Source organism: Gymnoscopelus braueri (assembly GCF_963280865.1).
Source record: "Gymnoscopelus braueri genome assembly, chromosome: 14".
Taxonomy (NCBI): domain Eukaryota; kingdom Metazoa; phylum Chordata; class Actinopteri; order Myctophiformes; family Myctophidae; genus Gymnoscopelus; species Gymnoscopelus braueri.
In genome coordinates, this window is record NC_137619.1 from 7550507 (window position 1) to 7622200 (window position 71694).

At 41.9% G+C, this 71694-nt stretch overlaps 4 protein-coding genes across 8 annotated transcripts in view; 1 reads left to right on the forward strand and 3 right to left on the reverse strand.

Annotated features, from left to right (window-relative positions):
• Positions 1-4518: 4518 nt before the first annotated feature.
• LOC308099933 (E3 ubiquitin-protein ligase TRIM8-like) lies at positions 4519-29419 on the reverse strand. Its single transcript, XM_080448798.1, has 7 exons — positions 29135-29419; positions 27364-27968; positions 13967-14062; positions 8010-8243; positions 6626-6657; positions 6331-6446; positions 4519-5283 (listed from the first exon to the last, which is right to left on the reverse strand). Exons 2-7 carry the CDS (start codon positions 27934-27936, stop codon positions 4556-4558), a joined length of 1779 nt encoding a protein of 592 aa, XP_080304924.1. The 5' UTR covers positions 27937-27968; positions 29135-29419; the 3' UTR covers positions 4519-4555.
• Positions 29420-31546: 2127 nt separating this feature from the next.
• Positions 31547-51544, reverse strand: sufu (suppressor of fused homolog). Its single transcript, XM_080449984.1, has 12 exons — positions 51181-51544; positions 49844-49978; positions 46747-46883; positions 45565-45707; positions 44331-44416; positions 42790-42862; positions 41355-41511; positions 40593-40695; positions 38689-38823; positions 35642-35780; positions 34913-34981; positions 31547-34805 (listed from the first exon to the last, which is right to left on the reverse strand). The coding sequence occupies exons 1-12, from the start codon at positions 51327-51329 to the stop codon at positions 34716-34718; spliced, it is 1416 nt and encodes a 471-aa protein (XP_080306110.1). The 5' UTR covers positions 51330-51544; the 3' UTR covers positions 31547-34715.
• An 11443-nt stretch (positions 51545-62987) lies between these two features.
• Positions 62988-68554, reverse strand: LOC308100190 (histidine protein methyltransferase 1 homolog). Of its 2 annotated transcripts, XM_080449143.1 has the most exons (4): positions 68503-68554; positions 67784-67868; positions 65444-65857; positions 62988-64703 (listed from the first exon to the last, which is right to left on the reverse strand). In XM_080449143.1, exons 3-4 carry the CDS (start codon positions 65762-65764, stop codon positions 64056-64058), a joined length of 969 nt encoding a protein of 322 aa, XP_080305269.1. In that variant the 5' UTR covers positions 65765-65857; positions 67784-67868; positions 68503-68554; the 3' UTR covers positions 62988-64055. The 2 variants fall into 2 exon arrangements, with proteins under 2 accessions (XP_080305269.1, XP_080305268.1); XM_080449142.1 differs by lacking the exon at positions 68503-68554 and having other exon boundaries at positions 67784-67941.
• Positions 68555-68760: 206 nt separating this feature from the next.
• zdhhc16a (zDHHC palmitoyltransferase 16a) overlaps positions 68761-71694 on the forward strand; it is an 11877-nt gene continuing 8943 nt past the window's right edge. For 2 of the 4 annotated variants that reach the window (XM_080449324.1, XM_080449327.1), the window contains exons 1-2: positions 68957-69093; positions 71106-71341. In XM_080449324.1, coding sequence (XP_080305450.1) covers positions 71114-71341 — 228 coding nt within the window. In that variant the 5' untranslated portion in view covers positions 68957-69093; positions 71106-71113. Of the gene's footprint in view, positions 68824-68956; positions 69098-71105; positions 71342-71694 lie in introns of those variants that run through there. The other 2 variants (XM_080449326.1, XM_080449325.1) reach the window with 2 other exon arrangements.

Consider the following 71694-nt stretch of genomic DNA (forward strand, 5'->3'; position numbering starts at 1 on the left):
GTGACCTATAATGCCCGATTTATACTTGATTGCGCGTCGCCGCACACAAAATAGCAGATCTACAAGCACGCCTCTGGAGGGTCCTTGAAATTAAGAGGTTTGAGCTTGTAGATCTGCTATTTTCGGTGTGCGACACTGGCGTGCAGCCGAGTAGAAATCAGCCCCTTATTACGACCCCCATGACAGGCTAGAAATCATTATATTTTATTCTACATAATCAGGCGTTTCCTGTAAAAAAAAAGATGGTACGATAACATTTACAGTAGCCAACGGGATTCCATAAAAAGCAGGTGCTTCACCCAGAGAGGCGAGGCCTTACAACTCACACTAGGTTAGTCTTGTCCAGCGTGATCTAATATGAGAGTGACGACACTGGCGTTGACTCCTATTGTAAGAATGGAATGTGGAAATTCTCCTTCTATCTCAATGAGGAAGTTCCAATGTTTGGAACTATAGCCCATAGCAGCCCGCTTTGTGGCGAGATCAAAGCGTGTCATAACTCTCTCTCTCTATGGGACTGGTCTTGTCATGCGTCTAAGCTAGGCTAAAAAACAAACAAACCGGAAACTGACTTAGAACGTTGGTTAATAACCAAATGTGAACATTTGCATGTGCAGTATAAGATTCGTCATAAAAATTCTTCAAACTACTTTTGATATAGATTACTTGCATTACATGCTGAAAATAGCCGATCGCGCTGAGCAGTGAGCTTGTAGATCGCCTATTTTTTGGGTGTGCAAACACTCCTGTATGGGTACGGATTATATAAATTAAAGCAGCAATCCGGAATTTATTTGAATAAACGAAACATTATTTTAACCAATCTATATAGTAGAGTATGTTAATACAATATAACTAGTAGTAGTACAACGGCCTCTCTACTTTTCACCAGATCCACGAGTACTGTAGCAACGCCTGAAGCTCATAAGCACAACATCTCCCTTGGACGAGAGGGGATTCCGTCTTAGCAGAGAGCAGTACCGTAGAGGTTTGATGTCCTACTACGTGGGAGACTGAGGTTCGAATCCCAGGCAGGACACAAAACCTACGGATTGCAGCTTTAAACGCAACTGGACGATCCCTCCTGAACCTATAGCAGTGGTTCTCCAAACCAAAGTAAACACATTTCTGCAGATGTCAAAGTGATTCATTTTGGTGCTGTAGGTGCTGCTGTCAAGACAAACAAAAACACTTTAATTACTCCTGAAAACAGTAATTAAAGTGATCTTACAAGCTGCAAAACAAAGTGGGGTCCCTCAGGGTTCCTTGGGGGGGGGGGGGGGGGGTCCAAATTGACCCTTAAAGGCCTGTACACACTCAGAGATATGAAGGGTCCTTGAAATTAAAAGTTTTGAGAACCAGTGATATATAGCATTGGTTCTCAACCTGTGGGTGGGTCCCACAGGCTGAGAACCTGTGGGAGATTTTTTGGGGGGGTCCCAAGATAACAGTGAAGTGACAGTCTAAGGACTTTTAAGACCTTTTTAATACCTAAAAGAAATGAAATGAAAAAAGAGCATTACTGCATCAAAGTAATCAACAAACTATACTATGAAAATTGGTAAAAAAATTGCCAAATTGTCAAATAATATAAGAAAGAGGCAAAACATTTGAAAATAGCCGATCTACAAGCTCGTAGATCGGCTATTTTCGCAATATTTATCTGTGGAACTGAAAATGTAACGCCTCAACTCTTACATTCCAAGTGCTTGTCAGGGTGGGGGGGGGGGTCCCCAGTTCAATTATGATTATTAATTTTAATTTTTTTGGGGGGGGGGTGGGGGGGGGTCACGGCCTGAAAAGGTTAAGAAGCACTGATCTACAGTATAGCGAGGAGGAGGAGTCACTGTCCAAAACCCTTTTTTTCCGTCACGTTGCACAGTTCAGCTCCTCAAGAGTCGTAGTCAGGGTTGCCAGATCTGCTTATTATAATTTCCCCGCAAGATTTTATTTGAAAATAGCCGATCTACAAGCTCACAACGCGTCGCATCGTTGTGAGCTTTTAGATCGGCTATTTTCAAATAGCCGATGTATATGTTAAAGTGCTCATGTGGGCCCATAGTCGCTTCTTTTGGGCTGGTTTTCCTAGACCTGGTTGCTTGTTTCTCTCACAGAAATCTGGCAACACTGGTCGTAGTAGGGTTTCCAACATCCTGTCTTTTATGAGGCTCCCAGAACAGAACGTATGACACAGCCTATGAATAGATGTTGTGGGCCAGTCAGTCACTGCTGCTGGGTGGGTGTGGTCGGTGCATTGCAATATGATGACACTTTGTTTCTTCTCTTGACAGGAAAGCCTTAGACATTTCAGAGACGTGACCTCCTCCATGGTCAGACTGTTTAGTCCAACAACTGTGAAACCGGAAAACTCCGGAACTCCTCGGAAAGAAAGAAGTTGCTTTTTTTAAATCCGAAAATGAAAGAATTTGAGGCTGGTTCCTTTAACCCTTTAACCCATTAAGACCTGGGACGCATCTGTGTCATTTTTAGCTTTGAGCTAAAAAAAAAAGCATTATTTTACACTTTGGCTATTCAAAAATAGCCGATATACAAGCTCATAGCGCGGCACCGAGTGCCGCGCTATGAGCTTGTAGATCTGCTATTTTTGAAAAATCGAGAAAATGTGTGCAAATCTTTGAATATATATATTTTTTAAAGCAAATTTTTTTTACTCAAATCTTTGCTTCTGGGGGTCCCTGGAACAAAATATTTTGAGATGGGGGTCGGCGGCCAAATACATATAATTTTGGGGGTCCTTGACATGAAAAAGTTTGAAAACCACCGATATAGAATCGTCTCTTGTCGGGTGGAAACCTCATTATGTCCAAATCTGTTACTTTTCAGGATTCAAATTCAATAACAGCAAAAGTAGCATATTGAGCTTGTAGATCTGCTACTTTTGACGCTTTTGTGTGACGCCGTAGTGTGATCAAGTAGGGCGTTAATTTACGAAACAACACAAACAGTTAGAATATGGAGACAAGAGGTTTCTGCCGACAGCAACGAAATGCCTTCTAAATACTAAGAGTTTTCTAAAAAACGTATGTTGCTATATATACGTATATATATATATAACTCAAAACTAAAATGACACAGATGATCCCGGTTTTAATGGGTATGTGTCAATGTTTTGATTTATCCTGTTACCAAACGGACTTATGAAATCTGAGTTTTAATTCAACATAATAATAGCACATTGTAAGAACTTTAAGACCCAAGGCTTGAAATCAGATGGAATGTAATATAATACCTTTATTTAATATTTCTGTTCAATGATTTTGGTCTAGTCATAGTCCATAGGATTACAAAATCAAAATTCATGAAAACCTGACAAGCATTGGCTGTGCAGTGTGTGTGTCTTTCTATGAGCCAGTGGTGCTCATAGATGGGGTCCATGGACTCTCAGTGTTCCTCGAGGGAGTTCCAAATGGACCCTTACAGGTCTGTAACTCTGAGAGTGTTCAAATGGAACCAAATAGTCCATTTGGTTCCTCAGTGTCAGAGTCACGTGAACTCTGGAGCTCTCTGGAAAGGTTCCCTGCACACGATTTTCAGCCACAAACAGGAAACCCAGAGCCAAGATCTTCCAAGAAGAACAAGACGAGTAAGTTCATAATCTTTTAGGCACTAAAAGTCTCTGGAATCCGTACCGAGGCTCTTGGATGGACGATATGTTATTTGTTTTCCCTTTAAGTTGCATCTGCATGAACACATTTAAGACTGCATAATTATTCACATTTTCCAGTCAAATCAAAACGGACGGTAAGAAAAATAAATTCCGACGTATAATGCAAAAAGAAACAAAAAAATGTTTTTTTTTTTTTGTTCTTCTGAAGTCCTGATCTGACCCACTGGACCACCATAGTGTTCTAGACCACTGGGTCCCAAAGCCCACCCAGTGGCAACATGGTGGAACAATAATAATAGCATTTTATAGTTAGAACAACCACACACTAATTTACCCTCATTGTCATAACATGGAAATGATGCATGGAACCAAAGTAAATAGGGTGTGTTTCCCCCAAAATAGGGACAAGTAAACGTTAAAAATAAATGTCATCTCAGGGGGAGAGCTGGAAAAGCAAATGGGAGGGGGGGGGGGTGGAGAAAAGCGTTGAAAGAGGATAAATCTTTCAGTACAGTGAAAAAGGAAAAGAACACGAGAGAGGGACAGGGCCCTAGCTCTAATGCTTAATGTGACGCGTTGTGAGCCTTGAAGATCGGCTATTTTTGGCGAACTACAGTATGAATCCTTGATGCTTGTGACGAGCTAAAACACTTCAGATACTTCGTCGGACGTCGAGCTTGTAGATCAGCTATTTTTTTGCTATTTATGAAAATGTGTGGTTAACCCATTGAGACCTGTGTCACTTTAGATTTATTTGGCTATTCAAAAATAGCAGATATACAAGCTCATAGCGCGGCACCGAGTGCCGCGCTACGAGCTTGTAGATCTGCTATTTTTGAAAATCGTGAAAATTATTTTTAAATATTTTTTTCTGAAAAATTGTTTGGATTTAGATTTTTTTTAGATGCGGCCTCAGGTCTTAATGGGTTAACTGGTTACAAAATGCTTGGTTGAGGACTGCCCGTAGAGGCGGTAGAAGTCCGGGTGTCTGGGCGTCGTCTGCGAGGGCTCCATCCACTCCCTCATGGACAGACCGACCGGCAGCGGCTGGCCCGAGGACAGCGGGGCGTGGTGGTGGGGGGGGGGGTACTCCTGAGAGCCCACCCAGGGGAAGGACTCCGACACCGGGTACGGGGCGGGGGGGCGGCCCCTCGGCGGCGGCGGCGCCCTGGAGCAGTAGCAGTTATCCAAAGAGCACACCAAGATCTTCCTCCCGCCGTACTGCGGGAGCATAGACTGCTGCGGGGGGCCGTTGGGGGGGTAGGGGTGCGCGGGAGGAGGGAACAGGGACCCCCCTGAGTGATGGCTGGCCCCCAGGCCCGCCAGGCGCCGCTGGGCCGAGCTGTCCAAGACGTGGCCCAGGGGGCCGGGGCCGTGGTGGTGGGGGTGAGCGGCCTGCTGGGAGAGAGCCTCGGAGGAGGAGGGGTACAACAAGGAAGAACCGCCGCGCTGGTCTCCTAGGAAGGGTCGTTTACCGCCGGAGGAGGAGGAGGAGGAGGCGTGGAGGAGGTCCTGGGAGGCCGAGGTTCCTGGGTGACTCTCCGCGAACGCCGTGGCGTGTTTTCTCTTCTCGGGTTCCGAAGCGGCGCTCCCCGCGCCGGAGCCGACGCTCTGCGACGGCACGACCTGGAGAACCGACGAATCCCTGAATGGTTCTGATGAGAGAGCAGAGAGGATAGATAGGTTGGTTGATCGATCGATTGATTTTATTTCCCCCATTTGCTACCTATAGTCAGTGTTGGGTAGTAACTTTCTACCAGTGGTGGAAAGTAACTAAGTACATTTACTTAAGTACTGTACTTAAGTACAATTTTGAGGTATTTGTACTTTACTTGAGTATTTCCAATTTCCAATACTTTTACTTCTACTCCACTACATCTCAGAGGCAAATGTTGTACTTTTACTCCACTACATTTACTTGAAAACTTTAGTTACTAGTTACTTTTCAGATATAAATTATGATATAATGAAACATACATTAACTACTTTAAACCTATTTTAAACCTAGGCTATTTGAAAATAGCAGATCTACAAGCTCACAACGCGTCGCATCGCGACGCGTTGTGAGCTTGTAGATCGGCTATTTTCAAATATTTAGTACTTTTACTTTTGGTACTTTAAGTACATTTTGATGCCAATACTTTTGTACTTTTACTCAAGTAAGTTTTTCATTCTGGACTTTTACTTGTAACAGAGTATTTTTATATTGCAGTATTGGTACTTTTACTTAAGTATGGAATTTGAGTACTTTTTCCACCACTGGTTGGTTGATTGATCGATTGATTGATTTTATTTCCCCCATTTGCTACCTAATAGTCAGTGTTGGGTAGTAACTTTCTACTTAGTATTACTTTCCCCACTAGTGTAAGGGATTACAACTGCCAAAACAGTAGATCAGTTCTAAAAGGAGCTGGATAAATATTGTACATCACTTATTTATAAAAGGAGGGGGGGGGGTAGAGAAAGTAAATGGTAATATTACGAGTAATGTAAATAACATAACGTTTGATCGCAAGTCACAAGTAAAGTAATATTATTACTTTTCAAAGGAGTAATAAGTAAAGAGTAACGTATTACACTTCCTGAGTAACTTGCTATAGCAGGCCATTATTTCAGTGCCTGTTAAATTCTCAAAATAGGAGCGAAACCGCCGACAGACACAGTTTCCTGGTATCCTTGTTTTCCTCTTATATTCATCTCACCCTCCAGCACTTTGCGCAGGCTCTGTTCTCTCTTTGTGAGTTCGGAGAGCAGGAGATGGGAGTTCAGCTGGCCCACTTTGTGGGGAGGGAGCGAACTGCCTAAGTACGCCTTTGACCTGAGAAAACACACACACACACACACGCACACACACACACACACACACACACACACACACACAGAGTCAGTTTCCTATGGTAAGACGCATTAGGCCGCCACATGCCGCAAACAACAACAGATCTCGTCAGCGTCATCATACTACACAGAGTATAGATTAGGTTTGACAGAAATGCTTACCTGTCCATTAACAGCTGGTAGGGCTTCGTGTTCTGAAAGAGGCAATGATCACAAATTAGCCCATTAAGACCTGCACTCTACAAATGCCTTCTAAAATCAGTAGTTGTCACACTTTCAAGATTTTCCAATTTTTATAAAAATTTAAATAAATTATCCCACGATTTTGTAACCCATTTTTTCACCCAGTGCCAATTGCCTAAGCTTGTAATCCTGGGTGCTACACTCCCTCTTCCAGCCTGGGGAGAGCCCCTAACTGAGCTCATGCTTCCTTCAATGCATGAGGAGTGAGCAGGCCGCTTCTTATCACCTGACGGGGGGGAGTTTCCCCGGTAGGACTCCTTTCCCCTCCATCAGGCGCCCCGGCTGACCAGGGGGAGGCAGTATAGAGACCAGGATTACTGCATGTTTTTTGTGAGGGTATACCTACACACAGAAAGGCCCTTTCGCCAAATAATCAAAAATAGCAGATGTACAAGCTTACGGCGCGGCATGAAGAGACGCGCTGTGAGCTTGTATGTCTGCTATTTTTGAATAGCCGACGCAAAAATCTAAAAACGACACTGACTTTCCCAGTTTCAATGGGCTAGAGGAGAGCTTCTCGTGTCTTCTGTTCTATAATGTCTAGAGACACAACGGTGCATTTACATACAGTAGCACCCATTAAAAGCACTCATGTGAAGCTTGCATGTTTCTTTCCCCTCATGCATGGTCCCTTGATCATGCGTCTGTTAACCACTTTATAGTATATATAGGGCTTAACAACCACATAAATCCTATATACTTTAGTTGACTGGTGTGCCCCCAGGAGTCTAAACTAGGCCTCCGCCTTTCTTCCCTGTATAAAAATATCTTGCCGCGGGAATAAAGAGAGATTGTACATCGGCAATTTTTTTCCCGGAAATAGCCAATCTCACAACGTGTTGCAACGCATTGTGAGCTAGCTTGTAGATCTGCTATTTTAAAAAAGAATCTTGAAAAATGTGGACTATGTTTGAGATATAATAATAATAGAACATCTTATATGGGGGTCCCTGACTGGCACAAAATATTTTCAGATGAGGGTCCGCAGGCAAATACATTTTAATTTGGGGGTCCATGACATGAAAATGTTTGCGAACCACTGGCTCAAAGCATAAATTGGCTTACACACACACACACACACACACACACACACACACACACACACACACACACACACACACACACACACACACACACACACACACACACACACACACACACACACACACACACACACACACACACACACACACACACACACACACACACACACACACACACACACACACACACACACGGTCCCCTGCAAAATGATCATCATAGCATTTGAGAACCACTGGCATAGACATAGAGTATACTGTACCTTCATGAAGTTGATGTCCTCCGCTCGGTGGCAGAACACCTGAGCCGAGCCGAGGAGCTTGTCCGCCTCCTGCTGTCTCTCCTTGAGCGTCAGAGACTGCTGGGAGTTCTTGTGGCGGTACGCCCCGTGCACGCTGTCCAGCAGCTTCATGGTCTCGTTCAGGTCCTCCTCCAGCACGGCGTGCATCCGCTGGTACTGAGCTCTCACTCGCTCCTTCAGCTGGCCCACTGCGTCCTGTATGCACAAAACCACACCAGTTAAGACATGGGTTCTCAACCTTTTCAGGACACCCCCAAAATAATCATATTTGAACTGGGGACCCCTCATAATAACCATATTTGAACCGGGGACCCCCCAAAATGATCATATTTGAACTCGGGACCCCTCAAAATAACCATATTTGAACTGAGGACCCCCCAAAACAATCATATTTGAACTGGGGACCCCCTACCCTGACAAGCATTTGGAATTGTAGGAGTTGAATTTAGTTCAATTCGGTTCCACAGATAAATATTGTTCATTTAGCCGATCTACAAGCTCACTGTGAGCTTGTAGATCAGCTATTTTCACAATGTTTGCCTCTTTCACAATTTTGCCAATGTTTGACCAGTTTCTATAGTATAGTTTGTTGATTGTTAAATTGTCACTTTACTGTCATGTGGGGACTCCCCTGGGGGTCCCGACTGAGTTAAGAAGCAGCACACACACAGCTAACACATGCACAGCCACATGCACACAGGGTAGGCCTAACAGTTATCTATTTAGCAAAACCTCAATATCGCCCCCACAATAATGTTGTGGGCCAGTTTGAATAATACAAACAATGAATAATATGAACATGAATAATACATGAATAATAAACTCACTTCGAAATCAAATTCAAATCAAATAAAGCCCAGAGCCCGTCACAGCCACTGCATTAATCACTGCAAAGTGATATTTTGATATATTGTGCAATTATGTTTGGTTCCCCAGTAAGCATAGTCTTGGTGATACAGGTAGAGTTGAAACCAACCACTTCTCTATTCTAGTACTTCACCTCCAAATGTGTAAAGCTTAACACTTTAACCACTTGAAACCACAGCATCCCTGTTCTGGGTGTTCTGGGCATGTCATAATTTGACATTTGACATTGACATTTGGCTAACATTTGACAAAAAAGCCAAATGTTTGGTGATATCCTAACAGGCATCATCATGGAAACATAATTGAAGTGGGGGCAACCACCATTTTAATCATATACATTTATCCCCCACAGAGTAAGCTTACATTTTTACCATTATATCCACTATCCAGGTCCATTGTTTATCTTCTGGAGGAGTGGTCCCATAATTGAGAGCATCACTTCATCTACATTTAGATTTAAATGAACCCCCAGGTATTTCATACCTTAAAAGTATCCATTTAACATTAAATGATGAAGTAACATCACTTGAGTGACATATGTAGGTATACTTGTGACAAAGTATCTTATAAAAGTGACAATATGGAACGAGTCAGTACATTCAAGTACATCGAAGCTGCTTTAACACTGGCAAAGAGCAGACAGGATCTGCTCTCAATGCTAAGATATGGTGGGTATGCGTAAAGGGGAGTTTTCCCATGCTGCGTGCCATGAGCGCTTGCTCTTGGGGGCATGTTGGGTCTCTGTAGTGTAAACTAAGTATGGTCACTCTCCACCTGCTCTACATACAAAATGTATTGAGATAAGTTGTTAGCATTGTACTAGGATGTCCTGTTGATGACATCAGGGATCTACATTATGGGCATAGAAGGGACGGACGGACGGATCACACAGAGATCTTTGGATTTCCGGTTCTGGACAACCACCGACTTCCCACGCAGCACATTACTCCCTCGGATCCTCAGAATCAGCTTCATTGTCACATCACAGGTTTACGCTACAGTTGTAGAGGGTGGAAATTTGTGGAATTTGTTTTTGTGCATGCTCCATGGTTTTTGTTGTTTTCAGGAAGAGAAAAAAGAGGAGAGCAAGGAGAAGAAGAAATCCGACAGTAAAGAGAAACATGTTTGTGTTTACTGTCTGATTTATGTTTCTCCTCAGTGATGCACACAGTTGTCAGGACAGAATAGACTGCCACACACAGACAGATAGAGATTCCGTGCATTCATAGATAGATATATGGTAAACTGAGTAATGGAGAGAGTGCAGCAGAAAACATTTGATATCAGCCCGTTTGTGAGAACAGCTGCTCTTGGGTTGAAACAGAGTACTTTCACCCATTTACAAAAGCCAGGCCCTCAAACAGAATTTTGAGAGAGCTGACATAAGAAACCCCATTCCACCCACCCGGCCAAAAGCCTTCATCAAGCGATACTGGAACCAGTGGCACCGGTCTAAAGTGCTTCATCCATGTCAGATGCATACAAAGCAAAATCCTCAGTTCATTTACAATTGACAATGTGGCATGAAATGACTCAGCAACATAGTATTGAGGCTCCAATGGTCTCTTTTTTATTTTGCATTCAAGTCAACATCTCCACTGTGCCATGGTGGGCACTGATGGCATCTATCACATATAATAGTAACGACACAACTGGCCGTGTTTGTGGGAGGGAGGCTGGTTCAGGAGGGCGATCTCTGACACTGCACTAGTGATTCCTACAGGTTGGTCTGGGTGCCTGTTCAGTAGTGATGTGTCGTTCATGATCGATTCGTTCAAAAGAACTAGTTCATTTGCCGTGAACGAGCTCGTTCACTTTCTGAAACTGTTACGTTCACGTGCGACGTAAAAATAAAACGCTCCTGCGATGGTGTTTTACACACATTATAAAACATACATTAACCACGTTAGCCTTATTTTATACCTAGGCTATTTGAAAATAGCAGATCTACAAGCTCACAACGCGTCGCGATGCGACGCGTTGTGAGCTTGTAGATCGTCTATTTTCAAATATATTAGTACTTTTACTTTTGGTACTTTAAGTGTATATTTTGATGCCAATACTTTTGTACTTTTACTCTAGTACATTTTGAACACTAGAAAATAGCGCTACTGAACGAGAATGTGAACGAATCATTTGAACGAATCATTGTCGTGAACGTGAACGAAATCGTTCGTTCACTGAAATGAACCTTTTTTCCCACCACTACTGTTCAGTGGGGAGTGGAACTGGGAAGAGTAGAATGTTCCTCCACATTAATTACGCCCCCCCCCCAGTGAAACTCCTCACTGTCAGGTGGCAAGAAGCGGCTGCCAACTCCATGTGTGTCAGTGGGCAGCCGGTTGTCTACACACCACCAGTGGTTCTCAAACTTTTTCGTGTCAAGGATGTATTTGGCCGCGGACCCCCATCTGAAAAGGTTTTGTGCCAGGGACCCCCAGAAGAGAAGATTGATGTAAAAAAAAAGAAGAAGCTAAATAGCATATGTACAAGCTCACAACGCAGCACTAAGTGACGTGCTGAAGCTTGTAGATCTGCTATTTTCGAATAGCTTATAAACATATAAAATGGATAAAGTGGTTCAAATGGTTGTGATGCTGTAGAAAAAGGTGTATTCTCTCTCACGTGGACTCACTAATCTCTACTAAACTCAAGTCCTCTGCAAACATCTGGACTGCAGCTCGTGAATATTTTTCACTCTTATCAATCATCCCACCCATCACCTGCCAGTACAAGTTGACCCTCCATATTTCCTATTATTCTATTGATTTCTGTGAAAGAAATCAGGACCACTTTTGGTGGTCATTTTATAAATATAAATGACATAGGAGCATGATCCATGTTCAGCTAGAGTCTAGCTGAACATGGATCATGCTCCTACAGAAAGCTAAGAGTCTAGCTGCTAGACTCTTAGTTTTCTGTTCATATGTACAGTATTCTTCTGTCCAGCACCTGGTATTTATCGTTTGGATGCACGTGCCTTTGTAATTCTTTTTACATACATACTGCATAACACAGTTGATAAAGGCTTCCCTATCACTGTGTTGTTTCAGCACGACCAAGCTTAGATCTTTTATTGAGCTATGAAAAAGAGAACTAAGGAGAGCTATATAAAACTTTCCCCTACCAACCTGTTTTTTTTTTTTAAATGTCACTGCTTCCTCATCTCCCATTAAATGAATCTCCTGAATACGTTTATTAGGGGTCATTTCGGCCCCAAACAAAGTCCTTTGTGCCAGTAAGCCATCAGGCTCCACAGCCAAGCCTGACACTCACATGAGAACTTAAGATCTGCCATGTCTGTTCTGTACTTTGGGCTTACTGACTCCTGCTTGACACTGACACTCTTGCACATGGACTGTACTGGGATGCAATTGCTTAAGAAGTCATGTATTCTCATTTATCTGAGATAATGGAGAAATTAGATCATATTGAGAGTGACCGAAGGGACATGATTCATAAACTGCAATCGAAAGAGGGAACACGATATAAGACATACCAAGCCATCAACCCAGATTTATCTGTTCATCCACTCTATACCAGCACCAGCAGTACATCTTACATTGAGGACTATTTGAGGATAACCTTTACACGGTTTAGGTTGTCCTCTCATAGGCTGCGTGTGGAAATGGGGAGGTGGAGTCGCATACCACCTGTCTGAGCAGCGTATTTGTCAATGTGAGACTGGTATACAAAACAAACAGCACATACTGGTGCGTCCCCTCACACGACATATTAAAATAAGGAACACATACTGGTGTGTCCCCTCACACAACATATTAAAATAAGGAACACATACTGGTGTGTCCCCTCACACAAGACATTCTAGCGACCAATGGACGTTGAGTTTACTGATCTGAGCTCACTCTTTGTGGGCACTAATAGAGGAACTTTGCGTATGCCACATGCCTGCCTGTCAATTTTGGAGCAACAGAAAGCTCCTGGTGTATGACTAAAGGGATTTTGTGTTGTGCATTGTATATCTTAATGTAGCCTATTACCATTTTAAAGTTATTGTTTGGACCCAATGTTTTATACAATTGTGTCAATAAAGTAACAAACTAACTAGTAATATTACAATGCAATACACCCTAATGCATTCTAATTCACCTTAATACACCCAATACCTTCTTCTAATACACCCTACTAGCACAAACTAATATGCTGTAAGTAGGCAGTATCCTCGCTAAGGGAGTTTCACTGTTGAGAGCCACTGGGTGTCATTATACTCAATAAGATACTCCTCCACGTCCATGTCTTTGTGTCTCTCCAAGGTCACGGTGCTGCCAGGCAGAGCTCTAGCTCCCTGGAACAAACAATAGATCTACAATACTTGCACTGGCAAACATTGTATTGCGAAAACATATCAGAAACCACACAATAACAGACTGAACTGCATATTTATAAAAGGGATGACATGTTTTTTTTAGCCGAGCTAATTAGTTAGCGTTAGCAAATGAATGTCCACAATGAAAGGAAATTTCCTGCCAAGAATTTTGTTGGCCTTGTCCTAAAAATCGATTTTTGAAACCATTTTGTAACCATCCCACCCATTTTTTCACCCAGTGCCAATTGCCTAAGCTACTCTCCCTCTGCCAGCCTGCGGAGAGCCCCGAACTGAGCTCATGCTTCCTCACACTCGTGACTCTTGGACCAGGTGCTGAGAGGTGAAGGTCGAAGAGCGAGAAGGATGAAAGACAAAGTTCTATGTGGAGGTCAGTACACACAATGCTGGGAACAAGATAGACAACACTGGCTGCTCCAAACATTCTATTTATTGAGTACATTATGGCCCTAATATACACCCTATAAACCAGCCAGGTGCAAAGATGTTTAGAGACAAATGACATGGGTTGTTGCACAAAGAACAAAGAGGTCGTCCAATACTGACCTGTCAGTGTGAGTGTGTGTGTGTGTGTGTGTGTGTGTGTGTGTGTGTGTGTGTGTGTGTGTGTGTGTGTGTGTGTGTGTGTGTGTGTGTGTGTGTGTGTGTGTGTGTGTGTGTGTGTGTGTGTGTGTGTGTGTGTGTGTGTGTGTGTGTCTCATCGTACCTTCACCAGTATCTTGTCTGACTCCAGCTTGCCGAGCTGCTCATCGATGTTCTGAACACGACCGTCCAGTCTCTCCTGCTGCCTCATCAACAAATGCTGTGGAGAGACATGACGACACGGGTGAGAAAATCCATAGAAGTGTACACTGTATATATATGAAGCCTTCGTAAGCCTTATAGTCCAGGCAAACAAGCGTTTCACAACAAAGTAAAAGTATATTTTTTTACCATACATCATTTCTATGAGGTGTCCAGAACAACATACTAAAAGTCCTAAGAAATCCTAGTTGCGGAAATATGTTTAATTGACATTGACTTTTACATGGCTTTCTGACAATAATTGGTGGACATCTTGGATTGATGCCAATTAAACATACTTCCGCAACTAGGATTTCTTAGGACTTTTAGTATGCTGTTCTGGTGACTTCATAGAAATGGTATGTGAAGAAAACAATTACTTTGATTTTGAGGTCCAACATGAGCAAGTTTGTCTGGACTATTAGCCAAATAAAATTAACCATAACACAAATATGATTTTTTCTTTGTGAGGACAAGGAAAGTTGCGTGGATATTTGGCCCTCACAAGTGTAGTAATCCCCCCCCCCCCCCCCCACACACACACACACACACACACAGATGCAGAACAATGGCCCACACTCAGTGTGACCTCTCCTCCTGTATTTGGTGAGTCACAGAGGCGACCGTCTCTCCAAAAATCCTGACCAGAGTCAAAACGAAAGAACAACATCTGCCAAAAAAACAGAGCCCCATCCATCCATCCATTCATCCACCAACCAGGGGAGAAACCCAGAGGAAGGCAAACAAGAGAACCACACACACAATTCCCCTCGTGACTGCTGTTGCCAAGTTTTACCAGGTATTCCGAAAACACCATCTTGGGACCGGCCAACTTTCTGCAAGTTTGGAGGAGCGGAGAGAGGGAGGGAGGGAGGGAGGGAGGGAGGGAGGGAGGGAGGGAGCCCCAGTGCCTCAGTAAAAAAAAAGGCCCGGCAAACATTAGCCGTCTCCGTTTACCATTTAGAAGATGGAAATCAATCTCCCGTCAGGAGCTGTCAGCTAACTAGGAACAGGGGAGCCCAGGTAGGGATTTTAATGAACTGCTTTCTGCAAGGAGGAAAGGCACTGCTGTCTGCTGGCCAAATGAGAGGAAACGCTGCAGTCATGGCAACTAAAGCAAGCTTGTGTGTATGTATTTATTATGTGTGTATGTATTTATTATGTGAAAGATAAACGTGTATATGCATGGTACAAATCCTGTTATTAACCCATTAAGACCGGGAACGTGTCATTTTCGATTTTAGCTATTAGCTATTTTATACTTTGAGCTATTCGAAAATAGCAGATCTACAAGCTCACCGCGCTACGAGCTCGTAGATCTGCAATTTTTTGAAAAATCTTGAACATTTTGTGCAAATCTTTGAATATATATATTTTTTTGAAACAACATTTTTAACTCAAATCTTTGCTTCTGGGGGGGGGGTCCCTGCCTGGAATGACATATTTTGAGATGGGGGTCCGCGGGCCAAATACATAGCATTTTTAGGGTCCTTGATATGAAAAAAACGTTAGGATTTAGAAGACATTTTGTCGATTCGGAACGTCAGGTCTTAATGGGTTAATGTAACTCTGGGAGTGTATTTGGGGTCGATTTGGTTACATTTGTGTGTGTGCCCTTCCTACACAAGAGGATTTAACTGTGTAAAAGTGTGAGAGAAAAGAGATTGCGCTGTGTGTGTGTGTGTGTGTGTGTGTGTGTGTGTGTGTGTGTGTGTGTGTGTGTGTGTGTGTGTGTGTGTGTGTGAGTGTGAGAGAGGATTTCACTCCGTATGTGAGAGAAAACAGGCAGGGTGGAGGGGGGGGGGGTCACACACCCTTTTCTCTGCCTTCTCATTTCGCCACATGCGTTGCTCCCATTGTTTGCACTGGCCCCTGTGTCAGTGACAGATCGTCGTGTCTGTGTGCATAACACCGGGGTCTGCTCTCTCTCTCTCCCTCTGTGTGTGTGTGTGTGTGTGTGTGTGTGTGTGTGTGTGTGTGTGTGTGTGTGTGTGTGTGTGTGTGTGTGTGTGTGTGTGTGTGTGTTGTGTGTGAGGGAGAGAGACAGCGAAAAATTGCAGCAGCACCACCGCTTGCAAAGACCACGAAAGAGGCAGAATTAAAGTGAGGGGGGGATAAAAAAAAAGAAAACAGACCCAAAAAGAGAGAGAGAGAGAGAGAGAGTAGCGGCAACAGAGAGAAAGTTAGAAAGGGAAAGAGAGAGAGATAGGGAGCAAAGGGACATTCCTGTGGTCACTGGTGAGTGGGTCTGGTTGGAGGCTACATGGTGGTATCACAGCAACAGACCCTCTTCAGCTGCTTCCAGCACTCATGGGGTGGTTCCACCTCCTCCTCCTCCTCCTCCTCTTCCTCCTCTTCCTCCAGACAACTGCCTTAGCCCCCCCACCCAAACCTCCAGCATACATCAGGCTAACCTCCAGACCACCACACCTTCACCAAGCTGCACCACACCTCCACATGTTCTGATGTCAGCACTAGGGAGCTATAAGATCATGTTTGCTGGTTGGATTCAAGACTCTCTGCAGCCAGTGGGTGTTCACTGTTCAGAGGGAAGTTTGGAACTGAACCAAATGGACGCCTTGCCGATGAGAACCGGACCGGAGACCTTTCTGGATATCTCCAATGAATCAGAGATAACTAGCAGTGGTGGAAGTACTCACATATTTTTCTTAAGTAAAAGTGGCAATACCACAATATAAAAATACAAGTAAAAGGCCTGTGTTCAAAATGTTACTTGAGTAAAAGTACAAAAGTCATCAAAATATACTAAAAAAAGTGAAAGTACTAAAATGTTGAAAAAATTTAAAAGTACAATATTTGCCTCTGAGATGTAGAAGTAAAAGTACTGAAAATTTAAAATACTCCAGTAAAGTAAAAAATACCTCAAAATTGTACGTAAGTACAGTACTTGAGTAAATGTACTTAGTTACTTTACACCACAGATAACTAGAAAGGGCTGATGAGACGTTTCAGTTCTGTACATCCCCATTGTCTCAGACAAACTACATTTACTCAAGGTTCAGGGTTGTGTGTTATTGTTACATCTTTGTGTACAGGTACAGAAGAGTCAAACTGAGTTTTTGTTCGGCTTCCTCAAGCACTGTACTTAAACCTTATATACTTCCTTGACCGGTGGGATGCCCCAGGGGTCTGTTATTGTCTCCGCCAGGCCGAAGGCATGGCGAGAGAGTATGTTTTATCCCCGTCCGTCCGTCCGTGTGTGTGTGTGTGTCCGTCCGTCCGTCCGTCTGTGAACAGCTAATCTCCGACACCGTTGGCCCGCTCGCTCCGAAACTATGCACACACACTCCCTGGATTTTCACATAGGCCTGTTATAGCGCCACCAGGAGGCCGATTTGTGCAAAACCCATTTACTCCTACAGATTTTATCCAAAGTCATGCAAATCTGTACACATTATCTCTATAGTCATGTGATCAACACGGATCTGTCCGATTTTCCATATTCCATCCTCATTGACTAAGATGGCTTCCAAAGTTTGCAGGATTGGTCCGTTTTGAACAAAATGCCTCAAATCATGAACGCAGCTTGCGATTTCCGTGAAATTTCACAAACACATTCCCACTAGGCCGAGGAAATAATGGCACCCTTTTCACATTGGCCTGTTAAAGCGCCACCAGCAGGTCTAATCTTAGCAAAACAAATTTTTGGAACAAAAGCCTCAAATCATGAATGCAGTGTCTGATTGCAGTGAAAAGCCTAAGAAGAAATGACACCCCTTTCACATTGGCCTATTATAGCGCCACCAGGAGGCCACAATAACGTACCTGACATGGCGGAGACCTGTGCTCCGAGGAGCACTTTTTCTAGTTGGCCTCCTAATTTTTCTTTAACCTCTACCAAAATCTCTTTGCCGAAAATAACAGATGGGCTATTTTCACCAAATGTTCACATGACATGCCCAGAATAAGGATGCTAGAGCGTTAGCATTTCTTCATACATTTCTACTGTTGTTCTTTTTACTCCACTATACAATTATTTGACAGCTTTGTAGATTTAGATATTTGATACAAAACATACATTAACTGATAAATGATGATTATTATAGGTTAAGCCACCCAGCAGCACATAAAGTAATTAAAATCAGCCCCACCTCCTCTACCAGCTGCCACTGCCACATCAAAGCCATGAACACATTACTAATTGCTAATTTAAATTGCAATAATAGGATTGTGAAATTGGGTCATTCTGTATAATGAGTAAATTGTACGTTTGGTACTATAATATACTGTGATGGCAAATTGCCATTTTGTACATTTTGGAATACAGGACTTTTACTTGTAACAGCGTATTTCTTTTGCTTTTTTTACTCTGAGTACTTTACTTTATTTATTTCCGGTACATTGCATATGAATTAACATTTCAATCAATACACATGATTTAATGCTGGATTTAGCTAGAAGCTCATTTCCATCCATAGTCCCACATACAAATACACCACAGTGACAACAAGTACTTTTATCCTTTTGAATATTTGTTCATTGTCTGTTCAACTGCCATAAAATGTTCAGTTTTATATTTTTCATGAGATAAACTGTGAGTGTCATCAGTGGTAGACAGTGGTGGAAAAAGTACTCACATTTTTTACTTAAGTAAAAGTATCAATACTGCAATGTAGAAATACTCTGTTCCAAGTAAAAGTCCGGAATTCTAAATTTATTTGGGTAAAAGAACAAAAGTATTGGCATCAAAATGTACTTAAAGTACCAAAAGTAGGAAGTACTCACTATGGAGAATGTCCCATTTCAACATTTTTCAAATGTATAAATATCTTTTGAAAATAGCAGATCTACAAGCTGCGACGCATTGTGAGGTTGTAGATCGTCTATTTTCAAACGGCCGAAATATATATATGGCTGAAGTGGTTAATGTGTGTTTTGTAATAATAATCAAAATCTACAAAGTAACTAGTAACTAAAGTTTTCAAATAATTATAGTGGAGTAAAAGTACAATATTTGCCTCTGAGTGGAGTAGAAATGAAGTAGTGGAAATTGGAAATACTCAAGTAAAGTACAAATGCCTCAAAATTGTACTTAAGTACAGTACTTGAGTAAATGTACTTAATACTTTACACCACCGGTTGGGGGGGGCTTTCTAAAATGAACCAGGCTCCAGTCAACAGAGGACCCACTAACAACAGAAAAACCATTACTAGAGCTAATTTGTTCAGCGCTCGTAATAAAATGTAGTATCTGTGGAATAATAATAGTGAGGTTCACGCTCCAGTGGATACGCACAAACAAACAGCAGTGTTGACAGAAATCATTAAGACGGCCCCCCCTACGCACAGCAATCAAGAATGCATATCGTTGCTGTCTGTCGGGGGACAAAACCTTGTATGTCCACAAAACCGTTCCAGCAGAATTCAAAGATCAACAAGCTCGCCAATACGATGCATTTTGAGCTTGTAGATCGGCTATTTTTTGCTACTTTTGTGTGACGATGTAGTATGACGAAGTAGCGCGTTAATTTACGCAAAAAAAACATAAGTAGTTCAACTACGGAGACAAGAGGTTTCTGCCCTGATGACGGACGGTTAATAATGTGTGATGTTTTCTGGTGCTGAAACCTCGGTGCTGCTGCATGCATGGATGGGGGATGGGGGCGTATACCTTTAGCTTGTACACCTTCTGTTTTGAAGCCAAACCTCACATTACAAAAACCCCTGTCTGTCTGTCTGTTTGTGTTTCACAGTAAACAATCCACACCTATTTGTTCCCACAGTCCCACCCGTTTACACACACTGTTGACTGCATGCTTTGAATCTTTTCATCAGTGCAATGTTACGGAGTGTATAAATCAATAGCAAACAAACTTGTAATGGACGTCCTTCAAAAAAGGACTCAAACAGAGATGTAGAATGTCGTTCAAATAGGGAGCGTGTAATCTGGGGACAAACTGTCTGTTGTTCAGTTCAGTGTGTTTGCATGTCATCTCCCCTAGCCTTGGACCATTTTTTAATTTTTTTATTTGGCTATTCAAAAATAGCAGTTATACAAGCTCATAGCACGGCGCCGAGTGCCGCTCTATGAACTGTGCCGTGCTATGAGCTTGTAGATCTGCTATTTAAAAGTAATCGTGAAAATGTGTGCAAATTTTTGAATAAATATTCTACAAAATGTCTTCTAAATCATAACTTTTTTTGAAAAAACGTATGTTGCTATATCAGTGGTGCTCCAACTTTTTCCATGTCAAGGACCCCCAAAATGATATGTATTTGGCCGCGGACCCCCATCTCAAAATATGTTGTTCCAGGGACCCCCAAGAAGCAAAGATTTGAGTTAAAAATGTTCGCTTTAAAAAAATATATATATTCAATGATTTGCACACATTTTCACGATTCTTCCAAAAATAGCAGATCTACAAGCTCGTAGCGCTGCCCTTGGTGCCGCGCTACGAGCTTGTATATCTGCTATTTTTTAATTGTCGGGTAACATCAGTGGCTTTAGAGTAAGCTACTCTTCTTGCACCTTAACGTCTATGTTATGATGAACAGTATATACCATCTGTTATGCTCATGCACCTTATTTAAATATGTAGATAGCTTGTTGTCTTTCTTTGATTCCTTTTTTTTTTTTTTTCATGCCCCCCCCCCCCCTCTTTCTTTTCTTTCTCCTTCTGGAAACGATGGAGCTTGCACAAAAATGTATTTCACCCACTGTTTTACACCTGTAAACCTTGTGATCACAATAAAGATGATTCTGATTCTGTAAGCACTTTATATTTTTAATTTGTACATTTATGGAGCATGTCACTCCCCATCTCTCTCTCCCCATCCACTGCTGTAAGATACAGCGACGAAAAAAACCCGAAAGAGTCAAGAGAACAACATCACACCCAAACTAACACACTCCCTCTGTGTCATAGCGTATCCACCTGGATTCAAACCCTGATCAAACATCTACCACTCACCCAAACGGGAATCGCCTCTTAGATTTTAGGCTTCTGGTCCTGGGCTACAGGCAGAGCTACACCATCATGATTTGTGTGCATGGGGATCTCATCTTAAACAAGCTCAGTGCTTAATGAGTCTCCCAGTTTAGTAGACCTTGTATTGTGAATTTTGTACTTCCATGTACTGATGTTCTCATGTCTTACTAAATAAAGTACATCAATCAATCAATACACTGCTACTGTACATTAGTGACCAAAGCAAACCAAGGGGACATCAACCACAATCCCAGGAAAAACGTATAGACTTGATTGTCCAACGATTTAAAAAAGTAGCGAAAATAGCAGATCTTACATGCTCACGGCACGTGTAACTTCACGGCACGTTGTGAGCTTGTAGATCTGCAATTTTTTGCTATTTGTCATGCGACCAAGTATATAGTGCTTAAGTGGTTAAACTCTTATGTTTAAGGACCACTTCTAGTATGTGCTTTTATGAAATATTCAGTAACCCCTGGAAGAGGGCGTATGTACGCGGAGGTATTCTCCTACGTTCATATCATATCTTCATTCCACTCGTCCCCACAACATATGTTCATGTTTATGAAGCGCTGTTTCCCATAAATCATTGTATGTTGAGCTGGCTTACCGCGTGACACAAACTGACACAACTAGCTTTGACTGTCTTTCTCCCATTCCCCCCCTTTTGTCTTCTGGGTCTTCTTCTCTTCACCTTTTTTTTGCAATAGACGCGATGTTGCAGATATATATCTTGGTCACTTGTTCTCATGCTTTTGTTACTTAGATTTCTTTTTCTTGACCACTTAATGATAGAATATTTTTTAACATACCATATTGTTTAGACCACGTGGTTCTCAACCAGTGGTCCGGGGACCACCACTGGTCCTTGGGGGGGGGGGGGGGGTACCAGGGGGTCCCCAGCGAAATTAGTTAACATTGCACAATCATTTTAACCACTTAGCTTTGGCTATTAAAAAATAACAGATCTACAAGCTCATAGCGCGGCACCAAGTGCCGTGCTATGAGCTTGTAGATCTGCTATTCTTTTTAAATCTTGAAAATGTGTGTAAATCTTTGAATATATATATATTTTTTTAAGCATTTTTTTAAACTCAAATCTTTGCTTCTGGGGGTCCCTGGCACAAAACATTTTCAGATGGGGGTCTGCGGCCAAATGCATATCAATTTAGGGGTCCTTGGCATGAAAAAGGTTGAAAACCACTGGTTTAGACGGATGCTAGGTTAATTGTTTACCTGATATCCTGGTTTCTTTGAGCGACTACACTCCTCACTCTGCACTCTAATTATGTGACTATTTGCCTTGTTGTTTATTGACTAGAGAGTTCATGCTTAACTGCTTATTCCCATCTCGCACATTCTCTCTCTGGTCTTCTAAATGCCTAAAATTCTAAACGGTCTTCTGTGCCTTCTCAACAACAAGAGGGAGATGTTGGAAGCATGGGCCGGTGGCTGAATCACACCACTGGGCCCGGGCCGTGGTGAAAGCCTACCTTTATCAAGATTAAATCCACCCCAATGATCACTTTCACCTCACTGTCCTATTTAGGACCAGAACACCCGCGGGTTTAGCCAGGAAGCTCATGTTTAAATGAAGAGCCTTGGAGCTCAATGAACAGAGGGCCTCTTTCACAATGAACCGACAACTATTCCCCACCATCTGATGTCATCGGACTGCCCTCAGCATTCTAGAGGAACTGACTCACTCTCCAGCCCCAGATACCAGGGACTGGCAGATAACAGAGCTATACCACATGAGCGATGGTTTCCTGCTTTTGGCCGTAGCTTGAGAATGAAGCCAAGGTGAGGTTTGCGTGGTGAAAGCCCCCCCCCCCCCCCCCCCACCCCGCCCTCCCCCCTCCACGCCCTTGTCTCCAGAGGATGAAACGACTTTTAAATGTATGTTCCTTTCCCTCATTTTGAATTATGAGAGCAAACTATGACTGGGTTGGGTTTGTGCCTGATTTATAGTCGGTTGCGTGCCCGAAAATAGCACGTCTACAAGCTCACAGCACGCCGCGGGCGTGACACACGTTGTGAGCTTGTAGATCGGTCTGTTTTCAGGTGCACAACACCTGCGCGCGGCTAAAGTATAAGTCGCCCTCTACTGTGAAAGTGTCCTTTGAGAGGCAAAGAGACAACATTTGACTGTCGATTTGAACATAAAGTAAGCCGGTCGTTCCGTCTTTGTTTAGAACATTAACCCATTTAGACCAAAACGCATCTGTGCAACCAAAGCTTTGACCATTATTTTATACTTTGGCTATTCAAAAATAGCAGATCTACAAGCTCATAGTGCGGCACCGAGTCCCACGCTATGAGCTTGAAGATCAGCTTTTTTTGTTGAAAAGTCCTGGATATTTGTGCAAATCTTTGAATATAATTTAAATAATTTTGCTTCTGGGGGGTCCCTGGAACAACAGTTTGGGTGGTCCTTAGCGCGGCACCGAGTGCCACGCTAAGGACCACCCAAAATGTTGTTCCAGCTATGAGCTTGCATATCTGCTATTTTTGAATAGCCCAAAGAAATCTAAAAATGACACACACATGCGTTCCCGGTCTTAATGGGTTAAGCTGCCAGGGGAATTCGATTCCTTTAACCGAAAATAGACCACAGCTCCCCCTCAGGGAGAGACCCTCCTCACAGCTCCCCCTCAGGGAGAGACCCTCCTCACTGGAGCGCTGAGAAGAAACTCAAATAACGTGAAACTAACCGACGGTCCAAATTCAGCCCAAATTCTGATGGGCTGATCCCATGTTCATCCCTAGAAGACTTCTGCTCTCTGTGTGTGTGTGTGTGTGTGTGTGTGTGTGTGTGTGTGTGTGTGTGTGTGTGTGTGTGTGTGTGTGTGTGTGTGTGTGTGTGTGTGTGTGTGTGTGTGTGTGTGTGTGTGTGTGTGTGTCTTTGAGTGTACATGGGGAAAAGGGGCTGGAAGCTATTGGAAGCCCACAGCTGGCCAGAGAGGAGCCTGGGGATGGGATGCGGTGTGGTGTAGTTTGGTGTGGTGTGGTGGGTGTTGTAGTGGGTGGTGGGGGACGGGGGGACGGAGGACCACTCCCATCTGAGGGCTCCAGTAAAAAAAGGAACGTCTCTGGGCCGATCCTCACGGAAAAGAGGAGGAGGGCCTTCCTAAGAAGTATGACTGCTGGATGACTTGAGTCACCCTGCAAACAGACACAGTTGCGAAAGGAGACAGAAGGATGTGTGCGTGTGTGTGTGTGTGTGTGTGTGTATGTGTGTGTGTGTGTGTGTGTGTGTGTGTGTGTGTGTGTGTGTGTGTGTGTGTGTGTGTGTGTGTGTGTGCGCGCGCACACAGACAGCTGCCGCGGGAAAAGGGCTGAACACACATCTTTCATGCCAACAACAATAACTTCCAACCAAATGAAGTGTCACAATAAAACTAAGTCTCATACGGTTTTGAACTGCGTGATGATCAGCACGCTGGAGCAAAAATGTTGCATGTGTCCATGACATTCTGACATCCAGTGCCACTATCTATCATCATCATCGATATCAGGAGGACGGCAAACAATGGCACAAACAGCTAACTATGTGACTGTCACTGCCCCGTGTGAGTAGGCTGACGGCTGATTGCACACCTTGAGACATACCGTCTCCGAGTTGTGAAAGAAGAGGGAACTGAAACACATAGCAAGCGAGGAGCTCTCCAATTTCACATTCAGAGCCCACTTAAAATATACTAGATTTTATACTATAGAAAAATATCTACTTTAAAACAGGGGGTACTGCAGGGGTACTGCAGGGGGTTCACAAAATTTGGAGGAAAATAGGATTGCATTTCTTTTTACATATTCGGTACAAAAATGTGGTTGTAATGACTTATAATCAGGGGTGCAATGCTCACTGGACGGCCTTGCACGGCGTGCAAGAACCTATTTGACCAGGAGCACGCGCAGGCACACGCATAGATTTAAAACTACTTTAAATTCACACTTCGACAAAGTTTACAAAGGCTCCCGACTCACGCCAGGTACATTAACATAGGAATTAGCCTAGATGCATATCAATTGTCCATTGTGTGACCTATAGTGTAGGTGTTAAGCGACGTGCGCGTCACATCATTAAAATACAGTGCAAGCACATCCCAAATGAGCATAGCAACACTGCTTATAATTGTAATAACAGTGTGAGAATCTAAAGTGAGACAAAGTTGTAAATATAAATACCTCTTTAAACTGCAATTAAAACATTTATTCCAATTGAGCAACATGTTTAATCATGCACCTGAAAACAGCCGATCTACAAGCTCACAACGTGCCACGCTCAGGCGCATTGTGAGCTTGTAGATATGTGCTATTTCCGGCACGCAACCGACTATAAATCAGGCACAACCCAGTCATAGTTTGCTCTCATAACTCAAAATGAGGAAAAGAACAGACAGAAGGGGTTCAGTGCTCATAAAAAGGTTGAGAACTCCTGCTATACAAAACAAACGAAAATAGCCAAACTCACAAGTCGAGTTGTGAGTTTGTAGATGTGCTATTTTCGCCACCATTAGACAACAGACAATATTTCCTACACGTATCCTGAGGACATCCTGGCCAAAGTAAACCGACAGGACAGCAGCACACCTCATAAAAAAAAGTCCGTTGGTCACCTGGAGGCGTTTTGGACAAACTCGCTCAAAAAGCACTAAATCTCTCCCTCTATCTCTGTCTCTTTTTTTCTCCAAGGTCTCCCGATGTCATCACGCCGACTCACATGAATGCTGCAGCGCGACATCATGAACCTGTTTGCTGATGAGCGGATGGAACACGCAAAGGGCTGCTTCACTCTGTAGGCGGCGAAAATTCTACAGTTGAGCGTTGAGTTCATCCATGTTTATTTAACCCATTATTAAGGCCTGAGGTTCCGATTCTACAAAATGTCTTCTAAATCCTAACAGTTTTCTGAAAAACTTAATGTTGCTTTATCAGTGGTGCTCCAACTTTTTCCATGTCAAGGACCCCCAAAATGATATGTCTTTGGACCACCATCTCAAAATATTTTGTTTACACTTTGGCTATTCAAAAATAGCAGATATACAAGCTCAAAGCACGGCACAGAGTGCCGCGCTTTGAGATTGTAGATCTGCAATTTTTTGAAAAATCGTGTAAATTTGTGCAAATCTTTGAATATATATATTTTTAAAAGCAAACATTTGTAACTCAAATCTTTGCTTCTGGGGGTCCCTGAAACAAAATATTTTGAGATGGGGGTCCGCGGCCAAATGCATATAATTTTGGGGGTCCTTGACAGGAAAAAGTTTGAGAACCTGCCACTGATCTATAGAATCCAAATGACATGAAATCATCAGTCGTGGCGACCGAGAACTTTAATCCATGTTATACCTTTATCATGGCAAAGTTTAATTATGAAACAGGCCAAGAGCACTCGTCTCTCTCTGTGTGTGTGTGTGTGTGTGTGTGTGTGTGTGTGTGTAACCTTTGCTACATTTACTTATTAAAACATCCTGAAACAGCTGTCAGGAGGAGTGATCACAGAAGTGAACATGAACAAACTAGAGTCCATTCTGACGAGGAGCCGCCCGCCCCCACAGCCATGTAATCATACCGTTCATTTCCTGTTGGCTACAGATTGCGTCACAACACTGGGGTTGGCAAATGTGTAGGAGCTCTGCGTGTGTGTGTGTGTGTGTGTGTGTGTGTGTGTGTGTGTGTGTGTGTGTGTGTGTGTCATTCGACTCCATGAAAGATAAGGGGACTAATGAGAACGGTCTTGCTAATACTGGAAGTAAAGAGGCCTATTTGTCAAATACTGTGACAGTCACCTGCCGTCGCAGAAAGCACCGAGTGAGTGAGTGAGTGAGTGAGTGAGTGAGTGAGTGTGAGAGTGTCTATTAGGGATGGGACGATATGAACATTTCATGTCACCATTATTGCAACCAAAATTATTGCGATTTACGATATTATCGCGATAATCAAAATATACCTTAAACTCTTAAAATGCCACTTTTGTTAACCACTTGAAGCCCAGCATCCATAGTCTGGGGTGGAACATTTGCCAAAAATAGCAGCTCTACAAGCTCACAGTGCGTCGCATTGTAAGCTTGTAAATCAGCTATTTTTGGCAAAGAGATTTAGAGAGTGAAAAAATACTTTATCAGTACGTTCTTTACAGGTGCGTTTTACCAACTCTAGAGGGTTTAAGTGGTACCAGATATGCAGCTCGGCAAAGGCAAACCGATCCCAGTGTATGACAGAGGACAATTTCACAATAAAAAAAAATCTCCGCGATACGATTATTGAGAGCGTTTCTTTATCACGATAAATGATAATAACGATTATCGTCCCATCCCTGGCGTGGTGCCTGTTGCATGGACCACCAGAGCAACACCTATCAATTCACCTGCATTTCCGTGCGCTGCGTGTCCACGTCGCAGACGGCGTGCCTCTGTCCGGCGCAGCGGGAGATGCAGCAGAACTGGCAGACGGCGGCGTGCTCTTCGTGGCAGTGCAGCAGCCGGTACTCCTCGTGCCGCGGGCACGTCCAGGCCCGCAGCTCCTCCACGTCCACCAGCAGGTGACCCGGGGCCGGGCTGGGCTGCTGGAGGTGCGTCTGGATGTGGGCGTGGCAGCAGGGCTCCTTGCAGCGCAGGCACACCTTCTGCACGGGCAGCGGCGGGCCGCGGCGGCAGAGCACGCAGTGCAGCACGGCGGGCGCCTTCTCCGTGTTCAGCGCGTTGTAGCGCTCCACGATGTTGGCCAGCTTGATGTTCTTCTCCAGGAGGGAGGGCTTCTGGCCGTACTCATGGTTGCACTCGGGGCAGCGGACGTCGCGGGCCTCCTTGGCCCAGGCCTCCGAGATGCAGCTCTGGCAGAAGTTGTGTTTGCACGGCAGCTGGACGGGCTCGTCAAAGACGTTCAGGCAGATGGGACAGAGGAGCTCCTCTTCGAAGCAGCTTTTCCAACTCTCCTCCATGATGTCGAGGTCCGGTCCCACACACTGACGTCCTGTGTCAGAGGAGACAGAATTTCCAATTAACCATTTAAAAAAGGGATAGTTCACCCAAAATTACTTTTTATCTATCGTTTAGTCACCCCATGGAGACTTGAATACATGGATATGTTTTTGTTTTTGTCGCATTCCTAAGCCAATAATTTGATGACGAGCAGTGGGTTCCGGTAGGAGACACAAAGAGTCTCCTTTGTGTCTCCTACCGGAACCGCTGCCTGCTGGTCCGCTGGTCATCAAATTATTGTCTTAGGAATGAGACAAAAACTAAAAAATATCCATGAATTCAAGTCTCCATGGGGTGACTAATCGATAGAAAAAAAGTAATTATTTGGGTGAACTATCCCTTTAAACCCTCAATACTTAGTAAACTTGACTGTTGGCTCTGTACCTGGTCTGCTCTTTTTTTCTCTCTACACCAAACCTACGCCAAAAATAGCCGATCTACAACCTCACAATGCTTCGAAGCGCAAGGTGCTGTGAGCTTGTAGATCTGCGATTTTTTTGGTCTAATGTTCCCCTCAAAATAGAGATGCTACTAGGGTTTAAGTGGTTTAGTCCCAGTTTAAGTGGGATATATCAATCATGCACAAAACATACTTTCAGGACAAATTTCTCATAACGCATTAAATAATAAATATCTGAAAGGTCATGATCAAAAAGTCATACAAAATGTGGGAAAAAGTTCCCAATCTCGCCTCTGCATGAAAGCACATCTCTGCTGGCCAGGTGACAGACAGACAGGTGAACAATGTCATTTAGCTGTTTGAACAAGGCATTTTAGTCCATATCAATTTACCCTCCACATTAAGCCAAAATAGAATAGTCTTTAAACCGACCATTCCTATATCAAAAACATAAATAATGTAGGCTAATACTCAAGTCATAGAATGATATAAATGTGCAGTTTAAAAAGCAAGTGACAACTTGCTCCAAGATATATGGCTGCATGGCAGAGTGAGGCTCGCCCAGTAAATCAAACAGCCTTTTAGCTACTAAACTAAACATCTATCATCTCCCATCTCTCCGGACCTGTCCTGTTACACATTTATTTATTTAAAACGCAATGATACTATTACAATTTACAGTCTAACTCTTACAGTCTAAAGCCATCTTAGATGTCTTCTATTACATATAAAATAGAATAAAAAGCAACGTTACTTACCCCACTATTTATTCTGCATGTCGTCCGCAGCCCGTCCGTCCTTTTGCACCTAATAATACAAAAATAATAATACCGTGTCCGTAACGTAGTGTGGAGATCAACGGAGAGAACAGAAGCATTCACATGCGATCCGCTTCGTTCAGATACTGTCCGATCCGTACAGTATTATTATTATTATTGTGATCAAAGTAAATGTTTCCTTTGGCTGTTTGTTCGCGGCAGCAGCAGCCGGGGACTCTTTAAAGTAGAATAATCAAAGGTTAAACAGGCTCCGAGCCTCCGCTGTCTCTCTGTCACACCGACCGATAACGTGACCCGTCACAGAGCCGATACATGAACGGGGGAGGAGCTTCACTCTACGGGGGGAGGAGTCACCAGGGGAGAAAGGGGGTGTTGGAAAGGCCGAGCGACACCGTGCTACGACGGAGTGTCAGTGTGTAGGCTAGCTCCATAAAGAACCTCTCACTCCGCTATACAGCTCCGAGATGAGGTTCTATGTCGTTCTCATCCAGAATCGGGTGAACGTCCGCCAAGGCTCCGCTGTTTCCCCATTTGTATACATCGTATCCCAAAACTAATGGTAGATTCCAAACCACACGGATGTTTAAGGTTTGGTTCGGAGCATAATATTTTAGGTCCGGAGCGAAACTACCCGTTTAAATCGCTTATTTAGTCAGCCTGTGGCCATGTTTCCCATTCAACCCGGAAAACCCCCCTACGTCCGCTGCCAGTACTGCTCCCGGTTTGGCTACAATGGGAAACATGGCCACAGGCTGACTAAATAAGCGATTTAAACGGGTAGTTTCGCTCCGGACCTAAAATATTATGCTCCGAACCAAACCTTAAACATCCGTGTGGTTTGGAATATACCATTAGTTTTGGGATACGATGTATACAAAAGGGTAAACAGCGGAGCCTTGGCGGACGTTCACCCGATTCTGGATGAGAACGACATAGAACCTCATCTCGGAGCTGTATAGCGGAGTGAGAGGTTCTTTATGGAGCTATGTGTAGGCCTACACGGAGCTTTAATGAGGGAAATATAGGGGGCAGAGGCAGAGCAAACTCTGCCGGAGAGACTGTTCAATGACCACCACAGTCCATAGCCTAGGAGGATACTTGTCTCCGCCAGGCCGAAAGGCTATGGCCGAGACGTTTTGCACCCTGTCCGTCCGTAGTTCCGTCTGTGAGCAGCTAATCTCCGGCACCGTTTGTGCACACACACACACTCCCTGGATGCCAGAGCAGAACCTCTGCCCCAAATGTTTCATATGGGGCCTGTTATAGCGCCACCAGGAGGCCGATTTTTGCAAAACACATTTTTTGACAGTACTCCTACAGATTTTGTCCAAACATCACGCGAATCGGTACACAGTATCTCTATAGTCATTAAATGAAATGGGTCTTTCAGATTTTTTCATATTCCATTCAGATTGGCTAAGATTGGCTTCCAAAGTTTGCAGGATTGGTCTGTTTCGAACAAAATGCCTGAAATCATGAACACAGCATGCGATTTCTGTGACATTTTGCACACACATTCCAACTAGGCCGAGGTTTAAAAATTTGGCCTCATGGTGGCGCTATAACAGGCCGATTCGTGTTTTACCTATAACTTCACCAATCTGTGTAAAACCTTGTATGCACACTCCCCAGAGGCCAAGGAAACCCCTTTGTCTGCATTTTTCACATTTGCCTTTTATAGCGCCACCAGGAGGCCGACTTATGTAACACACATTTTTATATTACTCCTTCAGATTTTATACAAATTTCCCGCAAATCGGTACACATTATCTCTATAGTCAAGTGATCAAGACGGGTCCGTCCGATTTTTCATTTCCCATCCTGATTGGCGAATTCTGAACATTTCTGGCCTACAATAACCTACCTGACCTGGCGGAGACCTGAAAAAAAATCAAAACTAAAAAATTGCAAAGATTTTTTCAGAAATAGCAGTTGTACGAGCTCTGCTGTTTTTGAATAGCCAAAGTAGTCTATATATGGATGAATTGGTTAAAATTATTGTGAATGTGACACAATATTAACTAATTTAGCTGGGGACCCCCTGGAACCGACAAGGACCCCCGTTTTAAACTATTTTCATGGGATGGGACCCCAGTCTACACTCAGACTAATTGAACTCAGAGAGGGTACAAATGAAACCAAATGGACCCCTAAGGATTAATTTGGTTCCATTTGTAGGGTCTATTTGTTTCCCAACAATAAATCCTTTTGCTGGTGGCCCCCTGGACCCCACTCAAAGACCTAACACATTGAGAACCACTGATTTAAGCTACACTTCGAGTGAGGGAATACACTGAATCAAATCACCGCCTTAGTGCCTTTATTTACAGTACTTCAAGACAACTAAATGTGTCTGCAATTTATTGTCATGGTCATGTGTACATAATACACAGTGGTTGCAGACAAGTCCTTTGTGCTCCTGTGAGCGTTAACAACAAATTGAATAGATCTGGAACATTGTCGTGTAAATATCTTATACTCTTTTAATGCACTTGGGATTACAGAGCAACGGACAGGTATGTGAATTCATATTACAAAAAAAAAAACTAAATGCCCCCAAAAGCATTTTACATGATCACTCTGAAAAACAAAACAAAAAAAGACTAAACAAAAGTAACACAATGCCAACATGTGTTGGGAGTGAATCGTTTGAGAGCACTGAAAAAGAGTTCCCCTCTTTTTCTGTTTCATAAGCATGGAATGACATTATATTTAGAAACCAGTAGCTATAGGCAGTGAATGCAGTCTATATAATTACAAACATGGTCCTATTCAATTCAAGGCACTGAGGATTTTTCTTTTTCTTCAACACGCTTCATTAGAGTTCTATTGATAGAGAAATACTTTAGAGACAAATGCATTCATATTTATAGAAACCATTGCCAGGAGAACACACACACACACACACATAAAAAACATTTATTCTAATTAAGCAGAGTTTGAGCATGTGGTATTAAGTATCGCCACGGTACTAAAGACTCATTTATACTTAGTCGTGCGACAGCGACGCTCACCGAAAATAACAGATTTTCAAATATTATTTCGTAAAAAACACTTGTCGTATGACACAGTGTAAGTGGGCTTAACCACTTGGGCCTAAAATGTATCAAACGTGGCTAAAATTGCCGTTCTACAAGCTCACAACACGTCACGAAAGCGACGTGTTGTGAGCTTGTTGATCGGATACTTTTGCAATTCTTTTAAAAATACAAAAATACATATACAGTATATTGAAAATCTTCACCTATGACATGCCCAAAATAGGGACGATTAAGGCCACCAGCCTCCTCCAGTCAGCTGGCATGTACTAAAAGTCATTTCATGACAGCCTTAAAACAGAAGTCATGACTGACAAACCAACACAATAGAATACAATACTCTGAATAAACTTGAAATGATGAAACGTGTTTGTATCTGGTTGTGCCAGAGGATAAAATGTGGTTATCGGACATTATGAGAAAACACTCAAAATAACGTGGCTTGAATGGTTAGAGCAGACAGAAAGTGGGCAACAAACTAAAGTTCAGGCGCTAAATTGACCACTTTCAACCCGACGTCTCTTAGGCTAAATCATTAAAACGTCTTTTGAAGTATAAAACAGGGCTTACGTGGTTAAGCCATGTTGGCTGCAATGCGGCACGTTGTGAGCTTGTAGATCTATCATTTTTGAAATTTTTTTTGAATCTTTCTGCCTAGAATTACATGCCCAAAATAGGCCATCACCAATGCTGTCAAAGAGCTAGATGCCAATGGAAGACATATGCTTCATGACCTGGTGGAGTATGTGCACGCTATTGCACACAGACCTTTTTGTGGCCTACCCACTATCTCGGCCATTTTATCATTTCTTCTTTGCGATGAATCCTTTTTGCGACCACCCCAGACAAAGCACTGAGCCAGGTTGAAAGTGGTTTAAACGTCACAATCGTGGCATCGGTGAGACACCGGCCTTTCCACGGCATACTGCCAAACAAGACGTACCTTTGGTATGACCACAAATCATAAAGAGAAAAATGTCCAGCATTTGAAGACAATACATTAAAAAAACATTTGAAAAGACCACTGTTAAACAAAAAAAAGGTAGTCAGTAACATATCGCTGGAATCCATGCTGCTGCTTGACCAGAATAAACAAATTTTAACCTCATTTCGTCTTTCTAAAGATCCTAACTCATTATAGTGTTGTATCATGGTGACAGCATACAGTCTCTCCCTCGCAAACGGCGTGTCAGCCATGACGACTCCTCCACCAGATAAAACCACCTGGACGAGCGGGTTTGAGGTTTTTACACATTTCCCAAAGCGTTCATGCCTCTGAGAACGAGCGTAGCCAAGAAAAAAAAAATCTATACAAATCAAAAAGAGTGGGGGCCAGTCCGTGAAGGCATTCAAGTCTTCAACGAATGCTCTATATCGGATTAGGGCTGGGCGAGATACAATATTTTTGACCAAATACCTCAACGATATTGTGACGATAATATACATTTTCTTCTTAATTTATCAAAATTCTTCAAAAATATACGATCTACAAGCTCACAACACGTCGGCTAATATTTTAAAGTATAAAATAAGGCCTAAGTGACTAAAACCAGGAAAAGACAACACTTATGCCATATTGCTATCACAATATTATGATATCTAGTGACATATCACGATATCGATAATAATATCAATCTATTGCCCAGCCCCACATTCAAGTCTCTACAGTCTTCAAATGAAGGCTCTATAAAGCGATCAGTCATAAAACGCTGTTAGTGTCAACGACACCGTTGCATCCGACGATGGATGAGTCTCTGGCTGTCTGCTGCAGCTCAAGGTCCATGGATGAAGGCTGACCACAGCAAACAGGCAGCTGAAGTCCTACGTCCTTCCAAGTCTAGTCTGGGAGTGTGTGTGTGCTGTGCACGTTTATGTGTTCTCAGTCCTGGGCAGAGTCCTACATAAGAGCACAAGTATGTGTGTGTGTGTGTGTGTGTGTGTGTGTGTCTGTGTGTTAGGGCTGGGCAATATATCAATATTATGATATTGTGATATGAGACTAACAGATAAGATGTGGTTTAAGTCAAATTTTCAGAACAGACAAAAGTAACTGCTCTGAATGAATGAGGAAACAAGTTGCACACAACTAACTGCACCGATTCCAAAATAAGCACTTATGAAGCCTGATCTATACACTGCCATATGACGGAGTATGACTTAGGTAGGCATTACACTGTCAGACAGGCCAGGGTGAACCGTCAAAAAACGTCTAAAAAAAAATAGAATTGTTCCAGACATTGTTTCAAAGTTCCTCCAAATAGATTGTTTTCTTGGTTTTAATCACTTAAGCCTCACGTAAGTCCCAAAGAATTGTGAGCTTGATTTGATTTTTTTTTGAAAATAATAAAATAAAATAAATTGTATTATTGTCAGAATACAATATTATCATCACAATATCTATATCGAGGTATTTGGTCAACAATATTGTGGTATTGGATTTTTCCATATCGCTCTGCCCTAGTGTGTGTGTGTGTGTGTGTGTGTGTGTGTGTGTGTGTGTGTGTGTGTGTGTGTTCCCCGTCTCACTGCAGAGGGTTGTCAAACACAGAGTCTGGTAGGACGGAGATCTTCAGCTTCTTGTCTGGCCAACTGTACTCCTTTGGTAATACCGTCTGCAAAAAAGGAGAAAAGGAAATCCAAGGTACTTTAAGCCGGAGCCCAAACACAAAATGAAACCAAAAAGGACCACAGAAATCCCCACGGTTTCAATTTCACCTACCTCTTCACAAGTGTTCAGCTCCTGTATATCCCCAAGCATTTGATCTACAAACTCCTCGGTCAGCAAGATCTAAAGATGGAGAGAAGACAAGTCAGTCAGATGAATAGATATACATATATTTTGTTATGTTATTTTATCCAGGCTGTTGAGGAAGCTGGGAGTACAAGTATTTTCCATGAAGCACACCCGTATTTTACCTCTCTTCTGTCGTTTAAATATTTTAAAATATTAAAAGAATATACATATATATATTATAACTTTCCTAAATATTATATACTGTATAAAAAAATCTTAATTGGACAACCTTTATTACATGAACTGAACTGTGGTTGCGTTGCTTTCTGGCAAATACAGGGAAACCTTTCGTTGAAGGAACTGAACTGGATTGATTAACTAAACAGAATTATTGTGAAAATCACACTGATGTTGTGGTTGTGTATTTACTAATTTGAGTGTTACGCCTAACCAGGGGTGGCCTGTGTTTTATGAATGCATGTAACCTTTGTGTGGTTTGACCTTTGGCTGGTTTAAAACTTGGTCAATCCACTATATGACAAAAAAGGAATAACAATGGAGATGTTATTCCTGTGACAACACAGGTTGTAGATCTGTTATTTCTTTGCAAGCGACGCCTTCATGCGATGGAGGATAAATTAAGCTTCATGAAACCGTGAAGTGAAATACATAAAGCTCATCTCTGTGTGTGTGTGTGTGTGTGTGTGTGTGTACCTGTAGCCAAGGTCCATGGGCAGCATAAGGATGCTCCTCCGTAGCAAACGCTCCTTCCACGCCCGTAGACACAAACGTAATGGCTGTGTCTCCATTGATACTTTTGTAGGTGAAATGTCTTCCGTGGAGCAGTCGACCCCTGTGGAAAACAAAACCCAAGAGCCAAGTCAACATGAGAGGAACACAGGGAAGAATTAGGGAGGTCTTCTCATAGTCCATACATCTATTTGATGCTTTTTCACATCTCTGGTTAACTATAACTTTCATTCTGCCAGTCTATCACTTTCAATAACCAGTAGTCATTGTGAAATCAACACTAGAATGTTCAGTTCTCAACTTCACCAACCTGAAATGGCTGGTCTCTTCATGACTGTATGCAGCAAAAACAATTTTACAGACTTGGTCATTCATCAAGTGGTTAGTCGACAAATTCCTATGTCAATCGAATAAGAATTTCTTTAGTCACTGACATCCCTAGGGAAAACTAAAGCCTAATTTATACCGTAGCTCATGGCTCATAGCTCTGGGCATTGACGCTTGATTTATATTGGGTTGTGCACAGGTGTTGCGTATATCAATATCAAATATCAAAACGTGTCGCTATTTTCAGGCATGAATGCCCTGAGCTATGAGCCACATAATAAATTAGGCTTAATGCGCACAATACCGGTTAAAATACTCTTGGGTTTTTTGTTAAAGGTAGAATCTCACACACCAAGTAGGTATCGCAAATGCAGGCCCACTTCAATGTGTTTGCACTGCACATCTCTCTCTCCCTCTCTCTCTCTGTATCTTTCCCCTGTTAGTCTATCCTCTCCCTCGCTCTCTCTCTCTCTCACACACACAAAGGCCTCTCTGTAAGCTCACTGTGGCCCTGTTCTTTCCCACACTGGCAGGGATTATATAAGGTGGGTTCATCCTCATCTCTCTGCCCCAGAGAGAAGTGTTACGACACAAGTGCTAGATCAATATTCACATAAGTGTTCACTTCATTAGCAAGCATTTCGTGTTGGGTTTTTTCAAATGAAGAAATTGTGCATTGTCCTTGGTGCTCTTTTAAAAACACAGATAATTATTTATCATACGTGTGTGGGAACCAAACAATTATAGAACCTGAGATTCCCGCACATTATTTTAACTTTCAATCAAAACATTTATTTAAAGAAAGAAGTCACCACGCATCACGCAGATACAAATATTTGCTGTTGTTTTAACACTTTTTTGTCTAATGAGCATTATGGGTATTCACATTTTTTTTGACAGCATGCGAGTTCCCTCTCTTCTGATATAAAACAAGTTGATATGATATCAATCAGATATCAATATATATCAGTACAAGATTATGAAACTTACAGTATATACCAGAGAAAGCTTATACCAGTCATCATAGGTTTAGGGTTATTCCTTTAAGTGATATTCCTTTGTTAAAATAAGTGTTAGATATCTATATATTCTGATAGTAGTCAATAGTGTTTGTTCAGTAACAGGGGTCTCTCCGTCTCTACAGCTCTTTAATAAGCAGAAAATGCATTTACAGGTCTGGATACCAATTCTATCCAAGAGGAATTCTATGGAAGTGACGACACAAAGAAATGAGCAGACAAAATTAGAACAATATAAAATTGAAGCTGATAAATGAGTACCCTCTCCTGATTGGTTGAAAATGTGCAACCCACCTGAAAAAAACAATTTTCTGTTTATGAAAGAGCTGGAGAGACAGGGAGAGCCCTGTTACTAAACAATCACTCTATAGCAATGACTACAGAATATAGTGCTTTAAGCTTGTAACAAAAAAAACTTTTGTTTTGACCAAAACATATCACTTACCCGAGCTTTAATGGGGTAACGGTGCATATAAAAGAACAAACAACGGTAATAAATTGTGTTCTGTCCTCAAATGTAAAATATGTACTTTTTTTCTGGATTTTCTGCCTTTGTTGATAGTATAGTGGAGAGAGAGAGTCAGGGAGTGACGTGCAGCAAATGATCCGGCCAGCCTGGGAGACCAGAGACTCGCTGTCAGGCATCAAAGCCTATGTGGCGCCACTAACCACTCAATGTAAAACAAACGTTAACGTTCAACGGAATTGTACATTTTCCACCAGGTGAAGCAATAAGCAGGAGGTGCTTGGGAGTTTTGGATCCGTTTGTACTTTTTTTCCCCCTACATTTCTCTCCCTACATTTCTCCATTATCGGTTTAGTCGGGGCATGTACAGTTCATGTTTTGAATAGACCAGTTTGTTTTCAAATGGGTTTGAATAGACAGTTGAGTTCACCGACCACATGATCCTCGTGAGTCCAACCCAAGTTCAAACCTGACTCATGTCATGTCTCACCTGGTTACTCTGTCTAGGGGTGCAAAATGTAATCAAACTGATCCACTTATCCACTATAATAAATCAATTTTAATGAAGTAATTGCTTTGGGGGCGAAGAATTGGAAATTGTGTTTGTTTTATTAAAAAAACATTTGATAAAGTACAACAGACTCACTCACATCACGTACCAAGTGGACCCTCATGGGTCCATTTGGTACCATTTGTGTACCCTCTTAACTCTTTAACAGCTAGAGTTAAAACATCCGTCTATAGATGCCCTCGCCAGCGATTTCGAACGTTTTTACTAAACTTGGAAAAATCATAGAATATTATTCTTCACAACGCCTCAAAAGACGTAGGGGGGTCTCGGAGAATCTGGGGGGGGGGAAAGGTAAGCCGCCGGGATAATCTGTTCAATAGTTATGGGCAGTTGAATGTAGGTTGTTTTCGCCAAAAAGCAACAGAAACGGAGAAAAAGCCATTTTCCTAAATCGATTAAGGAAGTGAACAGGCTAGTTTTTTTTTGCGATCACGTGAGGAGCTGCTGCTTTGCTTCACTGGGAGTCAAATGGTGACTCCCAGGTTAGCGAACAGCGCCATCTAGTGGAAAACCACTGAAAACACACAGCTCGTCAACGTGAGAGGCAGTCCAATGAGTTAAGAGTTAAACTTGGTGCGCTCAGTGAATGATAGAGGTTTGTGTTGCGTCGTGTGCTGTGATGCGGTACCTTAGACAGAGAGGAAGAAGCGTGCCGGACTCCTGGTTGAACTTCAGATGGACACTCTCCAGTATTCGTGTCCGCACCAACTCATGAGGAACGATGGCCGCGGAGCTCTCGCTCTCCAAGCTGTCCTTCCGACTCCTGTGAGACACACAGCCAGGATAACAGGAGTTTGGGAGTGAGGGGACAAAGAGAGAAAATTAAATGAAGATGATTGGCTACAGGAGTTCAGTTGGAGAAGAGAAAGCTGTTGGAAACAAAAACTAAAAAAGAACTAGGCTTCTCTGTGAAGATGGCATGTTACCATGGTTTGTGTTAAAAACGACCACAGCAGTGTTCTGGCATGTTTAGCTTATTGATTATGACTCATTACATTTATATACACTTGACATTTTCAAAATCATAGTCATACCGTGGTTTCTTTGATCTTCAAGGAAGCCAGTGTTTTTTCCCCATTCATTTCATTATTGTTTTGAAAAACTACGTTGGAGAGACTTGAAAATTGACTGAGATAGGCAAGCGAAAACACTTCAATATTTTTTGCAGAAAAGGTCGCCCCCCAAGATCGCGACGCAAGGGTTCATGTGGTTAACCCCTTCTCTCGTCGTGTTGAGTAGGTTAACACGGCGCTAACACACCGAAACAAACAATAATGGTTTGAAATTTCATCTTGAGGAACTTTACAGCAAAGCACAATAACATATGGGAATTAAATAGAGCTGACTGGTTGCAAATTTACATAATAATATGACTGATCTAAAACATATCAGCCAACCTCCTTTACGGCAGTGGTGCATGGTTACCCGTTTGTAGACCTGCTTTGTTTGGCATGCAACAGCAACACCGTATCAGACTTGTGCTGCGTTGAATCCTAGTTGAGTGTGGGGGTGTGTGCCTGAGTGTGTGGGTGCCTGAGTATAATGTGTTCTAAATTCTGCCCGAACCTGACCATACCCGTCATTTTCCTAAATAGTCGGGCCGGGCCGAGTCTCGGGTTTCGTGAAAAAAATCAAATACCCCCAAAAATAAATGTCAACTGCCCCTAGCGGCCTAATGGTAAGGCAGATGGAAATGGCAGTGGATGTGTTGGATGCAGCTCAAAGTGAACTTTACTCAGGTATCTGCCGTCCGACCTTCCTAGCCCGTATTATTAAAGAAATACAGGCGACAATGGCTAAAACTCAATCGAAAAACAGGGATCGAAAATCGGCGAAAGTGGCCGTTTTCAATATGTTTTGGCCATTATCTCTGGAACGCAAGGTCCAATCTGCTCAATTCAAAGCTTGTTGAATGCATGACTTTGAGGACATTAAGCACATAATGACACCTTTTCTGTTTTCTCCGGGTTTTCGGGCCTAAAAGTATGGTAATTGTTCGGGTCGGAGGGCGCAGTTAGGGCCCTAACCCTTTTCAGGCCTGTTGAGAACTCTGGTGTGTGTGTGTGTGTGTGTGTCTGTGTGCGTTCTCAACATTGGGTCCAGGGACCACCTCTCAGAGTTCAACAAACACTGAGAATTTTCCAGCGCAAATTAAGGTTCCAGGCACAAAAAAAAAGGTTTTCTACGAGGGCCCGTGGTCTAATGCGTATCAAATTGGCTGATCCTTGAAATGAAAACGTTTCAGAATCACGGTGTTAACCACTTGAACCCCAGCATCCATGACATGTTCTCGGGGTACATTAGCCAAAAATAGCAGATTTACGCATTGTGAGCTTGTAAATTGGTTATTTTTAGCAAAGAAAGCAATCCAAGTACAGAGCCAACGTAGGTCCAATGAATTGAAGTCTAGAGGGTTTAAGACAGTGGTTAATGTGTGTGTGTGTGTGTGTGTGTGTGTGTGTGTGTGTGTGTGTGTGTGTGTGTGTGTGTGTGTGTGTGTGTGTGTGTGTGTGTGTGTGTGTGTGGACTCACTGAGGTCTCTCATGGCCGTGTCTCTGGCTGCTGATGGGTGGCAGCGTCGCCTTACTGTTGAACTCCAGTCCTTTCCTCAGGGCTTCCCTGATCTGTTCCGTGTCTGGTAGGGACACACACACACACACACCACACACATTGAGTTACACCGCAAAGGACAGCATGAGATTAGCTGTGTTAACACCCAACTCATACCATGAAGCTAGAACTGGGACAGGTCAGTAGTAGTAGTTTATTTTGGTCATAAAAAGAAAATTCTATATATTCTTTTTTTTTTTACACATCATATGGATTAGACCAAAAAAGGTGTAGGCTGAAGCCAATGGCTTATTTTGCGTATCCCTTTCATGTCAAAAATCTAACTTAAAGAAAAAACAACGAAAACAAGAAAAAAACGAACAAAAGGAAAAAACACAACAGAAAAAAACTACAAACGTGATCAGTCAGATTTACAAAATATATCAGTCGATAATAAAATGTGACTGGGTTTGGTGATGTTCTATATTGTCTGAATCAACTTTGTTTGCGTTCGTTTACGTGCTAAAAGAGTGACTTTGAGAGCTGTTTCAGCGTACAATGTAAGTCAATGAGGAGCATATTTTGAATTATCAATTTCTAATCAATGGAGCAATTATTTTAGATTTCTTGCCAACCTTTGGAGTTGGTAAGGTAACTACAGAACCCAAAACTCTACCAAAGTGGTCTTGCCCTTTAGGCCACCTTCAGGGTCTCGAGGCTTCATTAAAAGAGTGGTGTGTGTACCTTTCTCCGACAGCCTCCGTGGTTGCGACCCTATGCAGATGGACCTGCTGTCCTCCTCGTCCTCCGGCGGTCGACTCAGGTCGTCCCATACACACTTGGCACTGACGCCGCTCAGGTTGGAGCCCTCATTCTCGATGCCCGCGTCCACTCTCTCCTGCTTGGAAGAGCAACACACACATACGCAATCATCAACACTAGCCCTCCAAAGAAAAAAATAATTACTCTAACAGGAGGCTGACATCACACCCAGTGGATCTACAGGGGGTGCAAGAATACGATAACGAAAAAACATCACATGGATGCACCTGGGACGTATCATCAGTGTTGTAGCCTGGGGTCAACAGGGGTTTCGGGTCTCGCAACATACACCCTCGCCCAGGTGACCCAGCCGGGGTTGATCAAGCCCCGACTTACGTCCCAGGTAGCTACAACATTTACTTGAGTAAAAGTACAAAGGTATTGCAAAATGTACTTAACACATTGGGTGCCAGAGGTTTATTAAAATATTATACTTTGAGTGCCAGGACTTTTTAAACATTTTGAACCTTTTTCAAGTAGTCACAAAATATTTTCAGTGATCACCGTCCTCACGGTGATCCCCTCATTACAAACATACAGGTCTCGTACAATCGGGGGGGAAAAAATTTAAAACATTCGGAAATCCATTCCATAGTTGCAAACAGTTGAAAATAGTTAAATTAACATTGTAAAAAAAAAAAGTGCACAGGAGCCGAGATACAGGTTTTTGAAGTCATAAGTTAACCAGGAGGTGGATTGGAGTCTAAATCTTGTAGGAGTGATATTTCCTGTTGCTGTGAAGGAAAAAAAAAAAAAAAATTAAAAAAAATAAATAAATAAATAAAGTAATTTTTTTTTTTTTTTTTTCAAAAACCGTATATATACGGTTTTGGCACTCAACGTTAGTATGCGCAAAACCGTATATATACGGTTTTGGCACCCAATGTGTTAAAGTACCAAAAGTAGAAAGTACTCATTATGCAGAATGTCCCATTTCACAAGTTTTCAAATATATAACAATGCTTTGAAAATAGCAGATCTACAAGCTCACAATGCGTCGCATTGCAACGCATTGTGAGCTTGTAGATTGGCTATTTTCAAATGGCCGAAATGCATACAGGGCTGAAGTGGTTAATGTATGTTTTGTAATAATAATCTAAATCTACAAAGTAACTAGAAACTAAAGTGGTCAAATAATTGGAGTAGAGTAAAAGCACAATATGCCTCTGAGATGTAGTGGAGTAAAAGTAAAAGTATAGAAAATTGGACATACTCAAGTAAAAAATATATACCTAAAATGTGTACCCAAGTACAGTACTTAAATACATGTACTTAGTTACTTTACACCACTGCTTGCATGTCAGTATCAAACAAAGCATACATAGAGAAGTTTGCAGAAAACTTAGCAAAGCCTTACTTGTAAGTGTGGATCGATGTCGAAAATGGTCTCCCCTCTTCTCATGTCTGTGATCAGCCAAGGGCCGCCCGCACTGTACAGAGGACAATCATGCACACAACGTTTTAGTTCGCTCGAACCCCAAGTTCATAGGAGAATGGCACTCAGCACTACACAACAGATGGCAGAGGTGGGAGGGTCGATTCGTCATAAGATCGCGATTCTTGTCACGATTTGTATCGATTCTTTGACGCCAAGAATCGTGATTCTTCTGACATCCAGCCATTCCGTAAAAATCTAACTGAACTTAAGTTTATAGCTCAGCAGACAGCACAAAATCTTCTATTTGTCGTTCAAAATTCTTTACATACAAAGTGAAAAAGAAGCCACTTCAATCTGTCTTGATCAATTCAAACAGGTTTAAATCTTTAATTTGTTGGTCTAACAACAAAGTAGGAAGAAAATGGAGTCTATTGATTTAATAAAATAAAATAAAGATATCATGGATAATGTTTTTGAAAGATTTCACTTCACAAATTGCAATGAGTCACAGAATCGCAGGATATCGAACAATCATGATGATCTTATCACTGGCGTTGCCCAAGAATTGTGATCAAATCCAGTCCAAGTCCCACTCCCTGGTGATTCCAGGACCAAAAAGATGGGTTTAGTAGCCTATGGCTGGCCAAAGATCTATATTATATGATCGAAATTGTGATATGAGACTAGACATTGTCTGGGATTTGGGGATTTTCTATAATCCAGACACTAAGCTACCCCCCTCCTTCCCTATTGCATTTGCTGCTACTCCTCTGGGGCCTTTTTCTTTTTCCTTATCTTATTATGTTTAGCTGTATTGTTGTTACTGTTATGCTGATGTTGCACAGCATTGCGGACGTTACCACACTTGATTCTTGGATATTGTAACATCACTACGTTGCCTTTTTACTCGTCTTAAATCACTCAAGCCCAATTTCATACTTTCAAAGATTGTCAAAAATAGCTAAAAAGCAGATCTACAAGCTCACAACGCGTTTCATCCGACGTGTTGTGAGCTTGTAGATCTGCTATTTCAGCTTACTATAAGAAATGTGACACTGCATTGTCATCACAATACGATGTTATCGTCACAATATCAATAGAGGTATCTGGTCAAAAACATAGTGACGTTTGATTTTGTCCATGTTGCCCAGCCCAAGGTTAGCCTATGTGGTACACGTATGTATTTCTGCATGCTCTGCTTAGGAATACATGTGGGGAATAAGGCAGATAATGTGGCGTAAAGCAGTGGTTCGTTCTTAAAGTGGGGTCGCCAGCTAAATGAATTAAGTATCACAATCATTTTGATCCACTTTATCTAGCAGATAGCAGATACACAAGCTAGTTAAAAACATTTTTGACAAATATTTATAGTGTTTGGAACATTTTTATTTTAAACTATCCTCGTCCGGGAGTTCCTTGGCGCAAAATATATATCACTTTGGGGGTCCTCGACATGAAACAGTTTGAGAACCCCCGGTGTAAAGTGTTATGTGTGATGAATGATGTGTGTCTCCACTCACGCATGAACCCCTCGTAGCAGATCTAGGATACCTTGACCGTTCCACTGCTGTGCTGCCTGGAGCTCCTCAGTGCACACGCCCACGATCTACAAGGAAAACAACATAAGACGGTAAACCAACTGTCTCGCACTGCTGATAATAGCAGATCTCCAAGCTCACAACACGGCGCGTTGTGAGCTTGGAGATCGTGACACTGGCATGCAACTAATCAGGCATACGTAGCTATGATGTGGACGTGAGTTTTGAGTATAGTCCAGGGGTCTTAAACGTTTTTCAGGCCAAGGACCGCCTAGCCGAGAGAGATGAAGCAGGGACCCCCTCTATATTGTATAGAATTGTGTTTAAGATTAAACTTATTTGTTTACTTGGTCTGCTCTTTTTTCCCCTCTACACCTATACCTCTTTGCCAAAAATAACCGATCTACAAGCTCACAACACCTCGCAGCGCGAAGCGTTGTGAGCTTGTAGATCTGCTATTTTTGGCTAAAGTTCTCCTCAAAAAAGGGATGCTAGGGTTCAAGTTGTTAATGTAAAAAAAAAACATCCTATCACACAAAGATTTGGCGGACGCCCTATAGTAGCTCTGAGGACCCCCTAGGGGTCCCGGACGCCCTGTTGAAGACCCCTGGTCTAGTCTGTTCCCTTTATGCACACTGAATCATTCATCTCTCAGGACAGAAATTACTGATACCTCGGACCAACATTATTATAGTTTTGCATTTCTCAACGTCTCCGCCAGGCCGAAGACGTGGCCGAGACTATGTTTTGCGTCTGTGAACAGCTGATCTACGGCACCGTTGGCCCGATCGACGTGAAACCCCACACACACACACACACACACACACACACACACACACACACACACACACACACACACACACACACACACACACACACACACACACACACACACACACACACACACACACACACACACACACACACACACACACACACACACACACACACACACACACACACACAGGATGCCAGAGCAGAACCCCTGCCCCAAATGTTTCACATCAGCCTGTTATAGCGGCAGCAGGAGGACGATTTTTGCAAAACTACATTTTTTATATTACTCCTACAGATTTTGTCCAAACATCACGCAAATCAGTACACTGCATAAAATACATTGAAAAAGACAAAACCTAAAAAGGCATTTTCTCTATGAGAAATGAGTTTGTTCTATAAAAAGTAAACACAGTTTTGGTAAAACAGATTATTTTCTCACCTGCAGAAAAGTGATAGTGCCAAAGGGGGTGAGGACGGGCTGCATCTGTGGGTCCTCCGTTAGCAGCATGTGTTGGATGCGAGACTCGCTACTGTCCAGCGGACTGTGCCATGACACATGGTCCCCGCTGCAAAATGTGTTTTCTGCAGAAGAGGAAGACGTGGGCTAGAATTACAAAGACCAAAAAAGAGAAGAAATCTTTCCCGGCCAAGTAAAATACACCCCTTCCGAGAGTGTTAATTTGGACCGAGAGCTTGGATCGTTGGTTTCTAAGCCACCCGTCAAGACCCAAGGGTTTACGTAGGAGTGAGAGAGAGAGAGAGAGAGAGAGACAGAGTGAGAGAGAGAGAGAAAGAAAGAAAGAGAAATTCATCTGCTTGGGAGGTAACATGCACCCGGTCCAGATTCCCTGCTTGAGAAAAGAGGGGAATGAAGACAGCCAGGAACCAGTATTCATCCAGCATAGGGCCCACCCACGTGCAAATTGACCCCAGCTGGAGAGTAAGAAGATGGGGTTGAAAGGGTGGAGGGGAGGGGCATAGCTTGGAGGAGAGAATGGCCTCCCTTCTCCCCCCTGGCCGGCTTTTAAATACCCCCAATCCCTCCTCGACCACCCTTTAAATGTATATATTAAATACACACTTTGAGGATTTAAACAACTTAGCAGCACATTATCTCCCTCCTCCTTCTCTCGCTCACATGCACAGACGTGGGCCTTCACAGACTACTAGAGTCCGACTGATACATTGGTTTGGTCGATTATATTGGCAATTATTTGACACACACAGAATATTTAGAAAAAAGTGGTTCAAAAACTTTTTTTTTTAAATTGTGATTCAACACATGAAACTGTAAATGTTGCTGCAGGAATTTCCCAGTAGAAGTAGCAGTTTCTGTTACCACAAACAATAACATTCCCTTTTTGCGTGTTGCAGTTCTTAGCATAATGCTCTCAAGTTGAGAATCATTGTACTAGCAATAAGACACACTGCAAACATGGCCGACGACTATGCAGAATGAGTGCAGGTCAACAAAGATGAGCCAGTTTACGTTTTGTAGAAGCTCCCAATGTTTTGTAGTTCTAAGATAAGAGTCATGAAGTGTAAAGAATAAGAAAGATACAAGGAAAATAAGTTTAGGCAAAGTATAGGAAACCTCATAGTGCCAGGGGGCTCTTCTTACCTGACAGGAATACATAGCGAGCCAGGCCTTGCATGAGCTCAGCTGGCCAGGTTGGTGGCGCCGTCTCCCCCAGCTCCCTCTTCAGTCTGAAGGTGAGTTCAAAGCCAAACCCACTGGGTCCCTCTGCTCCTGTGAATCTGACGCACGCACGCACACGCACACACACACACACGCACACACACAATGTTTTGTGTTCTTTCGCAATTGTCTATACACAGGGTGACTCAAGTAAGTCAGACTTCTTACGCCTGTAACAATTATTTTACATAATCGTTTCCATGTCGTAAAATGTTCAAATATCTTCAAACATTCAAAAACAAATAGTGAACATAGCAGATCTACAAGCTCACAACGCGTTAATGTTTTTTTGAAAGTATAAAGTTATCAAATAAGTCAAGTCATTTCTTTGTATATTTAGGTTATTTGTCATATCTGGCTGCACCTGTGCAAACTTCAAAATTCAAACTTCAAAGCCAAACAGAAATGTAATTTTTATTCATAGTGTTCCAGTGTTCAACGACAAAAACACAAATAAATCGTTAATCGCAATTAATTGTCACGTAAAATGTAAAAAAGCTGTAATGTTTTGCTAACTACAAGGCCACTGAGCTAGTGAGCTGGGACAATACTGACACACACAACCTGGCATCCCTATTTTGGCCATGTGATTAGAGGCGGAAAAAAAAAAAAAAATTAAATGTTCAAGAAATAGCAAAAATGTCCGGTATTCATCATATGACAAATTATATAGACTGTAAGAGGTTACGGCTGCAAATCTTTTCATTCAATATTTGCTCCGAATCCCTGACAGCAATCATGAAATGGAAATGAGCACGAGCACAGTTCAGATGCAACAGCCTAAAGTGTGAGAGAAAGAAGTCTTCTTCAATGATAGTTTACTGACCCTGCGAGACTAAACCTGTCAGCACAGTTTAAAACGTAAACAGCAGCAGCTGTTCTGCTGCTCTTCCCCTCTTTCATGGTAAAAAAGCACGAAGCTGTCAAAAATCACCAGAGTGCTATAGAACAATGGAGAGACGCGAGTCATTAAACCCTGTCTCAGTAGGTGGTCTAACTGCTGGTCCCCACGACTGCCTAAACTCAAGGAGAGTGATGTTAACACATAACCAAATATTTGGCCTGACCCAGAACCTTCTTAAGTGAAATACATACTGTCCCTAAGAACAGTGGGCTGGACATAGGGACTGGAGGGGGATGACAGACTCGTCACGTTTTGTCCGTTGAATTTTCCTCAAATTTACTATCTATGCGTTCTAACCAGACGTGCTTTCACTGTACTTTAGCGTCTCCCATAGAAGTGTTGCCAGATTTTGTGAGAGAAATCAGCAACCAGGTCTATAAAAACAAGCCCAAAAGAAGCGACTAGGCCACATGAACGCTTTAAACCTATCGGCTATTTGAAAATAGCAGATCTACAAGCTCTGCGACGTGTTGTGAGCTTGCAGATCTGCCATTTTCAAACATTCTAACACCACAAAGATGGGGGGACAAATACATTATTAATTTGGGGGGTCCATGACATGAAAATATTTGAGAACCACTGGTTTAAGTAATGATTAGCCCAAATAAGCAACTACACTTTAAACGCAACCCAACTACCAATATTTACATCAGCGGACATGGCAACACTGTCCCGTGCTACATACTCTTGCAACTTACGTCTAGAACGTACGACCGTCCTCACCCCTGACGCACGTGAATACCCGTCTACGTGCACTTTGAACGTGCCTTTAAATGCAACATCACTGGTCACAGAGGCTTTGTGCAATGCAAAAACTATGAAATATAACCCCATTTTATCATACATGTATTATGCCATGCAGATTCAAGATTTCATTATAAATATGTTTCTAAATATTTGTGACATCTCATATACCGAGTACACAAGAGCAAAATTATTTGGTTTCGATTCCTCAACAATGCAGCAGCAATAACAACAATAAAAAAATAAATAATTAAGAATAACAAGTAGTTAAGGTAAGCATGTATGTATGTATTTGTATGTACAGTAACCATAACACACTTTGAGGTGTCTGAAGGTGCTGTGTGCATGCCTTCATTACATCCAGACTCGACTACTGCAATAGCCTACTATACGGCGTCACCACTAAGGTTCTCAAGAAACTGCAGTACGTACAAAATTCACCAGAACCCCATCCAGGGACCACATCACTCCTGTCCTCCGTGACCTCCACTGGCTCCCAGTCAAGCACAGAATTGACTTCAAAATACTAATCACTACCTACAAAGCCCTCAACAACCAGGCCCCCCGCTACCTCTCTGAACTCATCCTCCTTCTTTTTTTCTTGGAAACAATCGAAAAGATGGAGCTGGCACAAAAAACTATTTCCCCAAGTGTTCTACACCTGTAAACCTCTGATGTCACAATAAAGATGATTCTGATTTGTGAGATTGTGTGTGTGCGTAGCTGCCTCTATGTGTATGAACATGTAGAACAGTGTTGATTTTGTCGACTAAAACTATGACTAAAAATGTTCGTCGACTACCTTTTTTCACTGACGAAAACTAAACAAAAACTGAATAAAAACTAAGATTTGATGACTAAAACTAAGACTCAATATATTGACAATTTCGTCAACAAATAAAAACTAGACTAAAATGTTAGTGAGGGACGAGTGGAGAAGAATGATATCCAGTAGAACTAAAAGATGAGTCCATTTTATGTTTGGCTGCGCTCTGAAAATAGCCGATCTACAAGCTCACACTGCGACGCGTTGTGAGCTTGTAGATCGGCTACTTTCAGCATGCAACCAAGTGCAAAATCAGCCATTACGACGCCATCAAGGCACCGCCAACATACATTTTAGTCGACTAAACCAACTGTAGATTTAGTCGACTATAATCTTATGATATCTAGTCGACTAAAACTAGACAAAAACTAAAACATTTCAGATGACTAAAATATGACAAACTAAATGGAATTTGATTCAAAAGACTATGACTAAAACTAAATCAAAATTTGCTGTCAAAATCAACACTAAGATGAACTATCTCAGTGGCCACACAAAAAACAATAATACCAAGCGATATCCTGTGCCAACTGCAACCTACTTACTCATGCACTCTATTGTCCCCATAGAGGTCACTCAGTCCAAAGCTGACATAGTGCCAATGCTCCTGGATGTCCTGGGCGGAACAGCCCACATTCCTGTACATACTGATGTAGTCTAATGGATCTGGACCCCCTAACCTGAGGGAAACATGACGAGAAACAGTTAGTTACGTGTCATTCATTCATTCAAATGAGACAATGTGATCCTGTTCATTTCACTCAGAGCGTTAGTGTACGAATGGAACCAAATGGACCTGTAACGCCGAGTCTGAGTGTGTAGGAATGGAACCAAATGGACCTTTAACTCAGAGTCTGAGAGTGTACGAATGGAACCAAATGGACTCCCCTTACAGATCCATCTGGTTCCATTTGTACACTCTCAGAGTTACAATGAGCAAGGATTTATCAGTTTTGATAGATGTTTCACTTGTAATAGAGGGTTTTTAATCTCAATGCGACTTCCTGTTTAAATAAAAGGTTGTATATTATATGCAGAAGTAGGGTCATAAACTTTGTCCTCAGAATGCCTCAGCTCGACCCAAAACAAAGTCACTTAACATCTATGGCTGCTAGAAGAATGCATGGCTGTAAAATATAATGTTAGCTTTCCTGATTGTTTTTAGTCTCCAACTTTGGTATTGTAGGTTAACAACACATTATTCTGTAGTGTGACGAACTGGGAATACATGTTATTTCTGCTTTACATGGTCTTTAAGTCTCCAAATTCGAACCCATAAACCCCCTGTTGAGTGTTGACTTAAACGCTCACCAGTGGTGTAAATTAACTAAGTTACAGTACATGTACTCAAGTACTGTACTTAAGTACAATTTTGAGGTATTTTTTTACTCTTCAGTATTTACAATTTTCAATGCTTTTACTTCTACCCCATTATACATCTCAGAGGAAAATATTGTACTTTTACTCCACTACAATTACATGAAACCTTTAGTTACTAGTTACTTTGAAGATTTTAGATTATTACTACAAAACACACTAACCACTTCAGCCCTTTATACATTTCGGCCATTTGAAAATAGCAAATAGTAGATCTGCTATTTTCAAAATATGTTTTTATAGATTTTGAGCTTGTGAAATGGGACATTCTGCACAGTGAGGTACTTTTACTTTAGGTACTTTAAGTATATTTTGATGACAATACTTTTATACTTTTTACTCAAGTACATTTTTGAATACAGGGACTTCTACTTGCAACAGAGTATATCTACATTGCAGTATTATTGATACTTTTACAACATGCGAGTACTTTTTCCCACCACTGTTGTTTACGTGGTCTTTAAGACTCCAAATTCAAACCCATATAAACTTTAAAAACACTCACCAGTACTTGACGATAGCAGTGACCTGCAGAGGGTTGGCCTGCTCCGGGTAGAGGCGCCGGCATTCCCCGTAGATGGCCTGCAGTCCGGGGGGGAAGAGCGACGCGAGCCCCGGGGCTTGAGCTCCACTGGTAGGCCGCGCCTCGTCCATGAATCATCCACACACACACACACACACACAGCCTCCGCAAAAAGACGTGGTTTATAACGTCTTTTTTAATAAAAACACCCCGTTGATATGAACTGTGTTTCTGTTACACACAGCGTCAACTAACGAGCATAACTTACAATAATAATAGACTTCTACCACCAGAGAGAGAGAGAGGTGGTGTTGTCTATTGAAAACTATCAGCCCCACTCCACTGCCTTCTGTTGTTTCTGGACAGTGTTGCCAGGCTGCGTGAAAGAAATAAGCAATCGGGGTCTATGAAAACAAGCCCAAAAGAAGCAACTATGGCTGCATGAGCCCTTGCTAATTGAAAATAGCCAATCTACAAGCTCACAACGCGTTGCGATGCAACGCGTTGTGAGCTTGTAGATCTGCCATTTTCAAAAACCTTTGCAATAAAATGTGGAATATTTGGAATATGTTTTTTAAACATTCCAATAACACAAATGCTCCCTCCCTCCCTGGCACAAAACATTTTCATGAAAATATTTGAGGAATCACTGGTTTAAATAATAATTAAAACATTTGGAAGCAAGCCTAAATAAGCAAGTACACTTTACTTTAGAAACAAGCCCCAAAAATCGCAACCAGCAACTACCAATATTTACAAGCACAAAGTCGCTTATAATAAGCGGACATGGCAACGCTGTTTTCGGGACCCTGTTGCTCACAGGGGGCGGGGCCAAGCCTGTTGCTCTGGTTATGAGGCGCAACCATTGGTCGAACGGACTGAGCGACGTCTGCCGCGTCCAATAGCCAACGTGGCTTCCTTTATTGTTTTTGATATATAGTTGGTTCCGATATTAACCTGTAGTTTTTTGTTTCTTATGGAAGACCATAAATATATAACGATACAATTAATACAATGAATTTCAAATTTTGTATTTATTTATTTACTTACTTACTTATTTACTTACTTACTTACTTACATATTAATTTATTATTTCATTATAGTGTCACAAATGGTTCTCCATAGGGGTTCTGCTACTGGGGAATAAATGTTTTGTTATCTAGGTTATGGCTACGGCTAATTATAAATAGATAAAGCTGCTGTTTGTTTCTATAAAATATACAATCTATGTTGTTGTTTCTTTTCTTTTCTTTTCTTTTCTTTTATTTATTTTTTGTTGACATTTGCTCTCTTATCTTCAAACCCCCATCTCATTTAGTAGGAGGGGAGGAGGAACCCTTTCAGCAGACTGCCTGTAGTGGTCACAGTCACACCTTCTCCTGCTTTAGTGCGCCTTCTGCTGCTAGAAACTGTAGACACAGCCCATTATTATTATATCTACATCACATTCTTTAGGTCACTTCCATTTATTCAACTTGACCAGTGGTGTAAGGTAACTAAGTACATTTACTCAAGTATTAATTAAGTGCAATTTTGAGGTATTTTTACTTTACTGGGGTTTTTCCCACTTTTACTCCATTACATCTCAGAGGCAAATTATACTTTTACTCCACTTCAATTATTTGAAAACTTTAGTAACAGTTACTTTTTGATTATTATTACAAAACATGCATTACCCACTTCAGCCCTATATACATTTCGGCCATTTCAAAATAGCAGATCTACGAGCTCACAATACCTCGCCATGCGACGCATTGTGAGCTTGTAGATCTGCTATCTGCTAATGTGTTCAAAAGATTGTTATACATTTTATACACTTGAAAACTTGTGAAATGGGACATTCTGCATAATGAGTAGGGCATACTTACTTTTGGTACTTTAAGTACATTTTGATCCCAATACTTTTGTACTTTTACTCAAGTAAATGTTTAATTCCTAACTTTTTCTTGTAGCAGAGTATTTCTACATTGCAGTATTGATACTTTTACTACTACTTTTTCCACCACTGAACTTGACAAATATTTAGATTGCTGAAGGAATGTTGTACAGTTGACATAAATGTGTCATATCTGCTTGGTATGTATGGCCACTAAACCTTATCAGTATTTATTGTAGTCACTTGTTTAGGCTACTTGCTGCCTGGATACTGTAACCTTTAGGTCCTATGGCCAATTCATATCAGGCCTAAAAGCTACAGTGAGACCAGGAACTAATGGCAGCTGGACTTATGGCATGGAAATACCCGATATATTATAACTCTATGGGAAATACTCATCTTTCAAAGAAGTGAGTTACGGTGAGGAACTATAGATTCTTCTACTTCCACAATAAATGTTTGGTGTTGTAACTGAATACATGACAATGTCTAATGTAGGGTAATAATCACTTAAGTTTCAACCTGGCATCCCTATTTTGGGCATTTTTCATTAAATACAAATTGTGAAAATAGCAGATCTACAAGCTCACAATGCCTTGCAATTTGACACACTGTGAGCATGTAGATCTACAATTCTTACTAGTCGTCGTACAATGAAGTACAGTATAGGCTTTTAGGTGGATAACCTCATGTGTGTATTGTTTCAGCTGATGTATGGACAATGACAAGCTAAACCTGGCACTCAGGCAAGAGAGGTGATTCCCCACACCTCATCTACTGTAGACCATGAGCGACTTCTGTTGGTACACGTTTCCTCCACTGGGTCACCGCAGAACCAGGTTTCCATTACCACACACTTCCCATACGCAGTGGCACAACAACGGGCACTACCTTCCACCTATCCACGGTGTCACCACCACCAGCCAGTATTCACAGCCATACCTGGTGACCGGTAACGTGAGGGTTGGTTATGAAGAACACCACCACCACCACCCTGGACTTTCCCCAGGGTTATGGTCTAATCAGCTCGGGACCTATCCCCATATCAACCAGTGGTGGAAAAAGTACTCACATTTTTTACTTAAGTAAAAGTATCAATACTGCAATACAGAAAATAGTCTGTTACAAGTAAAAGTCCGGAATTCAAAATGTACTTGAGTAAAAGTATGTACTTTTACTGTACTTAAAGTATCAAAAGTAGAAAGTAGTCACTATGCAAAATGTCCCATTTCACAAGTTTTCAAATGTATACCGTTAAATTGTTTTTGAAAATAGCAGATCTACAAGCTCACAATGCATCGCATCATAGGGTTGAAGTGGTTAATGTATGTTATTGTTTTGTAATAATAATCTAAATATACAGAGTAACTATAGTTACTAAAGTTTTCAGATAATTGCAGTGGAGTAAAAGTACAATATTTGCCTCTGAGATGTAGTGGAGTAGAACTAAAAGTACTGAAATTCTCCAGTAAAGAAATATACCTCAAAATTGCATTTTAGTACAGTACTTGAGTAAATGTACTTAGTTACTTTACACCACTGATATCAACCCCAGTCCCTGTGGCGTCTTCTCCTCTATACCCAGACCACCACCGAGGCTGCAGCAGTGCCAGGTAGAGGCTCATTGGCCCGAGGGCTACACCCTGAGAGGGGTGCTCCACTGGGGGAGGCTGGAGAGAGTGTACGGGCCTCGCAGAGAGCTGCCAGAGTTTGTAAGGGAAGACCTGCGCAGAGTGTATGGCACCTATCCCAGGACGGACCTGAGCATCACCTATCACAGGGGGGAGTATGTTGTGAAAGCGGACCCCCACGCCGGAGAGCAGGAGTACAGGGTGGAGAGACGGGTGATCAGACAAGACAAGAGCCCAGAGGAGGCTGCTGGTGTGAGGGACACGAGGAAGAAGAGGAAGAAGAAGAGGAGAAATATAAGGTGATGATGATCACCCCAAATATGACTTTATGCTGCTGCTAGAAACTGGTCCTTTGGGAAAGTCAAATGTCCTAGACCCAACCCACATTACAATACAATTCCTAGTTCCATTTATAGAAAATGTATAGACAAATATTTTGATTGCTTTTGATTGTTTTTCTTCGCTAAGGTAAAAGTGCAATATATCAGCTACCTACTTTCTTAAACAGATGAGACAAATAGGAGAATCAAATGAGCAAGAGCTAAAACAAATAAGTGTATCGAATAAACAAGATCCAATAAAACAGGCTATATATGATTTTACTTTAAAACTGATGAGTAATGCTACCTCAACAAGATAACTCATTCATGTGTCATTGTCCAATGATAACTTTAACAATGATTTGCATTCTAGTATTCTCTTCACTTAAAAGGCTATAAAACTGCATGCCTTTATATACTGATGTCCATTCTACTCACAACTGTCTGTGAGGGATGTTTCTATGCTGAAACATGTTTAGTTATTTATTTGTCGACTGAGTCACAGACGTATCCAACCATATAATGTTTATGGCTCCTCAGTCTTACAGTTATCTCCATGGCTGCAGGTTTATCAGAATATTTGTGGTGTGGTTGCGTGGGCTGAAGTTTAAGGGCATGCTATTTCTGGAGTCCTCACATTACTGTAAACTTGTTGTACTTGAACACACCCCGTTTCTAGCAAAATCCAGATATGCTCAAATTTGCATAAAATATTAAAACATTTGCTTCCATTGTCAATAAAAGATGGGACAGGGGCACAGGAAATACGATTTGAGTTCATTTATTAACAGAATGTGGGAAATATACATTGTTTACCTCAAGTTACTACAATATACTTTAAATGCACTCATTTGTTCACACAAGTAACATAACCAGAAAATAGCAGTTATATTCACAATTTGAAAACAAACATTTTTACAGGAAATATGAAATGGTGGCACATGCTACACTGTAGAAAAAACAAAAGTGTTAATTTACAGTGTAAAAGCCACCAGATAACGTGTTTCTGAAGGTCCTAATTAGCATCCTCTGGTGTTGTGGTGTCAGACTAGTACCCTACCAAAAGAACTGAGCCCATAGATGACACCTGAGATAGCCACCATCTATGGAATTCAGTTCTCATAGTAGAGTACTCCTTCTATGGTCTTTAAGATCTTCTTCTTCTTGAGCCTCTGTTTCCTCTGGCAGTGCCTTTTCCATTAGGACATTCAGATTGACCGGCATATCTTTGCAGAATGTTTGCTGACATTCCTAGAATGCTACAGGGATTATGTGGTTATTATGCACCTTCAACCTGGCATAGTATGCGGCATACGTGGTTAAAGGAGGTGTAACTTATTCTTTAACACAAAAGTGTAAGCTCTATACTGATTTAATCATTTATACAAAGCGTTTGTTCAGTAACAGAGGTCTCCCCATCTCTCTTGTTTAGTGAACAGAAAGATATGTTTTTAGGTTGGGATACCAATTTCATCCAATCAGGAGAGAGAACCCATACAGGATACAGGAGATAACAAGTGAAGTTGGAAGTTATGAAACAAAAAATTAGCTGACAAAATTTGAATTGGATTTGGAACACTATAAGATGAAACACTATAAGATGAAATTGGTGACCCACTGGAAATGTGTTTTCTGTTTAACCCATTTAGACCTGAGGCCGATTCTAAAAACGCCTTCAAAATCCTGACCTAAGTTTTCTGAAAAACTTCAAATATGTATCAAAGAATTCCCGTCTTGAAAGATATAGTTACAAATAGGGGTTCCCGCCCAAAATGGGTTAAAGAGCGGGAGATATGGGGGAGACCCCTATTAAGGAACAAACACTGATTACTATCTGAATATAGAGATTTAACAAAAAAAAAAAAAGTTTTGTTTTAACCCCCAAAATATCACAGATTCTTTAAACATGACATGGTCTAATAATGACTCAACAACTGCACCTCACTGACCGACAGTGTGACCTTGCCTGTTTCTACAGAAAGGCAGAGAGATGATGAAACATGATGTCAGCTTTTACAAGAAGGAGACCAACTGTGAGTTCACGAGGAGGACATCCGGTGACGTTGATCTAATAAACGTATAAGTCAGTGGTTCTCAAACGTTTTTAATTTCAAGGACCCCCAATTTATTAGGCCACGACGGACCCCCATAACTCTGAGAGTGCACAAAGGGAACCAAATGGACCTGTGTGAATTTGCACCCTCTCAGATTTACAGACCTCTAAAGAGTCCATTTGGTTCCTATACTATCAATAATTTGGCTGGGGAACCACTGTTACAGTATAAGTAACACAAGGATAGTCCTTAAACGTGTGCCGTGAAGCATCATCAATTTACCTTTTGTTCCATACATCCATTGATCTGTATTGCAGTTTATGAAAACTTGAAAAAAAATCTATGTCCAATAATTGTTTGTCAAATATCTTCAGTTAAGAGTGTTATCGACTCTCCCAAGTACAAATCCAATGCTGTCGTGAGAACCGGCCCGCTGTGAAGTTCACTGCCGGTTGTCAGAGGAACCCGTCCATTCTCAAGAAGAATTCCTGGAAACGTTTCACAACTGCTGAAATGAAAGTCAGACCTCTTGGATGATGCAAGCATATCGAGACTCGGATCATACAGAAACAGCCGTGACCGGGGCACGAGATGACTCATCATTTGTTGCTCCACACCACCAAGAGGAAGAACTTTGGAGCGTGATAACCCATGTATGGTTTGGTGCCATCATGTCTCATAATTCTCAATGATAACCGCTTATACTTCAATGACCAGAGTCTATACTAGGCCCCTTACTTTTCCCCTTCAATCTACAAGCTCACAATGAGCTTGCAGATCGGTTATTTTCACTGAAGTGCCCGCCCGCCCCAAGAATAGGGATTCCAGGGTTCAAGTAACAAAGTTAGCTGAACCGAGTTAGGCGTTATTATATGGTAACAGCTCATTTCATTCAATCACATGGAGTCACTTACTGACAGTTAACCCTTTAAGACCGGGCGGGGACGTATCCGTGTGTCATTTCTAGACTTCTTTGGGCTATTCAAAAATAGCAGATATACAAGCTCATAGCGCGGTTTTAGAAAAATCGTGAGAATGTGTGCAAATCTTTGAAATATATATATACATATATATATATTTTTAAAGCAAACATTTCTTACTCAAATCTTTGCTTCTGGGGGTCCCTGGAACAATATATTTTGAGATGGGGGCCAAATACATATCATTTTGGGGGTCCTTGACATGAAAAAAGTTTGAGGACCACTTATATTATAGCAAAATGATTTTTTTCGTTAGGATTTAGAAGACATTTGTAGAATCACCAGAAGCAAAGATTTAAAATGAGTTAGAAAATATATATTCAAAGATGTGCACACATTTTCACTATTAAAAAGAAATCTAGCAGATCTACAAGCTATAGCAGATCTACAAGCTCATAGCACGGCAATCGGTGCCGCGCTATGAGCTTGTATATCTGCTATTTTTTAATAGCCAAAGTAAAAATGACACAGATGCGTTCCCGGTCTTAATGGGTTAAGATTCAGTATAGTTGATTCCCTCACGTTATCTCGGTCATGTAATGTAGAGTCAGTGCATTCCACTACAACACAATGAACTTTGTGTGGAAGGCCACACCTGAACACGGCCAGGAAACTCCTCTCTTACCGCCAAGGCACTGGGAAATAACCAGTTCCTCCAGTGCCTATTACAAGGAATTCCCCATCAAAAGCATCCCCGTTCTACATCAGCCAAATTTGAACAAAACCAGTAATTAAACAAGATTCATCAACGTGAATAACTTGCAAGGTGGCTGACAGCTTGTAAGTTGTTCTGCCTCATTTGTTAGATTATTTTCTATTAATAATCAAGCATTTATTTACAAATTTAAGCAAGATTTCCATATCAAAATGTTTAGCTTACTTACAGTACAGTCAATCTTCCAGATCGGATCAAGATAGAACATGACCCAGCATCTAAGAATGTAAAATACGCAGGTAGTGGTTATTCTTGGCTAAAATACTTACCATATCAGTCATTTCACGAGTTTACCTTCCAGATCTATTGGCAATTATACCGTATTTCCTCATAGTGGCTTTCCAAAGCAGTGCTCCTGATCAGTCAAACTTTAAAAAAAAAAAAACACCCAGCAGTGCTCCCACCTCAACAAAAGATGTCCCAGTGTTGCATCAGCAGCCAGACTATATCCACACCAAAATGAAATCCCCCCCCCTCCCTCCTCACAAGCCAGTGGATTTCTTTTCCCCCTTAATTCACCTGCGTGGGTCCTGATCTGCTCGCTCTCCCATGTCCTTCCAAAGTCCCAGGGAAGGATACAGCATACTGCCTGGCATTCAGAGCAAAAGACCCTTAAATACCACCACGGCACCACCTTTCACATCACACACACATCAGCCTCCCTCCCTCCCTCTCTCTCTCTCTCTCTCTCTCTCTCCCTCCCTCCCTCTCTCTCTCTCTCTCTCTCTACCTCTGCTCTTCATGCACTCCCTCTGTACGGTAAGCCTGACAGTCACTTCCCAGTAAGGAGGAAGCAGGGGGAGTGAACACAGCACGCCCCCTCACAATGAATCAACATAATAGTTTCTGAGGAAAACCGTCCTGGCCCGGCCCGGCCCTGGCCCGGCGGGGGAAAAGTAACTGAGTACATTTACTCAAGTACTCTTGAGTAAATGGGCTTTTACTTTACTTAAGTGTTTCTATTTTTTTGATACTTCTGCTTCTGCTTCTGCTTCACTGCATCTCAAAGGGGAATATTCTACATCTTACTCCACCACATTTATTTGACAGCTTTTAGTTGCTAGTCCCTTTGCAGATTTAGATTCTAATACAAAACATACATTAAGCATCTTTGGGTACTCTTTGAGATATCAACCGCTTAAGTCCTATTTTATACTTTGGCCATAAAAAAATTGCCAATCTACAAGCTCTTGTAGATCAAGCTCTACTTAAAAGAGTATTTTTTATATTGTGTTACTGCTACTTTTACTCAAGTAAAGAATCTTGAGTAGCCTACTTTTCCATCACGGCCCTGCCCCCTGTTCCCATAAGGCAACCAGGGGAAAGGCTCTGTGTGAGTGAGTGAGTGAGTGAGGGTGTGGGTGTGTACGTGTGTGTGTGTGACGGTGTGCGTGTGTGTGTGTGTGTGTGTGTGTGTGTGTGTGTGTGTGTGTGTGTGTGTGTGTGTGTGTGTGCTGAAGGAACCAGGAATTTCCCCGCAAGCCATGAACAGCTGTAGAGAAGAAGAGGTGATGACGAAGCAGACATGCTGCAGTATGCCGGCCGGTTAGACGTACAGTAGGCAAACAGAAACCTTGTTTGGCGTGTGTGTGTGTGTGTGTGTGTGTGTGTGTGTGTGTGTGTGTGTGTGTGTGAAACTCTACGGTACACTTATGAAATGGAAATTGTGCCACAACATTTGTGGGCCGTTTAAAATGCTCCATCATGTTTGAGCTGAGGCGACACAATGGATGTTTCCAAGAAAAATACTTGTTCAATCGTGTTTGTCATTTATTGCTTGCGTCAGAGTCTGATACATTTTGGATAAGGCCCATTCAGGAGTTGTTTGTATGGACAGGGATGTTAATTCAGGTGTTTCAAATGACACGCACACGTTGAAACACGTTTCATAAGACCAAACAAAAAAATAACGTTGTTTACGCCAAGGCTCCTGTTAAAATGGACATTGATGACGCGTGTGTGTGTGTGTGTGTGTCAAATGAGTAGAGCATACAGTAATATAGCTACAACAATCACATGACTGAATCAGGAAGTTATGACCCATTGTCTTAATAAAAGCAACACATTATTATTGCTGTTTCACCGCTTGGCAAGTCCCATATCGTTGTATGTCATACCTTGTATGTCCAACAACATTGTTTTTCAGGAAATGGAAAAAGTCCCTGCGTAGCAATGGATCCAATGTGGTTATTGTTTAGTCACAAGCTGTTGTTTGTACTTTTCATTTGTTAAAATATTTATAAAACCCACAGACACACTTAACTATTTAAACTTTCACTTTGAAGCCTTTTCTAAAATAGCAAAAAAAAGCTGATCTACCAGCTCACAGCACGTCACGATGAGCTTGTAGATCGGTTATTTTTGCTACCTCCCCGCCACACTCTTGTACGACAAACTAGCGCATTCATTTGAGAAAATACAGTATAAATAATGTTAAAATATGGAGATGCAAGGTTTCTGCACAACAACGGCCATATCTAAACTACATTATGTCCCTCATCTTATCAACCAGATAAGTGGGATATTAGAAACCGGTTTGGTCCGGTACTGAACATAAACTTCCCCAGAATATCCCTGTCTGCTTTAAATCTATGGCTTCCTGTGATCTGAAGAGAAAAAGGGGATTCCACACGAGTGTTTACCTCCCAAAAGAATCACATTTCTTTCTCTCTAACACACGGAGGATGTGCCTTGAATTAAAAAAATATTTTACATCTACTTGTCCAGTACATTCAGTGTATTAGCTCATCCGTTTGGCACTGTGCGTACGAAAACAGATACATGGATGCAGCTTGATTAAAAATAGGTCCAAAAACCAAACTGATGGTACATTCCCAGAGCATACACAGTAAAATCCTAAGTGCTAATTCATCAGTTTGTAACCGAGTGTATGAATGGGTCCGTTTGGTACCATTCCGTACACTCTTTTTAACAGTGTGTAGGACCATTACTAAAATAAGATACAGAGAACCCCACAGAACCTCGCACTCATTGATGTGCACTGACTCTAGAATCCACTTTCAAACTACATCCTTGGGCCGGTGGGATAAGTTGCAATTGACATTTTGCAGCCGGACTTCAGTAACAAGCGTGGCTTTCATGCTGCTGTTTGAACGCTGGGGAAATCACTCGCAAAAGGTCACTGAGCCCATTTCCTTTCTTTCCTCCCCATGCATCTAAGGACCCCGTAACAACCCCCTTTCAACTGCACTTCACTTACTGGCACGCTGACATATTCAAATATGTAGGAAGCAAGGCGAGAGGCGGTTTAGGTTGGGGCTTAAGGTAGATCGAAACCGACATTTAGAGCCAATTACCGACTTAATCCTTGCTCAAGTAGGTTAATACAACGTTCAACAAGCAGGTAATTTTTTTTTATGATAGTTCATTGTCTTATATCAAAGAATCAGCACAAAAAATGTGTAATAGATATTCTATAATCGACTAAATCAAAATTAGTCTGATTAACCCTTTCAATCCGGGAACGTGTCATTTTAGATTTTTTAACTATACTTTGGGCAAGGCAAAAATAGCAGATCTACAAGCTCATAGCGCGGCACTGTAGATCTGCATTTTTTTGGGGAGAAAATCGTGAAAATGTGTGCAAATCTTTGAATATAGGCCTATATGTTTTTTTTAACTAAAATCTTTGCTTCTGGGGATTCTACAAATGCCTTCTAAATCCTAACAGTTTTTTTTGAAAAAAAAACGTATGTTGCTATAATATCATTGGTTCTCAAACTTTTTTCATGTCAAGGACCCCAAAATGATATGTATTTGTCCACGGAGCCCCATCTAAAAATATGTTGTTCCAGGGACCTCCCAGAAGCAAAGATTTGAGTTAAAAATGTGTAAATATATATATACACACACCGGTGTATATATATATATATATATATATTTTTTTTTTTAAAGATTTGCACAAATTTTCACAATTATTCAAAAATAGCAGATATACAAGCTCATAGTGCGGCACCAAGTGCCGCACTATGAGCTTGTATATCTGCTATTTTTGAATAGCCAAAGAAATCTAAAATGACACAGATGCGTTCCCGGGATTGAATGGGTTAACCACTTAAGTCTTATGCCAGTATTACACTTCGTCGTACAATGGTGGCATAAAACAAATGGCCTATCTACGAGCTAGTGACACGATCTGCTATTGTCACTATATTAAAGGGAAAAAAATCATTATTCGCACTTAAAGCCTACATTCTTTGTTGACCGGAGTCCCCCAGGGGTCTATACTTGGCCCCCTTCCCCTTTTCCCTCTACACCAAATATCTTTAACCCAAATAGCAGATATACAAGCTTGTGAGCTTGTAAATCTTCCATTTTCGCATAATGTTCAAGCCAGAATACGGACACAAGGGGTCAAGTGGATATGCATTTTTTTCATATTAAAATAGAAAAGTTTACAAAGGCATCCAAACAAAACAATGCCAGGTGCAGGACAAGAAAACATGGATATTTATTATTACCACCACGGTCTAGCTCTTCCTCAGACCGAGGAGGAGCTAGACGTTCGAAATACCACCTTAGGTGGCAATCATTTATAATAAATATCCACGGGAGCATAATACAATACAGTGTGCTGTGTTTTCAAACTCAAATAACCCTGTTAAACTGGTTTAACAGGGCACAACGTTATTTTACGATTATTAAATCGTATGGATTAGGGTTATTATTCTCATCCTAGACTGGGAGCACAGTTCATGAAGGCTCTGTAATACACACACACACCCTACTCTGTTACACATTTAAATTAAAGCTTCCTCTTTCTTGGCAAACTAGCATATCATCGCAGTCAGGCAGAAACCTCTTATCTCCGTATTTTATATGTTTTCTTAAATTAACGCCCCCTACTTGATCATACTACAGCGCCACACAACAGCATAAAAAAAGTAGCAGATCCACAAGCTCGAAACGCGGCGCAAAGTGACGCGTTTCGAGCATCTTTAGCATCTGCTACTTTTGAATTTGAATCCTGAAAAGTAACACGTTTTGGACATAATATGAGGTTTAACTTTCCACCCGACAGAGACGATATATGCCATGTTATGAAAGGGGGCTGAGGCCTAATTTATAGTCCGTAGTACGACGGTGTCGCTTGCCAAACAGAGCTGATCTACAAGCTACTTAGCTGATGGCACACGACACCCTTGTGCGATAGAGTAAAAAACATTCACATTCACCTTCAAAAAGGTGAAAACGTGTAGAATTGAAGGCACATTACACTACATACTGGCTGTACAGTAAAAAAAAGGTCTCGCCACAGTATTCAAGAGGTCTTTGTTTTGGTCTTTTTGAAGCGCAGGCCCACCACGTGCCTCCGAAGCCCCTCGTTCAAATCCCACAGACGATCCACGGCGAAAACGCCCCTCTGCTCCACGAACGCCTCGAACAGGTGGAGCCCGCCCCCCACCCCGAAGTAGTGGGCCTTGGTGGCGATGTAGACCAGCCCGCCGGGGGCCAGCAGTCTGTGCAGGGTGTCGTGGAGGGCGGGGTAGTACGCGGGGTTGTATATGGTCTCCGAGGTGAATATGATGTCATATTTGGGCGACGGGTCCTCCTTCAGGAGCAGCGCGAGGAACGTGGTCCAGTCGCCGGAGAAGAAGCGACACCTGGCCACCGACGCATGCTGGGAGGAGGGGTCGAGGGCTCGTTTCTTGAGTGCCGGCTCGCTGTCCTCCTCTTCCTCCCGTTTCTTGGCTTTCGTTTCTTTTGGACTTTCACCTTCCTTCACCCTCTTCTTCGCTTTCCCCTTGCCCTCTTCTTCTTCTTCTTCTTCGTCCTCTTCTTTGATCTCGTCGTCGTCGTCATCGTCATCGTCATCGTCATCATCCTCCTCCTCCTCCTCCTCCTCATCTTCGCAGTTCAGCAACACGTTGGGCATGGTGAGCTGGTCGATGACCGTGCTGTTGTAATCCTGGAAGAAGGGGTGCAACGGTTATTTGAACTAATCGATTTAATTGATTTGAAACAATATCCGCTAAGCGATTTGAACAAAACCGATTATCGATTTGGAGGGGTGAATTTTGTATGCATTTCTTTCTCTTTCAAAATAAGAAAAGGAAAATAGCTGATCTACAAGTTCACAACACGTTGCGATGCGTTGTGAGCCTTTAGATGGGCTATTTTTAGAAGTAGGTAAGAAATTGTGATTAAGTGGTTTATCAGAATAATCAATTTAACCCATTGAGACCGGGAACGCATCTGTGTCATTTTTAGATTTGAGCTAAAAAGCATTATTTTACACTTTGGCTATTAAAAAATAGCAGATATACAAGCTTGTAGATCTGCTATTTTTGAAAAATCGTTATTTTTTAACATTTGTAACTCAAATCTTTGCTTCTGGGGGGTCCCTGGAACAACATATTTTGAGATGGGGGTTGGCGGGCCAAATACATATAATTGTGGAGGTCCTTGACATTAAAAAGTTTGAGAACCAATGATATAGAAACAATAGTTTTTCAGAAAACTGTTAGGATCTAAAAGACATTTTGTAGAATCAGTCTCAGGTCTAAATTGGTTAATAGTCAATTATAAAAAATAAATAAAAGTTCTCACGTTGATTTGTTTATAAAAAATAAAAAATAATAAAAAAGAAATGTGCTTAATTATTCATTATTAATCTGAAAAGTAATCGCTAGCTGCAGTCAGGCCTACCTGGAAGTGGACCAGCCTGGCTCCTCTCTTCAGAGCCAGGATCCCCAGCAGCGCCGCCCCGCAGCCCAGGTCCAGGACCGCCTTCCCCGCGAACGTCTCCCCGTCCCGGTCCAGCAGCTCCAGGAGGTCGTAGGTGCACTCCCACACCCTCAGGCCTCCCTCGTACACCCCGGAGATGAGGTCGGACCGCTGGGCGGCGGTGCGAGACAGGATGTTCTCCCCGTCCTCCCTCTCCGCGGCCGTCTGCTCCAGCACCGACTCGTTGAGGAAGTGGAGGGGAGGCAGAGCGCCCACGCGCACCGTCTCCGACACGCTGTCCATGAGCAGAGGACCAGGGTCTGACGGTGGATGGTGCTCTCTGGCCTCTTTGGCCGGTGGCTCTGCCGGTTTGCTGTCTGTTGTTGTCTTGGAAACCTTGAAAAAGGACACACGATTAGAGCACTGATTCTCAAACTTTTTTCCATTTCAAAGGTCTCCAAATTAATATGCATTTGGCCGCAGACTCCCATCTGAAAATATGTGATTTGTACAAGATTTGCATATTTAAATATACAATTTCAGAAAACTTGTAATACGATAAATCATTGTCTTCATGTAAGTAATCAACTGGGGAAGTTTCATTATGATAACTATTTTTTAAATTTTATCATTTTTTCACCTGTCATGCATGTATGGGGAAAATAACAAAATGTGTGATAAATATGAAAAAGCTGCTCCTGTGGAAAGGTTATCATATATTTATTTACTTATATTGACCCTATAAACAATTTAATATGGGTATAGTTTTGCCCACTCTTTCGATAATCATTGCTCAATTTTGGGGCTCCGGCTCATGGACTAATTATGCACTTTTTGTCCTACGCACCTGTCACCAACCTTTGACGTGTGCATCGGCCTTCTTCTAAAAAGTTCAAGATTAAAAAATAATAATAACCCTGCTACTTCCAAATAGCCAATTATATTATTATAAGGTTAATGTGGTTAAACAGATTTGGGTAGATGCTAGGACAAGTAATATGTTTTGGCTACAACAAAAAGTGAAATCTCGGCCGTAGCGTGGCGGTCCAGGCAGGCACCCTAGGCTGCAATAACAGCATGTCGCGGGTTCAAGTCCCGTTCCCGACGACCTTTGCTGAGTGTCACTCACCCCACCATCTCTCTCCCCATTTCCTGTCAGCCTACTTTCCCTTCCCTCTCTAAATAAAGGCATAAAAAAGCCCCCCCAAAAAAAGAAAAAGGTAAATCTCCAAATTGTGATTATAATTAAGTAATTAGTAATTGCTTGCTATAGAATGTTTGTACAGTAACAGGGATCTCCCTGTCTCTGCAGCTGACATTATCAGGTGGGTTGCAAATTTCATCCAATCAGAAGAGAGTACCCATTTATCAGTGTTATGCCCCGGCCTAGGGGATCTTTAAGACGCAACACAAAGAGTGGGACCCCCTCTCCCAAGAACCACCAGCAACAAGGGTTTGCAGCCTTTTTATGGGTTTTTATTAAAAGCCAGTAACTTCAGGTGGGCGTTACATCAAAACTATAAACCAAAGAAACTATAAACCAAAGAAACTTAACATAAGAACCTGAAGAACCTGAACGCACCTACCAACCCCCTGGAACCCCCTCAAGGACCCCACTGTAAGAACCACTGATTAGAGAGGGGTTGTGTGTGTGTGTGTGTGTGTGTGTGTGTGTGTGTGTGTGTGTGTGTTCTCGTCATCTGTAGTCTGTGTAAAGGTAATCTCTCAGGTTGGTGTGAACTTGAAGGTGCTATAGTGACACCTAGCCAGTGGTGGAAAAAGTACTCCAATTAATCATCAAAATATACTTAAAGTACCAAAAGTAAAATCCTCAATGTGCAGAATGTCCTATTTCACAACTTTTCAAAATGTCTAAAACGTATAATTTTTTGTTGTTGAATATAGCAGATGGTGCGACGCGTTGTGAGCTTGTAGATCTGCTATTTTCAAATAGCCTAAGTACTAGTAGGGCTGAAGTGGTTAATGTTGTAGTGGAGCAAAAAGTACAATATTTGCCTCTGAGATGTAGCAGAGTAGAAGTACAGGTATTGAAAACTGGAAATACTCCATACAGTACATTAAAAGTACCTCAAATTTGTACTTTATAAGTACAATACTTTTATGTACTTAGTTACTTTCCACCACTGCACTTAGCCTTAGCCACCTAGCATGAGCTAAGCTTGGATATATTATATATATAGGCTTTATATCAGCACATCAGAAGAATTTGCATAAATACAACAGTAAAGTTGTCGCTTGTTCCTGTCGCTTGCCGACAGGAGACAAGCGACACCTCAACTAGAGTAACGTTTATATACTCACATGTTTAGTTGCATTGTCCGCTGTGTGAACTACATCCCCATCATTAACATCTTCTGCATCAGCAGCATGCACGTCAAAGTTGAAACTAAATGACATGATTGATGAAATAAAGACATGCAAATAATAACAAGCAGCTGAAATCCCTTCAACAGACTCTACACGTGTGAGGCAAGTGGAGGGCGAGCTGCATACGTAAAAACTACAACTCCCACCAGGCTCAGCGGTGGGAAAAATTACTTTTTTTTTTACTTTTCTTTTTTCTTTTACTTAAGTAAAAGTATCAATACTGCAATGTATAGAAATACTCTTTTACAAGTAAAAGTCCAGAATTCAAAATGTACTTGAGTGAAAGTACAAAAGTGGCATCAAATTGTAATTGAAGTACCAAAAGTAGAAAGTACTCATTATGCAGAATGCTCCATTTCACGTACAAGTTTTCAAATGTATAAAATGTATTAAAAATCTTTTGAAAATAGCAGATCAAGCTCACAATGCGCGTCACATTTTCAAATTGCCAAAATGTATATAGGGCTAATAAGTGGTTAATGTATGTTTTGTAATAATAATCTAAATCTAGTTTTCAAATAATTATAGTGGAGTAAAAGTACAAAATGTGTCTCTGAGATGTAGTGGAGTAGAAGTAAAAGTACAGAAATGTGTAAATACTCCAGCAAATTAAAAAAAATACCTCAAAATTGTACTTGAGTACATGTACTTACTTACTTTACACCACTGCAATAGCCTAATCATGCTAAAGACAATGTAATCACATTCCGGTGTACATAAAATGTAAGAATACGTTTTTTTTAAATCTATATCTATCACATTATTTCTTGTAGTTGTGGTGATAGTGTTTTGTTGTTGTTTTTCAGGGAAACACGTTCAGTTCCTGACTCAGTTTCCCATGAGGCCTTTCGCCAACGGCGCATGCGCATCCATCGGAGTTGAGGACTTTCCTGTCAGGGCTGTTCTGGTAGACTGGGGGATCAAGTTACTAATCCGGTCTGGGTCTATACCGGATACGGAAACGTTTATTGCATGTATGTGTGCATGCAAATGACCGGATACAGTAGGCGGGCTCTAAACCGGATCACACCAGTTAATTCACAATAGGAACCAGGCTTCCCACAGGTGCTGCGGAAAGCCTGGTGAAGCTAGGTTAGGGTTTTTCTGCCTTCTGGTGTTTGGTTGCCTCTCCTTCGTTCTCAACATGCCAGAATAAATCAGATCTTCACCTTGTGGTTGACAATGTGACCAGGTGTGACCAGGTGTGAGTGACCAGGTGTTCTTCTCGCGGTGGTCGTAGATCAGTGAGTATTATTATTATTCATGTGAAATAATATGGAACGTGACGTTTGGGACGATGGGGCTCAGGCTCAGCGTCCAGCGGTACAGCTTTATTTTTTTTCAGTGGGAAAACATAATACCCTAACAATGGGGATTTAGAAGGGTTGAAGCTGATGTGACGTCGCCTCCAACGAGATGTGTTGTCTTTTGATCAATAGATGTTCATTAACCATGACTTTCCACTTCACTCACTGTGTGAACAGTTACAGTAGTGTACTGTTACTAGGATGAGAACCTAGACTGATGCTGTTAAGGATAACTGCTGCTGTGACTACAGTGTTATTATATGATTTTATCTTTGATTGTCTGTCTGTCTGCCTGATTGATTGATTGATTGCATGATTGAATACTTTATTAGCAGTTTGTAAAAAAAAAGCACAGGAAAGTACAGTTCAATACAAGGTCTGCTAAGAGGATTTTAAACCCAAGAAAGCCTATGGCTTGTTTCCATTGGGGTCCTCTATTCTTTCATATTCACTGTTGACAGCATAACGTGTATATATTACCCAGATGCTCACTTCCCTGTTGAAGGGCTGATGACACTTTGACTGTACATAGATATTAAATCTTATATCCACTATGCTGTGTATTATTTTAATCTACTCATTCCAGTGCAGATGTCTTGTGTCAGAATCTAAGTCAATGTTATTTTGTTTTATTTTCATTGGCTGTAGACTTACTGTAGTCTGTCACTGTGCTGTTGCTGCTGTGACACCTGCATTTCTCTTATCTTAATATAATGTTCATAAAGTTACTTGAGGCAATGGGGCTGAATATACTACATTAGAAAAGGAAGGGAAGTTAGTCCGCACACTGTGTCACCTCCCCTTTTGACACCGTTTCTGCTGAATATACTAACAACTTGAACTTGCATCAGAGCAGACTCCACCCTGTGTCACCCATCAGACTGGAATGTTGGAGAGCAAGATGGTCTGTTCTGTTGATTGGACCACTTACTATCTGTCTTTCTCTTTCTTTTTTTTACCGTAATTCACTTACCCTCTTGAAATACCTTGAACCTATATAGAGGTTGTGATGAAATGGAATGGGATTGCTATGCATATTGCATGTATTTTTCCATTAAGCTTACGCAAGCTTATGCATGGATTCAGAAATGTGATGGCCTATATAACAAGGGATAAACCTAATTGATATACTGTACCTACATCCATCTTGTTGCATTTTGTCTGCATAATAGGATGATACCAAGCCTTTTTTCATTATTTTCATTTTCATCATTTACAGTATTTTTAGATTTTTCAGGGGAACATTTGGACAAGGCAATACATACAAATTGTGTTAACACTTAACGTAATCATAAAAGGGTGAGTGCCAGCCCAGTAGACACATTTATAGCTAATAATACAAAAACATACCAAGCCTTTATCTGAGCAGCCATCTACTGGGTGAATACAGAAAAGTAATCCCCCCCCCCCTCGGCAAAGTACAGCACTCCTTTTATTTGATCCATATCCGTGTTCTGTGCGGTGTTGATTTCGTCGACTACCTTTTTTTCACAGACGAAAACAAAATAAAAACTAAGCTATGATGACTGAAACTAAGTCTAAATATATTGACAACTTCGTCAAGAAATAAAAACTAGACTAAAATGTCAGGGAGGGATCTAGTGGAGAAGAGATCCAGTAGAACAAAAAAAAATCATTTTATGTTTGGTTGCACTCGGATGTTGCGCTCTGAAAATAGCAAATCTACAAGCTCACGCGTTGTGAGCTTGTAGATCGGCTATTTTCACCATGCAACCAAGTGTAAAATCAGGCATTACGACGTCATCAAGGCAACGCCAAAATACATTATGTCGACTAAATCACCTGTAGACAAAAACTAAAACATTTCAGATGACTAAAATATGACAAAAATTAATGGAATTTTATTCAAAAGACTATGACTAAAACTAAATCAACACTGTGTGTGTGTGTGTGTGTGTGTGTGTGTGTGTGTGTGTGTTTTATTTCAGAAGGCGGGATGCGGTGGTGGTGCCCAGGCGGCTCGCTGCGCTGCATGCGGCTGCGTTCGTGCAGCAGGAGAGGACGGAGCAGGCTGCCGCTGTGCCTCAGGGAGCTGTGGGACTACCTGAGGCTGCTGGTCCGGTCCCTCACCTTCAACACCCTCACAGACTCTGACGTGGTCTTCGACTCGGTCTTCGAGCCGGTGTTCTGGACCGTCGATCGTATCACCCGCTGGTTTGGGGCGGTAAGAGAGGGTGTTTGTGTGTTTTTGTGTGTGTGAGTGTGTATGCCAGTAGTGGATGAAGTAATCATTATTTTCCTTAACCCATTAAGACCCGAGGCCGACAAATGCCCTCTAAGGGCACGGCCATGGTTCAACCATAGTTTTTTTTGCTGCCAGTATTGTATGGCATGTACCAGCAGGCATATAGAGCGCATAAACGCAAGGTGTGCGCGACATGCGGAAAGACCATCAAACCATACCATTCCCATTGTAAAAGCATTGGCAGATTCCACCCCGCAGGTAGCACAACATGTGGTGTGACCACCGTGCCCTAAACCAGTAGTTCTCACACTTTCAAGACTTTTCTAAAATGT

What these genes read in the sequence shown, in the direction of transcription:
- LOC308099933 (XM_080448798.1), bottom strand. Translation starts at nt 27,936, where the DNA reads ATGGAGGAGAGTTGGAAAAGCTGCTTCGAAGAGGAGCTCCTCTGTCCC. An exon ending in TACCAGCTGTTAATGGACAG is followed by an intron (nt 6,447 to 6,625) that starts GTAAGCATTTCT and finishes GTGTTTTCTCAG; the next exon opens with GTCAAAGGCGTACTTAGGCA. An exon ending in CCTGCGCAAAGTGCTGGAGG is followed by an intron (nt 5,284 to 6,330) that starts GTGAGATGAATA and finishes CTCTCTCATCAG; the next exon opens with AACCATTCAGGGATTCGTCG.
- sufu (XM_080449984.1), bottom strand. Translation starts at nt 51,329, where the DNA reads ATGGACGAGGCGCGGCCTACCAGTGGAGCTCAAGCCCCGGGGCTCGCG. An exon ending in CTGCTACGAGGGGTTCATGC is followed by an intron (nt 42,863 to 44,330) that starts GTGAGTGGAGAC and finishes TCCTCTGTACAG; the next exon opens with TGCGGGCGGCCCTTGGCTGA. An exon ending in AGCTGAACACTTGTGAAGAG is followed by an intron (nt 34,806 to 34,912) that starts GTAGGTGAAATT and finishes CCTTTTTTGCAG; the next exon opens with ACGGTATTACCAAAGGAGTA.
- LOC308100190 (XM_080449142.1), bottom strand. Translation starts at nt 67,879, where the DNA reads ATGTCATTTAGTTTCAACTTTGACGTGCATGCTGCTGATGCAGAAGAT. An exon ending in CGGACAATGCAACTAAACAT is followed by an intron (nt 65,858 to 67,783) that starts GTGAGTATATAA and finishes TCCTTTTTCAAG; the next exon opens with GTTTCCAAGACAACAACAGA. An exon ending in CCAGGCTGGTCCACTTCCAG is followed by an intron (nt 64,704 to 65,443) that starts GTAGGCCTGACT and finishes CCCTTCTTCCAG; the next exon opens with GATTACAACAGCACGGTCAT.